General features: G+C 40.5%; 3 protein-coding genes and 1 long non-coding RNA gene across 4 annotated transcripts; 1 reads left to right on the forward strand and 3 right to left on the reverse strand.

Annotated features, from left to right (window-relative positions):
* Nucleotides 1-2,751: 2,751 nt before the first annotated feature.
* LOC117533352 lies at nt 2,752-12,601 on the reverse strand. Its single transcript, XR_004567046.1, has 3 exons — nt 12,254-12,601; nt 10,707-10,888; nt 2,752-3,261 (listed from the first exon to the last, which is right to left on the reverse strand). It is a non-coding gene; the product is annotated as an uncharacterized LOC117533352 (long non-coding RNA).
* A 2,207-nt stretch (nt 12,602-14,808) lies between these two features.
* kif7 (kinesin family member 7) lies at nt 14,809-27,379 on the reverse strand. The gene is made up of 20 exons (XM_034196849.1): nt 27,301-27,379; nt 25,566-26,012; nt 25,147-25,344; nt 24,611-25,010; nt 24,111-24,458; nt 22,915-23,107; nt 22,681-22,833; nt 22,298-22,456; nt 21,547-21,695; nt 21,292-21,410; nt 20,898-21,053; nt 20,606-20,811; nt 19,866-20,063; nt 19,331-19,456; nt 18,940-19,116; nt 18,641-18,856; nt 18,146-18,352; nt 17,711-17,909; nt 17,264-17,425; nt 14,809-16,048 (listed from the first exon to the last, which is right to left on the reverse strand). Exons 2-20 carry the CDS (start codon nt 25,894-25,896, stop codon nt 15,669-15,671), a joined length of 4,077 nt encoding a protein of 1,358 aa, XP_034052740.1. The 5' UTR covers nt 25,897-26,012; nt 27,301-27,379; the 3' UTR covers nt 14,809-15,668.
* A 2,957-nt stretch (nt 27,380-30,336) lies between these two features.
* Nucleotides 30,337-37,498, reverse strand: LOC117533336 (fibulin-7). The gene is made up of 8 exons (XM_034197033.1): nt 37,261-37,498; nt 34,953-35,112; nt 34,699-34,869; nt 33,997-34,122; nt 32,234-32,419; nt 32,008-32,145; nt 31,559-31,694; nt 30,337-31,090 (listed from the first exon to the last, which is right to left on the reverse strand). The coding sequence occupies exons 1-8, from the start codon at nt 37,321-37,323 to the stop codon at nt 30,727-30,729; spliced, it is 1,344 nt and encodes a 447-aa protein (XP_034052924.1). The 5' UTR covers nt 37,324-37,498; the 3' UTR covers nt 30,337-30,726.
* Nucleotides 37,499-40,088: 2,590 nt separating this feature from the next.
* Nucleotides 40,089-60,446, forward strand: LOC117533322 (C-type lectin domain family 18 member A-like). Its single transcript, XM_034197009.1, has 12 exons — nt 40,089-40,220; nt 41,767-41,858; nt 52,806-53,042; nt 53,154-53,251; nt 53,589-53,710; nt 54,226-54,333; nt 54,471-54,563; nt 56,000-56,106; nt 56,222-56,351; nt 56,517-56,613; nt 57,314-57,405; nt 60,265-60,446. Exons 1-12 carry the CDS (start codon nt 40,097-40,099, stop codon nt 60,300-60,302), a joined length of 1,338 nt encoding a protein of 445 aa, XP_034052900.1. The 5' UTR covers nt 40,089-40,096; the 3' UTR covers nt 60,303-60,446.
* The last annotated feature ends 6,745 nt before the right edge of the window (nt 60,447-67,191 follow it).

The following is a 67,191-nucleotide window of genomic DNA, read 5'->3' on the forward strand; positions in this document are numbered from 1 at the left end:
AACTCAGCCTGTAAGTCTGACATCTTATCCTTCAAAGCAACCAACAATACAATAAAAATGGCAACTAAAAATATGCTCATATTTAGTGGTAATTCCCTTAATATGATACAAGACTCAGCTTCATCATGTAGTTATTCAGCTGTGAATCATTGGTGAAACGTTCCTCTTTCTTATAAATCTGAGTAATTAATGAAAATAAGTAAAAACTCTAATTATATGGAATCTCTGCTTTTTTGGCTACTGAAAGGGAACTTGTGGTGCCACAGGAGCCCCTTCAATTTGCCAAATAAGGGAATAGTGCTGATGAGGTGAGAAGCACAGAATGCCTAAAACAAACTGTAGAGGGGCTTCAGCAAAACAGCCAGGGGCTTAAGATATATTAAATTACCATGATTGGGACTTAAGGCATGGTTAAAGCCTTTTGGAGAGGCTGGGGAGCCTCATAGCAGAGCCATTCATGTCTGGGGAGCTGGGTCAATAGGTTGGGGAAGTTCACAGGACCTGATTCTATTCTTATGCAAACGCGAGTACAAGACCTAAAGCTCACTGAGTTGGAAGATATAAATGACGGGACAATCATCTACAGCCCTCCACAGACACAAACCTGGTCTACAGCTGCCTACTGTCTGAGCTCACTCTGAACGTCTCACTTCCTACTGCGAAAACCAAATGTACATGATGATCTTACTCAGTGCCAAATTTGAGCCCTTTGAAAGCTTGAATGGAATGGAAAATACTGCCTGTTCTCATTATTGTAGTTTGAATATGTGAAATAAACAGGATGTCACAAACAGTTTAAGGTTATTAAAGCTTAAAAAACACATAAAAGTGAGCTTTGTTCGTTGCATGCAGCTTGAAACTGTATTTCTCAGCCTTGGTGAATAATACCACCTCTGGTGAATTGTACAACAATAGACAACATCTATCTCCATCTGTTGACAAGGTGAACATCTGATCAGAATGAATTAATGAATTCACACTGAGTGCTGTGAGAGAGAACACCTGCAGCTCATGAGTTCCTCTAGTCAAATACACATGAGGCTCAGATGATTAAATGTGATGAGAGAGAAGAATTACAAGACCAAAAATATGTGATTGTTGATATTTCATTGCAAAACCATTGGCTTTAATATGCTGCTAACCTCCTATCTGAATCTGTGTGATGAGGCTTTTTGGTCAGGGCTCTTTGCAGGACTGTCAAGTTCTTCCACACCAAGTGTTGACAATGGTTTCTTTATTGACTCTCTTTATGCAATGGTCAGAAATATCACTGTGCACGGCAACCAGCTTTCCTGTATTAGAAAATAAATAAATGTCCAAACCATGGATAAAAGACGACATGAATTAGCATTTGCATTGATTTATTGCATTGCATTGGTTTTTCCTTGTGCACTGTGAGGGTCTCAGATAGGGTGTGGTATGCAGTACAGACTGTAAAGACAAATGTGTGATATGATATTGGGCTATATGCATAAAATGTGATTGATTGATAAAACTATCTGTTAAACTAAGTAATGTTTCTCCCTCAGTATTAAATACATGCATATCACCACTTGTGATTTTAAAATAGGAGAAAAATTAGCATGACCTTTGACTCCTCTGAGAGGCCAAGGACACACTTATACATCATTTTTCACAAAACGATATATCATTTTTTTGATATGAGATACTGAAGTACGATATTCTGCTGTTAGAGAGCGTAATATATGGCAACATGATTGTGTGACTTTATTTAAATACGCTGGGTAGAGTAACTGAAGCATCAGAGGAATTGGAACACACACGTGTCTGTCGGCTTATCCCGGGTCAAGTTGTGTCCCAGGAGAGTGAGAGGTCGTGCTCCCTGTGTCCGGCAGCACACTGCAGCCCTGCGGACACCAGGTCGTCACCATGTGGGAGCCAGTTTACTAATCTGAGGTTCAACACAACAGACGTGAAGTACTACACAAAAGCCGGTCAATAATGCCATCATGTGCGATTACATCATCTCATTATTGAATGACATTAGAGGAAGATGAAAAAGTGACTTGATTTGTGGTACAGATGAGAGGTGAGGTCTTACGTTAGGCTTGTATTATTTATATAATTTCTATGAATACATATGTTTCGTTACATATGTTATTTTAATAACATTTTTAGAGGATTCATCAGATGGCTAAATCTGAGCAAGTTAGTGCGACACTTAGCAGAGGCCTACGATTAAGCTTAAAAACTCATTTTTAATAACATTGTATTGAAAGTTTCAGACAACATATACATTTAGTTTACATTTATTCATCACTTATCGTGTGCAATTTTTCATTCATGGGCTCAGAGGCCCTTTTCGACCAACAGTATTTACCTATTCCCTGGTTTCAGAATCAGAATGCCTTTATTTGTCCCACAGAGGGGACATTTACATTTGTTGCCACGTTAGTAGAACCAAAGATAGCTTAGTATAACTTAAGAAGCATGCATAAAATATGAAAATATAAAACTAGAAATAACACAATTTACAAAATAAACATCCAGTACCAGAAACAGTAAAGAAATATAGCGGCCAGGTGAAAGTATTAAAGGTGGTAGTATACGGTAAACATATTGCACATTGTATCGTCTATTTTTATATTGTATTGAGAGGTGAATGTAAAAAAAGATGATTTCCTTCCTTGTACCACCCTGCAGTGTCAAGAGTCATTTTTATACAAATGTAACATGCAGACTAAAACGTCTCTGTCCAAAAACACTGTAAATAATAACACAGTAATCATATTTCTCAAACATTAACTTTATTAAGGGAAGAGCAAAACATGTCATTCAGATCACTTGATAATCTCAAATGCTATAATGCCATTTTAATAAATTAACAGCAGTGTTTTAAGGGACATGTATTCATCCCAATGCGGATGACATCACACATATTCAACTACAAAAAACAAAGTCCATATTACTTTAATTAGAGGAAGCTGTGTCATCAATCAAAGCTCACATTTCAATCAAATCCATTTGCATTTGTACACATTTTTCAAAAGTAATTTTCAAAAAGCAAATAAATAACACTTGAATATAATTATATCTAGAATATGTTCTTTTTCAGAATCAAAACTCATTTATGCAAAGGTTTAATGGCAGACAGTGTATGAACTGTGGCTTGAGCTGTATTTGCAGCTGAGTCGCACAGAGACAAAGCCCCATGTGTTGTCCGTTGAGTCCGTGTGATTAACACGCTGATACACGCTCTGACGAGCCTCCGCTGCACAGCTGCATCATTATGGTCCTTTCCTAAAAAATAAAAACAGACATAAACATAAGAAATCCGAATAAGCTCTGCAATTCAACATTGACATGTATAGAGTCAGATAAAGTGATGTCCACTCTGAGCATTTACACGTTTCTCCAACTGGTTGCATCATCCCAGCACATTTCAGCTTGATGTGAGATCAGCCCGCAGCCATGCCGCTGCCAGACTCACCAAATTATATATAAAGAGGTTCCCGGACAATTTAATCCCACTGGGAGACATGGTAAGACCCTTTCTTTGCCAATTTTCACCCTCTCTCTTATTCAAGCCTCCTCTTTCTTCCTGCAGCTTCACAAAGCAGGATCGTGCTTTCTTTTTTTTTCATGTTCCCTCATATCTTTTCTCAGTATGGCAGCCACCCCCGAGCACCTCAGACAGCATGCAGTTTATGCAAATCATCAGCCTTTCAAGCTCAAAGTTGAATGAGACCTCAACTAAATCTATCTCCCTCTTTTTCACACACACACACACACACACACACACACACACACACACACACACACACACACACACACACACACACACACACACACACACACACACACACACACACACACACACACACACACACACACACACACACACACACACACACACACACACACACACACACACACACACACAGCTTAGCTTCCCAGGCTCTTTTATTTCAGTTTTTAATTTGAAATCCTATACTTCATTACAGGTAGCCATAGTAAAGTGAGGTGTAGCAAGACGAAGTGTGTGTGTGTGTGTGTGTGTGTGTGCGTGTGCGTGTGTGTGTGTGTGTGTGAGTGTGTGTGGCGGCTGGAAGTGTATGTGAAGAGTGATGTTAAGTGGTGGATGGATTGACACTAGAGTTAGTTCGGGAGGTAGAGAGAGGCGTGTCCAGTGTGTGTGTGTGTGTGTGTGTGTGTGTGTGTGAGCATGATGAATGTGAAATTCTTGGTGTTCCCAGGGTCTGGGTGATGTTTGAAAGGCCTGAGGGGGTCTGGCTATGGCGTGGGGGGGGGGGGGGGGGGGGGTTCCTGTGCCCAGCTGTTGGGGGGGGACCCGAGTCTCTCTCTGACAGGCTGTCCTTTTCACCAGCACATAGCCAGGCCAAGCAGACCGCTACCATAACAACGCCACAGGCCCTCTGTCATAGTAACGCCATGCAGTCACTGCAGAGAGGCAGGGTTTTGGGGGGGGGGGGGGAAGAAGTGAATGAGGAGTCGAGACGTTTCCACCCCTGTGAACTTGAACTTGACTGACAGTCTGAACGACTGGCGGGGCAGAATGGAAATCCATTCCTAGAGATATTTTCAGTGATTCAGTTCCCACAATCATTTTTGATTCTGTGAACAAATGTTTTCTCTTAATCCTGTCTGGGGGATTGTGAGGGATCAATACAATTTAGATAAAGTAATAAAAATGTGACACATTACATTGCATTTAGCTGACGCTTTTATCCAAAGCGACTTACAATAAGTACATTCGACCAGGAAGACACAACCTTGAAGAAAACAGAATCATATAAGTACATCAGGTTTCATAGAGCCAAACATTTCAAGTGCTACTCAACTGGCTTTAGGTAAGCCAGTCTTTTATTAGTATAAAAGTGCTTCGTTAATAGTTCTAACGCTCGAAGTGGAGTCGAAAGAGATGAGTTTTCAGTTTGCGCCGGAAGATGTGCAAGCTATCTGCCCATACACAAAATGTATATAATAGACTGTTGCCATGAGATAAATTGTTTGGTCATATTAATGAACATAAAGTGTTTCATTGCAATTACATTTCTGTTTGAATTGTCCTGTAATTAAACAAGGAAACAGATTGTTATAATATCATAAAGTAAATTAACAAATACAACCACTACACAAACTAAAAACAGTGTAATAATAATAATAATATTAACATGAACAATTGTAATAACTTACTTTTAAATACTATGTATTATTAAAAAACATGTTTTCTACTTTTTTTAAATGTGTGTACTATAATGTCTTTTAACAGTTGACATGAGTACAAGCTGCAGCTCAATTATAATGTGTCTAATATGTTATCTCCCTCTCTCAGGGTCGCTGTAACCTGCAGCATGTTTGCTCCAACCTAAAGCCTATGAATGGTGACTGGTCCACATCGGGGGTCTTAGCTGCCCAGACCCACTCGACCATGGGAAAAGAGGGAGCTGTGAAAGGTCCCCTGTCGCCGTTACAAAGCCAAGAACAAGCCATAGCAGGATAATCATGTTTATCCCCAGATTAAGACAGGATTGCAGCTGTGGTGTCCTTTTGGGGGGAGAGGGGGCTGCAGGGACGTAAAACATACAACGTCCTTCAGCCCTGAGTCCTTCAGGTTCTGGTGCTGAGGTACGAGGCTGTTTGTCCTGTTTGGATCAGGAGGCGCAGGTTATACTGTGAAACCTGGGCTTTGTGAGAGTGAGGTCTCACAACAGAAAACAAAACAGCCAATGCAGCATACTTCAACAAAGTGTGCATTCAGTGTAATTTACCCCAGTAACACATTTTAGAGTCTATTTGAATTTTAAAGATTTTATGCTGTTTTTTTGTTATTTATTCATATTTTATTATTTTTTTTACGTTTGGTTTTATTTTATCATATTGTCTTCTTATGTCCAGTTCCAAAGTTGGATGTAATTACTTTTGGCTTTCAATTTATTTGATTCTGTGAATAATAAGTTGTGTGTTGTTTATGAATTGTTGTTTTGAGAATAGTTACAATTCATCAGTCTGAGTCAAGTAACATGAATCAAGGATGATCATGTGACACAATGGCCTCTTTCTTTTTCATTAACATTAGTTCTGGAGTGAGACCACACAGCCATACACTGACTGTGAGAGAGTCAGCACAGACATAAAGAGGCAGCAAGACAAAGGGGCAACTTTTCCAGGAGACACTCTCATGGCTGCGGTGCTAATGCAGGCATCTGCCACTGTCTGGTCTGACGTTCCCACCTCACTTCCCACGTGGGCTTCACTGCAGCGCCCTCTCACATATAACAACGTTGGGAAAAAGAAGTGGCAGACCTTTGTCAAGTGCTCCTTTCACAAAGCAGCCATTGTGGAGCAAAGCCAGGATCAGAATGATAATGTGGACGCAGACTACTGTTTACCAACAGGTCTCCTGCAGCTGCATCCTCTCAGACGCTGCACTGTGTTTGTTCATCAGGAGACAAAACAACAACACTTGTTTTTTTAAGTACAGGTGCAAATGTGTTGTATAGGTCAGTTAATTGGCTTGGAAATCTGACTACGGTCTGTTTTTTTCTAAAAATGCCTTATTGGGAATTGTATCAATTATTGTTTTTACATAATTAACAGGCTCATTACAGACACGAGGGATTGTGCACTGAGTGGTGAAAGGAATAAAGAAGAAGTGAGACGTTTCCAAATCACATTAGCTCCAACCTAATTCCAGATATTTCTGACAATAAAACACACACATTACATACTAGGCTGATATTAAAGTCAAACTGAGTAATCAGAAATGTTTAAAACTCTGATTAAAACTCATTTTTAATCAAGCTCTTTGGTAGTCACAGTGTTTTATTGTATGAGCTCATATATTATCACCAGGCTTCACACCTGCCCCTCCCCCAGCATCTTGTCTAATTACAGCCTGGTGTCTAATAAAGGAACAGTACCCCTTTTTATTTTTCAAGCAATGGTGCAGACTATTAAAACAAATCCTTGCCTTTGTCAACTAAACTGCAACGTTTCAACACAGATATTTAGTCTGGAAGTAGGTGGTGTGTTGAATATGACAGGTCAACAGCATTACAATTTAAAATATGAAAAGTAAGAGTTTGTTCCAATATGGACATGCTTTTACTGTTTCGGGAAGGTATACTTTCTAAAAATGTAACCTGTACACATAGTGGGAGTCTGTTGGCTTTTTTCAGTATCTTTAAACTATCATTTAATTATTGTCCATGTATGACCTAACAAGAAATAATTACATATTACATGATTCAGTATTATCCCCACATGAGTTTAAATCCTGGCAATTTGGAGACAGATTTTGAAACTATTTCCCTTTTTCATGTTTCAGAAAATGAATATTTGACAAATTCTTATACAACTTTTGGTGTCAGGTTGATTTTTTTTTTTTAGGGCAGGTTGGATGGTGGCAGGGGGAGTAGGACTAACGATTTTAAGATTTGTTATTTTACAAACCAGTTTGTAGGCTGCATTAAAAAAATAAAAAAGATTTTAGTGAAGGCCTCGGCAGAGCATAGAACGTTCAGGTTTTAGGGCGAATCATAGAAAATCTACGTAGCCTACTGCACCTGTATTAAAAACGCCATTATAATTGACTGTTCATTTTCTCTGTCTATAATTTAAATATTCATTTTGTTCTCCAGACAGGCAGATAACAGCGGATGAAGGGGCGCTGTGTGCTGCTGCGCCTTTAAATACTCTCCCCTCGTTTCTATGCAATTATGTTAATATGCAGAGCTTGTCTGGCTCCTATTCATTATCGGCTGGACTTGCGTGATTATTTCCTTTATTTTCCATCTTTGTGAGGCCACTTGTGGGTTTTTTGTCAAGCCTGCTTTATCCCAGCACAGCGAAGGTTTGTCGGAGGGACCAACAGAGAGCGCTCAGAGAGACTTTCTGCAGAAGCGTTCATGTCGCCGCAGATTGTGAGAGCTAGATTCCCTGTTTCAACACTGAGGATAAAACACACCACTCTGTCAGTAAGTAGTTTATTGTCTCTGGGCTGTATTTGTAAAATAACCCGGGTAAATTAGCCCGGATTTTTAATGACAAATATGTAATTGCATCGAACTGTAAATACACAATTAAACCCGCAGATTACGCCTTGTGTTTGTAAAGGTGAAACTAATGGACATGTTTAAAATGGCGGTAAAAGAAGAGACATTTTCTTTATCATAAATCTTCATTAATCAGCATCTGAGCTGTGGTCTGTTTGGAAAAGTGTACAAAATGTAAATGTGAAATAAAGGCCTACTGCTCCAGTCGGACTTCTTTATAATTTGTTTATTGCTTATTAACGAAAACTCATATCACTTTATTCTGCACTGTAACACCGCTTTAATGAGGAATCTTGTTGACAAATATATGTTCATGTTGATGAGACAAATGGTTAGTGATCTCTACACCTTAAACCTAAAATGATAAACAATAATTATTAAGTTTCTTCACTGATTGGCTCTGTAGAATATTAACAAAAGGAGACTGTAATGAAGGCCTTCAATTATCTGCTAAAATGAGCAGTTCTCACAAATAAGTTTCATATAAGGGCCCTAACAGGGCCTAACAGGGCTTATTATCTACAATATTTTTAAAATAATAATAATTCAAATAATTACAGTAAATGCAAGCTAACAATATTTTGGGCTATTTATTTTAAAGGTGATGCTGTTTGTCATTTTTTAAAGGAACAGGTAAATACAGGCAACATACAAAAGCATCTAAAGGCATACTGTGCATTCTGTTTTCAGTGTTAATTACTTCATTTTTACCTGCCAACCTTTTCAATAAAATAATTCATTTAGATATTTTATTTATCCATTTATTTTTGCCATTTTGATATGAGTGTAATCTGACATAATGAAGACGTGGTCATATTAAATCTGACAGGTGATTGCAGGAATTTCTTAAACTGCTTTTTGACCTTAAAAGGTACAGAGTTTAGAATACCACATGCGGATAAACAGATGTCGGAATATATTGAATGTACTTTTTTAAGGATCTGTTTTGCTTACTTAAAAAAAAAAACACAATTTTAACTTGTAGTATCTGAATCATGGTTTTATAATTGTAAATGACTTGTCTGATACCTAAAGGTCACATCTGCAACACTGTTTTGTTTCTCTAAACTTCTGAACTAATAAGACTCATTACTATTTCCACATGCACTTGTGACCTTAGGGAGAAGTCAGGTATCCAGGAACATCAGCTTTAATCAAATCAAATGTCATAAGATTGTTTACCAGTCGAATCACTGATTCATTCATTTACGGTTCAATCACAGAATCGGTTTATGTACACCGACTCATTGAGTGACCTTTTACAGGGCTCAGTAATGTGACCTCACTAATTACATCTCTTAGTTAGTGAGATGACACCACAGAGGAGACGTGTTGTAAGACAGGAAGCCTTAAAGACAGCGCTGATTAAAGTCTGACCCACAGCTAACGATGGAGCATTTAGAGCGGCTGCTGTGTGCCAACACAACCATTTTAGAGGCAGCAGAGAGACTCCATCAAGATGGCTTCCATAAAGACAACATGATGTTCTGGCAGTGAAGGAGGTCTAGCCTGCACCGTCCGACACAGGCTTTGTGTAGTTAAGAAGTCACTGCTTTGGACATTATTTGAGTTTTTCTCTGCATTTCCAACACCTTGTATGAAATTGTTGCCAGCACATAACTGCTGCACATTGTGTCCTTACATGAAATGATTCCTGTAATGAATACAAAATATTGTACCCTCTGCTGTAATGGGATTTATGTTGTCATCTCATGCAAAGTCCCCGAGAATAAATACAATAAATCTCCTTAAAATGTTCTGAGTAATTTGAAATTAAATTATTGGTTTGGGAAATATAGAAATTAGGCCTCTTCACACCAATTGATGGTTTTTGTTTTGTATCTTATCAGTCACATGCAGACTATTTTCTTTTGTTGCCTATAGCTTGTACTTTTTTGTCATTTATTCTAATATTTCACGTTATTTCAAATGTACAGGACAGGGGTTTGGGAAGCAATGTGAGGTCCTCTGTGTCACAGTGAATATAAATGTTGCTTAAAATATGTCTTCTAGCATAGAAAGATATACAACTTCCAAAGTTATGCACATCTAAAGAGTTATGCATCATATTTTTGCATTAAATGTGCAGTATTGACAGCACACATTTACTATGATCAGGTAATAAAGTCTATAGGTTTAAGGGAAGTGTGCTGGGACAGCAAAATGTATGGGTGTTTGAATACATACAGCAGGGAAGAATGTCTAAATAATTATTCTTATATTTCCCCAATCCCCATAGATGACAGAAAAAATCCTTCAGAAAAGTGATGTCCTTTGACATGTTAAATCTCACAAACCAAAACAAGAAAGAGTAAATATTGCTTGTGTTGTGAGAACGCAATCTTATTTGTGGCCTCTAAGATGGGTAAACACATGATGTCTGATACTGTTTGAGAGGCTGAACAAGAAACCAAAGTGAAATTAGATATGTATGAAATCAGTAAGCATAAGAAGGGATATTTTCAAAGCATATTACACAGGGGTGTTTAAGCGATTACAATAAAATGCCATAGAACTAGTTTAAGGTATTTTTGCGTGCAACTAATAACTATTTTCATTGTTGATTAATCTTGGTTTACATCAGAAAACAATTTCCTGATGCCTAAAATGATATCATAAAAGTGCCCATTTTGTACAACCAAGAGTCCAAATAAAAGTGTAACCCACCTGAAAAGACATGATGTCCTCTGGTGTTTGTCTCTCTCATTAACACAGGAAGCTGAAGGTTTGGAGGTCATTCCTACTTTCGGTTATCTAGCTTTATGATGGAGGTTTAACACTCATACAGCTAGATAACCAAAGATAGGAACAGGCTCCATTGTTGACAGAAATGGTAAGTCTGAAGCTGCCTGGGAACAAAGAAAAATGATTACAGAGTGAATAATACCCTAATACTTTACTTTAAACATGGGCATAGGCTTCAACCTAAACTGTTTTCAACCAGCAGAATTAGGTTTTGGAAAACTATAATATCTCATACTAAGCATTATTTCACAAATGTTTCAAAACCAACTGAAACTAGCTTTTTTAAGCTATTCATACAAAGACAAATATGATCTTAATACCCATTTAAACATCTGGCAGGTCTTTCAACTAATTATTTAACATTTTAGATTAAACCATTCACTCATCCTATGACTAACTAGCTACCTATGACCAAGTGTGGTAGAGTGACAGGCTGATGACAAGCATTGTGGAAACCATATTGCACTTTATGTTGCTAAATAATACTGTAGATTAAATTCCCCCTGCTTTGCAATAAGAAGGGACCCGAGTTTAACCCCTTTAGCTCCACATATGTGTTTTTATTAAAGCCCAATCTCTACAGTAAAGACTATAAAACCTATATTTGGGATGTGGACACTGTCAGAAAGGCCATACAGGCCTGCATTCCTCGTAATCATTTATGAAAGATACTATCTCTTAGTTTCTTCTGCTTTTCCAAACGAACTGGGATTATTCTATTGATATCATGCTGATTAAATTATGCTGAATTCTTAGGCTTGAGGATCACTCCATTTTCAAACTCATATGTATGCTTTTCTTTCTCTAAATTGACCTTCATTCTTATAATTATATGGATTTAAATTATAATCTATTTCATTTTAAATTAACCTCGTGATGAACTCACGCTTGTCAGTAGTCTGACGTCAGTCATTTTAATTGGGGACTAAATGCACTGACAAGGCATGCGTCACTTTCTTTGTATATCTAGAAGAAAACTCTCACAAATTACTTAAATGATAATAGAATTTTACAAATTAACATGTCCAAAATACAACATACTTGAGTCTGTGTCTATAGTCCATTTCAGACATGCAAGGCACATTAATAAAGCTCCTAATGGGTGTGAAGTTGTCTTTATGAACTCAATCTACTGTAGGGCTCTCGGTTTAGCAGGCCTTCATTGTTACCATAAAAGCCTAATTGTGTTTTTGTCAAATTGGTCAACCCGTATTTTATAGATTTACTCCTTGTGAGATTTTACTGCAAAATACCTAAAAAGTCCTATTGACTTTATCTGGCTTTAACTATGAACCATGTATGAAGCATTAGACTTGGACATAATATGGTTGAATTAATGCAGTATCAAACACCCTGGTCCTAAAATCTGTCTCAGGCCAGAGCATCTGCAGGCTGACAATGAGATGCATTCATTTAAAAAACATGCATGATGTGGATATGAACAGTACCACCGAATCCAAAACACTCACCTCCACTCGCATTGTGTCTCCTGCATCCATGGAGACTAAAACATCCACATGTGGTGCTGAGGACGGTGGGCAGCATCTCTCGGACTCCAGATGTGCAGGACGACACATGAGTTGGTGTGCAGCCTCGCTTTGACGAACAGGTGTGGATCAGATCGATAAATCCCACACCTCCTGCCGAGGCTGGGTGTCCGCGGCGGGCTGTGTGTGAGGTTATCCTTGTTGAATGGTGTGTTTGTATCCGTGTTCAGGAGGGTTTTCTCTAGCAGGTGGGACGGCCTCCTCCGCAGTGTGAGCAGCGAGGGTCCCTTCAGTCCGGGGTCCTGAGTCCCTGCCGGAGCCTCCAGTGATCTCCTCTCACCTCCTCGCTGCCTTTTTCCCCCTCAGGCTGCGCTGACGTCACACTGACGGCAAGTCGCTGATAACCAATCAGGTGGTCCCCGTGAGTGGAAGTGCGATGTTTAGAAATAGCTTGTATTAACAATGCACGAACCAATAGGAACTGTACTGTAGTGATATAGGTTTATATATTTATTTGTATATCACCATGAACCCAACTGTTAAAATGTTAGTCTTAGTATTCTGTCATTAAATGGTTTAGGTATTTCAATTTAAGTCCATGGATGATATGACATTGTTAAAAAGGAAATCCAGCAACTGTTAATCAATAATATGTAGAAGCATGCGTTCATCACTTGATTTAGCTTTTTAAACAATACACTTTAGACTTGAAGCCATTATACAGAATTGGAAAATATCTGACTTTGCCGCCCCCTTGTGGGAGTTAAAACAAACAGTGGGAGACCAGAGTGCTTCGAGTTTTGCAAACCATTGTCGCAATTTTGAATTTCTCCAGAAAAAAATAAAGAACAAAAATAATTGTGTTCTCACCCACTGCCCGACCCTGTGCAGGCAACAATCCACAGGTAGATTCAGTTTTGTATGTATCCCTCAGACCAATGTTGAGTCTTCTCGTCTTTCATCATCTCATACACATTTTAAGTCAATAATATATCAATTTTTGAGTCATATACATTAAAGCCAGTCTCTAGAAATATTAGCATTGCTTGCCCAGATAAGAAGGAAAGATACCAAACACACACAAAAAGCTCATCAAGTCTGTGCTCTCCAACCCCGTATTCATATTTAGTAAAGAAAAACATATTTTTGGGAAAAATCATAAGAGCCACTGTACACGAAAGATTGTTCCCCAATGGCTAATATTTATATTCAGTCTTAACTAATTACATGGCTATGGTTCAGACATGTTGTCAAAATGAAATGCATCATCTCAGCCCCTCAGTCAAGATGATCATCTCTATCCAATAATTAAACAAATGATTTGGCCCAAATTCATGCCAAAATATTTCCCAACTTCAGCTTTTTTTGTATTTCTAGACCATTTTAAGGTTTGCAATTCTTTGTGTAATTATTCCCCCAAATGTAATTACCCATTAAACTATATATGTATTCGTACTTCTGTGTTTGTACCCGTCTATCTATATGCTGCATTTCCCTTCTCAGGATCAGGAAAAGCTAAACTTAATAAAAAACAAACTTAAATAATTAATTGAACATATTGCTCAAACAAATACATATGCTCCTTTATAACTGCACATATTCACTACCAACACTTGCACTTTCTCTTAACCTGGTTTGGTTTCGAGTTTTAGTCCAGGGTGAAATAACACTGTTGCTGACCCTCATGGAGATGAGCTCAGAAATATTGGACTCAGGTTTTGAGGATGTGCCGCCCTCTGCTGCTCAGATTGTTTGACACTCCCATCTCACAAGGTTGAATTTCTCTGCAAGCTAGTGAGAGATGACCAGGTAAACAAATGTTCATTTAACAATACATATGATGGCAAAAAGGTTAAAAGCAGATGAGAAAGCTTTGTCTTATTTGTTTTTTCAAAGGAAATGATCCTGAGTTTTTCATCCTATACTTTGGCTCGTTTGGGACATGAAAACAGAAACTAGGATGTTGATAGGGTAACCATCCTTCCAATTCAATGCAGGATCATCCCAAATTAGAGAATAAATTACACTGTTCCTTACTGAATCATTATTTTCATGCACTCATTATAGTAAAATGCATTGTTGATTATTTTCTAATTGATTTGGGACAGCACATTATCATGGCAGAATGTAGTGAATGTTTGCCATGTTGCAGATAGTAAATCACTACAGGTGTCCACATCACACACTTAGCATACAAGTCCACATGCTGGTCGAGGTAAGTATTTACCTCCACCTACTGGAACATTTGCAAACTGGAGTTCCTCAAACCACATCCTGAATGCTGGTGTGTGCAACCGCAAACCATACACCTCCACACAGTCATGTCCAGTCTGAAACCGACATTTTAGGAAACCAAGGCCAACAATAACAAGAACTATGGAAACAACTTAATGCAAACACATGTTAAAATCCTGAGACACAGTGTACGACTGAACACATTTCCACAAACCTGAAAGCAACATTGCATCAAAGCTCTAGCTGTATGCAAAGACTACATTACCTCAGCCATTAAATAAAAATTGCAAAAACATAATGTGCACAAGTAATAAGGAAAAACATTTTAATATAAAATACTGTAGAAGGTCACAAGACTACATGTTTAGAGCACATCCTGTTTGTCATGATGCAAATACTTCCTCTTTGTTCACGGTTGGCAGGACAATATACCTACAAATTCTGTATGACATGGAAACAAATACTTTACCTTAGTGAAAGTGCTTTATATAAAAAATTAGTGGGTGTCCTTGCTTATTAAAAAAAACGTTATATACAAGTACAAAACACAAAAACTAAAGACAATTTATAGGACAAACTTTTCTGAAACAAAACAAAAATCTAAGCGAAACGCCCAAAACTGGCAATAGACAAGTTGTTTTAACTCATGATTATAAAGATAATGTTGATTGCACAATGGCTGTAGAGTAATGACGGTATTAACATTAAGATTGGTACCTTATAAGCCTCGCTTTTCATTCTGCAAATCTCCTGGGAAAATGAAGGCTTGGTTTATGGCACAAAGCTGTTAAAAATAAAATGCAGTGTGTCCTGTGAAGTGTTGCCAGCTGTTTGTAAATGAAAGAAGCCAGCACTAGCTCCAATAGTTGCTAGATAATGACAAAACAGTCGCAATGTCATTGCGCATCATTTGCATAAAACTTTGTAGTTGAGTCGTTCGGAGAGACTTCTGTTGGCAGAAAAGCTGTGGACATTATAATGCTCTGCAGCATTGAGAATTCATTATAATAACATATTTCAAAAATATTTCTTGCTTTTTTCCAAGTCAATAACTTTGTTGTTAATAGTAGGCTCTGAGGAAAATGAAAACATTGGTAACGCTGGGAAGGGAGGGGGTTAAAAGTTGTCTATTGCCACTTTAAGGGCCACAATACAGTTCTTTTCAGACAGGATTCTTCCGTACATCAATTAATGAATTGTTGGAAGTCAGTGGTCCAATGTTAAGGCTGGAGCGCCGCGACTCTCTGCGAGACTTCACCACAGGCATTGGGACCGGCCCGCCCCAGGACCCCGCCCCAGTTTGAACTACACGGTTAACAGGAACGTCCCCCGCTGCCTGGAGCCACAGCTCCTCCATGACAGCAGGTTCCTCTGTGGGGAGAGAGGAGCGCCTCCATGTGGACGGGAGGGGAGTGTTCACCAGCTCACGCATCTCCTCCCGGGACCTGCAGGCCTGGTCCGGGCTCCTGCCCCCGCTACTGTCCTCAGGGAAGCGGGTCAACTTCTCCATGCTGCCAACGCCTGCTGCTCTTCCATCATATGCTACATCGAAGGACAACACATCAAAAGGAGAGTTAGAGCCGTCAGATAGGAATGCTACTACATGGAACTTACTGAATCAAAACCAATGTTAAAATACAGATCTGAGGGCTAAATATCTGATCAAAGAAACAGAAAGCCAAATGACATCCCTGCAAGCAAATCAACGTTTACCTTAGACGGCAGTGATGGAAATGTGATCGATTAACTTAAGCAATATACTCAAGTCAAATGTTTGTGAACTATTTACATTTTGAGGCAACTTCTTACTTCTACTGAGCATTTCAGATAGAAATGTTGTGTTTTTTTTACTTAAACACATGTATCAGACAGCTGCAGCTACTGGTTATTGTTTTTGTATTAACATTTCATAAAGAAAGCCTGCGAAAAGTAAACTAAAATCTTAACGATGATACATTTATGAAGTTAGTATTAGCTCATGCTACTGCATTGCTTAATTTGCATCTGTTTGGAGTGTGGGTTGTGCATGTCCTCAGAAAGGAAGGAAATGCGTTGTTATGGTTAAAAAGCAAGAATACCTTCAACAAGAGTCTTCTATTCAACAACACAAAATGTTAAAGATGTAACTTCAGGCTTTAGGAAAGTTGGGGATATTTAAACTATTTTTTACCTTCTGCCATTTTAAAGAGTAAGTTGTTTTTGTTGAGAAAATAACCGGCGGATTGGTGGATAAAGAAAATAATAATTAGTTTTAGCCCAAAGGAAAGATGTATACTGGTTCCTCAGCAATACACCAGTGAAGCTTTTCCCACACAGGCACAGAAGCTGATATGAATCTATGTAAGGATCTGAGGGTAACAAATGATCTTAAAAAAGTGGATGTGCCTCAGGATATGTGGAAGTGTATTTGCACTCAAGTTTTTTTTTTTGGCAAGAAGCAAATTATAGCTTGGATAGCCAAAGCCATCTTGCTGGAAGCTGTAAACACAATGATCAAATCAAATCAAGTTTTATTTATATAGCACATTTATAAACGATTTTTGGTCGAGCCAAAGTGCTGTACATATAATAAAAATAGCCTACAGTAGAGACACTTTACAGCAAATACACCAGCACAGATTGTTCAGAATATCAGTATGAGAGAAACGACACCCTCTATCCTTAGACCCTCACATCGTACAAGGAAAAACTTCCAGAGAAAAATGATTATGTAACCATACATGTTAAAAGCAACAACACTTTGATCTGATCTTGTACCTTTAATATGCTCCTTTGGGTGGCTGCCTGGACCACAGAGCTCCCTGAGTTTGTTGCTGAGTTCCAGGTTTGCTGCTTTGTAGTGGTTCAGCTCCATGCTGAGGTTATGAATCCATCCTTCATACTGCCGCTGCCTTCCTGCCAGGCCCTCGTCTATTTGGTCTGTGGGGCACACACCATAGTATGCACGTTTTGATTATTTTATAAGTTGATTATGTAAATAATGTAATACAAAATAAAAAATATTTTCTAACACAAAAATGGAACTTGACTTTTCGCATTACCTTCAATTTCAGTTCTACCTGGTAACCTTAAATATGTCCAGTTTAGACCAGAGTGATGATTTTATAATATGTTTTATGGTGGTGCAAGCACAAAAACACATGCAGGAAACCTTTTAATTTAGTGAGAGACAATAAATGTATTTTTAGTCCATGTGACCCGCACCTCGACACTGCTGCAGTAAGAGCTGCACACTCCTCTCGTGCTCCTTCTGCTGCTGTGTGAGCCGGCGGTCGGTGTCCAGCTGGGTGCGATCCAGAGCGTTGTCCAGCCACTGCACCAGCTTCTGCTGTTCGTCCAGCTGCATCTCCAGCTCAGCCAGGGCCAGCTGCAGCTTACGCTCCTCCTCACGCAGAGTCACCACCTGCAGGAAACAGCAACACTGTTCAGCCTGAATATTGCTGAATGTATTAAGAGTCTTATCCAACAAGGATACAGGAAGGAAGGAACAGGAAGGAGTATGGTCGTTTAATGTTATTCATACTCAAATAACATTAGTGTGGTGTGATCAACAACCAGCCAGCTTTTCGATTGAAAGTAGTACATATAGCATTTTGTAATGGTTATGTAGGCCGGAATCTCTTTTATTTGTGTACAGACCTTGTCAAAGTACTTGCACAGCAGAGCTCTGGTCTCAGAGGCCGAGAGGTAACTGAGTTTGGCCATAAGGTTCACCTCCCACTGGGAGAGCATACTGGCAGAAGCCCTCAGCTGTCTCTGTCTCTGAGTGATGGCCTCATTTTTGTACTCGATGGCGGCATCCAGAGCCTCGATCGCCTCGTCCAACTGGAAAAGTGTTCGCTCCTCCTTCAAATGTAAGAGGGAACAGATGGACTTAATTAGAGTGTGAACATTCAGTCAAAAACAGACATTATCACCGATTTGTTACGGCTAGTCATATTTCCTAATAGTGCCATGTAAGTCCTGAATTCAGGTTTGTTGAACAGAAATATCTCTTACTTTGAAATACAATTATATTCCTCTTGCACATATTAGAAAAGCTATCTGTACCATAACAAAACAAAAAACAAATCCTATCCCTTCTTATATAGGTCTTTTTTTTCTGTTGGTACTTAAACCCCAGTGATATCTGACCTCAGGTGAGAGCAGGCTGCCCTGCCGCAGCTTATCGTCCAGCTCCACTCTCTGTTTGAGCAGGGAATCTTTCTCTTGCCGCAGGTTGGAGATCTCCTGACGAATCTGTTGTGAGTCTTGAGCACTGCTGCTGCGAAGTTGTCCATTCCTCTCACTCAACTCTTGCTCAAGTGACTCAATGCGCCCCGTCAGAGTCACCAGGTTTTGACTCAGTGCCTGGGGAGAAAATGAGTTAAAAAATGCTCAGCATGTGCTTGCTTTCTTTGTCACTGAATTGAGTTGTTTGTGGTTGTTTATACCTGACTGGAGCGAAGCCTCTTTGTCTCCAGTTCGCTGCGTTCCTGAAGCAGGGCTTCCTTCTTGGCCAGGATTGTTTCTCGTTTAGTGAGCTCTCCTTCCAGATCTTCCAGTTCCTTCCGCTGGCCCAGTACTCGCTCCATTTCCTCATCCAGCCAGCGTTTTTGTTCCTCAATCTTCTGCTCACAGAGGGTCAAGACACAAAAAGCCAACCGGTCATGCGGAAATAGAGACACAGACACACAAACTGAGGATGAAGGGGAATGACAGCCCAGCAAGAGAAATGTAAGGCACCAAAATGACAAATGTGACACATTTTCAGGGGAGTTTTAAAGCAGTTTGTTTTCTATACATTCAAAGTGATTAGAGATATAATCTCCATGAAGTTTCCACCTGTTGTTCTTCCAATGAGATGACAGAGCCGTTACTGCCGCTGCGTCTCTGCCTCTGGAAGGCAGCGACCTCCTCTGTCTTTATCCTGAGGATCTTCTGCTGCTGCTCATTTTTAATCTCAAGTTCCTAGAGAAGAGATGGAGAGGAGGAAGAAAGGAAGATAAAGATCAATATGTTTTCCTACAAACCATTGCCAGACGTTTGGACGTGGCCGGGATGTATTTTTTCCGACTTAGAAAAAAATAGTGATTTGCAATGAACTTCAACAAGCTTGGTTCTAAATGTAGTAATTGGGAATTAAAAGCAAAACAAATAACAACACATCTGTGGCTTTGTAGCGGTTTCCTGATACTGTGCATTTAAAATCATATTAAATATTTGTAATTAGCTACCCGACACAATGACTTAAATGAGCCTTGGTTTTCTGATAAAACACCATTTGAAAATGTATACAAAATTATTATTTTGCAATATGTAGGGATGAATCAATCCAACTCTTATTCAGTACTGATACTTTGGGTGTCAGCCGAGGTACCTTGACTCTGTGGGTTCTTCTTTGCATCTCGGTCTCCAGACGTCGTTTCTGCTGACTCTCCTGGCGCAGCCTCTTCTGCAGCTGCTCCTGCTGCGTCCTCATGCTCTGAACGCTTCGCTCCAGCTCCAACACTCGCCGCTCGCTCTGGGCAGGAAGGTTAGCGAGGCGAGCGGTGTCCCTCTGACGCTGACTGAGAACCTAACACAAAACCATACACGTTTTCAATTTCAGAAGGTCAAAACAAATAAAGAATAGTGCAGTATTTTTGCACAACATTATTCTTTCAGATTAGGGCAGAACAATTATTGGGAATTTTATTGAAAAAGCAATATTTTGACTAGTGTGATATCTGAATCGCAGGAGGCCAAATCTAACCCAACAACACCATTTTTAAAGTATTGTGGTGTTGCAGCTTATTTTTGGGCCTATTAATTCTACAAACTTCCGAAAAAGGATTGTTTGGGAAAGATCAACGCAAAAATCCCCCCATGATCATTAATCATATATCGAAAAACTAAAATAATGATGTGAAAATTAACATTCTCTCCAATATTTTGAATCACACAGCAATTTTGATATCAGTCAGACAAATCACACTTCTATATTTTATCTAAATCCTGGAACCCTACATCGAATATCAACTCAAATCAGCATCATGACCTCCTAGTTGTTTTGCCTATGTATAACAAGGCAAGGCCTATGTAATATGAGGTATAAATACAGAGGTGTGGCAGTCAAACCTGGACTTTGCTCTGAGCAGCAGCTATCTTCCTGCGACATTCCTGAGCTCTGGTCTTGTCCGATGCGCTGACGTCCCTCTCTTGCCTCTCCAGATCCTGCAGCTGCCGTTGGGCCTCCTGCAGCTCCTGTCGAGCCTGAACAGCTTCACGCTCCAGAGCCGTGATCTTATGGCTGTACTGCTTGTTCAGGGCCTGAGCATCCTTACCTAAAAAAAAAAGTGAGGTGTAAAGACACAAAAGAAAACTTTATTTGGAAAAGATTTAGCCAAGGAAACGAAATGGGAATTGTTACCCGTTTTGACCAGCTCCTTGATGAGTTCCTCCTTCATACGGATGGTGACAGAGAGCTCCCTGATCTTCTGCTGTGCCTGAAGAAGACCCCTGTCTGAAACACCTTCAAAACTCTTCAGACTTTCACGCACAGATGTCTCCCCAGCACTGGAGTTGGCTAAACAGAGATTTGAGAGAAAACACTGGAGGTCAGCATGGTGGTGTCATGAGGAAGGTGACCGAGCTTCAAGAAGGCAGACAGGGTTCAAACCCTTCTGTGAGATCTTCCTCAAGTATCATCACAGATCGTTACGCCCTATATGGTTTCTCAAATTCTATTTGGGTGTAAACTGGCTGATGTGTGAACATTGAAACACCATGTAGAGACTAATAAAAGGAAGCAAAAAACGACGTACATGCTTTTCTGGCTAAACAGCGGTGCTGGTCCGGATAAGGCAGAGAGATAAGACCTCTAACACCCACTGCTGGTGCTCCTGACAGCGCGTTCCTCCTGGTCCAGGTCATGTTCACCTGTCTGACAGAATTATAAACATTACACATATATTTCACACACATAACATGATCACATGTGCATGTATTTTTTGTTTTGATCAACACTTGATTTAAATAGTCTAAGTTGCAAGCCATGATTTCTTAGAAACACAACATACTGGCGTCTCTCCAGGCTGAGGTCGTAAAGTCTGGCCTCTTCTTCTTCTGTGTCCTCAAGCTCTGCTCCTCTTAGGTTCTCCTGCTCCTCATACAGGCTACCATCCTGATCACCAAACATCCCATCACCAAGGTAGCCCACTGGACTGATCTGCACACACAAATAAACCCACAGATCAACACATTGGGAAGCTACATCATACTTCTATTTCTTACCACTTTACCTTAAAGGGGACCTATCATGCAAAATGCACTTTTGTACGTCTTTTATACATGAATATGTGTCCCCGGTGTTCCAGGGAACTCACCAAGTGTCAGAAAACACAACCCTCTCTCTTTTCCTCCATACCCAAATCTCTAAAAACGGGGCTGCAATGGTTATGATACAGACTGATCCAGATTTGAAATTGTTCTGACGTCAGAAACAGGGAGCTCCGCCTATATGGGCAACTCTCCACCTATCAGGGGAATGAGAGGTTGCCGTGGCATGGTAACAGCATGGTAACATGACACTCCTAACTCGGCCCCTCCTTTGCAGGGGGGCGTGGTCAGCTGCAGCTCATTTGCCACAGAATCAGCCCCTGTGAAGACAGGGCTGGAATAGAGCAAATAGAGCGAAATGAGGCATGGCTAAAATGCAAGACCTGTTTGGTATAGGTATGGCCCTACAATATATGTTTCAAATATAGCATGATAGGTCCACTTTAAACATACACACAAGACCATAGGCCAAAGAACTAGCTGCTTGGTTACCTGTCTGTGTTTGCCTCCATTCTGACTGTGTACCAGGGAGCCGATAGGGGCTGTGTGAGGCCGGGGTCTCAGGTTATGGCCCAGGCCCGTCAGCCCTGGAGTGGACAGCAGACACTGCAGCTCTGCTATCAAGTCCTGTTGCTCCTGCAGCTTATCACTCTGACACAGAAGAAAATGAATCAAATAAGTAACAAATCAGCAAAGACAACAAAGCAAAAACTTGAAGTGAAAATCAGTCCATTACGATATTATATTATAATCAGGATCATCACACCCTATCTGACCCTACCCTGTTTTGACCAAATACATAAATATGTCATGCCATGATTACTCTGGGAAATGCCCTAATGGGAAAACAGTATTAGAATTGCTCTGCGTCTTACCTGCTGCTTGTATTGCTCCATAGCGTCCTCCAGAGCAGCTAAAAAGTCTGTGTTCTCTCCCTCCAGCCGCTGGATCTGTGCTTGAAGCATGTCCATACTTTCCTCTTTCTCTCCATGCTCAAGGCTCCACCTCTCCTCCGCAGCCTCTGGATCCTGAGTTAGTAACACATATAGTTATATATTTGTGGTGTGTACCTAGGGTTATGACTAAAACATTTTAATAAAGAGACAGACCTGGTTCCTCACAGAGGGCCAGCCTCTCCTCAACCCAACAGTGTCTTCATTGGAGCTGTTCTCGATGCCGCTGTCAGGTCCGGAGTCCGTGGTCAGTCCGCTGCGCTCCTCCTCCACTGAGCACAGCCACTCCTTCACTCTCAGACTCTGCTCTGCACTCAGAGCCCCTTCACTCTGCAGCTCCCGCAGCAACCTGGGTTATATTTAAAATAGATTATGTGAAAGAAGGCAGCACCTCTTTAACATACAATGAATGAAACTCAAGGAAAACTCATGTCATTGTCATGCTGAGAGACAAGTAAACTCTCCAGTGAATGAAGCCTCGTCAAGATGATACTGCCTGTAGCTTTATGGCACCAAACATCACTGTTTGCCAGAGAGGGTGCCATGTTTTACATATAAAAGAAACAGTAAACAAAGATGTCCTTTTATTTTAGCAAAGAGCTACACTCGATAAAATCGATAGCCATAGCCGGTCTCTGGCTGTATCTAAAATACAAAGGCAATGTTGATAAAAGGAGGAAATATGGCATTGCAAAGGTATAGCTTTTATTTCAATAGTTGTTTTAATGTCAGTAGAGTTGTATCACAAAAAAGACATAAGCTACTATATATTGAGCTTTGGCTGAACAGATACTCTTACGGCCCGTCCACACGGCGGCGTGCGTTGAAGCTTCAACGCTTCTGCCCATTCACTTTGAATGGGGTGATGTCACGCTTTGCCGAACTGCATTGTGGGAGCGTTGCTTCGCTTTGCTCGCTTCAAAAGTTGAGCAATGTTCAACTTTTGAAGCTTCGGCGGAAGCGTCAGCCAATCAAATCATATGCCAGTACAAGCTCTAGCCAATCAAACCGCGTGCTTGTGTGTCTGGGGTGGGAGATTCATGTGATTGGTTGTTGGTCGAGTTTCAGACATGCCCGCCGGCAAGTTTCAACGCACGCCGCCGTGTGGACGCTGCGTAATACTTGTTTGTAGGATTTGGCCTCCTAATGGAATTTTCCATTTAAGTAGGATATATTTTTGAGAATTAGTAAAGTTAATATTATGGAGGTAATTTGAGTACCATTGTTTAAAGGAAATAACTTGTGCACTGGGACCAACGGCTTATACATATACTGTACATAGTAAATCACAAATGATCTTACCACTTAATAGAGAATGAAGTATTCATCTTGCACAATCAATGTGCTCTCACCTGTAGGCAGTGTCTGTGCACGTCCTGTAGTGGGCGCTCTGAGCCTGCAGTCTGCTGATCTCTCCCTCTCCAAGTCGAGGTCTCCTGCTTGGATCCGCGTGAGAAATGATGCGGGTCTCTGAGCGCTGGCGGTTTTCGAGGGCTCTGCGAAGGGCTTTTATTTGTTGCTCCAGCCCTTCTACCCTATCAGGCTCACGCTTGCAGTTGACCGTCGCCCGGTTCTGAATGTTTCTGGCCCTTGTGGCGTAGTTTAGTGTATTCAGGCTCTCATCAAAGTCTGACGAAGAGGGGCTGATGCAGGCAATCATCAGGGTTTTTGAATTTCCTCCCAAAGAGTCTTTTAGGATCCTGGGTGAATCAAGGATTATATGATCAACATAGTAGTAATGCCTAAATTATAAACAACATCACACGTAAGCAAATGTAAACACTGTTAAATCCTGCACTGCTGCAGTAGTATATCAATTAAATTAGTATTTCCTGAGCTTATTCAAATGTACCTTGTGATTTTAGAATCCCTGTATGGTATGTGTGAGCCTTTCCTCTTGGGATCTCCGAGTGCTCCGATAACATTTCCCAGAGCCAGAAGTCCGCTGTTAATCTGGATACTCTCTTTCAGTCTCTCGCCGGTGTTTCCCGTCTTTAAGATGCGCTCTGACCCCGCGAGGTCAACAAAGTGGAACTTGGAAGACAACATTTGCGGTCCAGAATTTGCAGTAGTCCCATAAAGGCGAGAGGCCCCCCGGCGCTGGTCCATATACACGGTAAAAATGGTGTGTGACCGGCTGGAGTTCTGATTCATCTGGGTTGCACCAGTGTGCCTGGCTGTGTTTCCTGACTCTAGTAAACTCAACACCTCATCAAGACCCTCCACCTCACACTCCTTCACGCCATACAGAACTATGAAGACAGAGAGACAAAAAATGTAAAGCAGAATAATTCATAAATCAATAGTCAAAAGTAAAATGCTGCATAATATTCAATATCACAACGACAAAGAGATTCTCAAAGTCAAATCCGGCTGTCAATTTTGTACCAATATTGCCTTTATCCTCCCGGATGAGGATGTCCTTGCTGGCAGTCTCCACTTCCAGCAGGTCGTTGAACTCCTCTTTGTAGACCTCCAGATAGGAGACGCGGACAGAGAAGTCATTGAGGTCATTTTCATCCAGCAGCTTGAAAACATCTGCAACAGCCCTGGGGATGATACCCTGCTCCTCATCTCTAAAGGAACCTACGAACACAATTAGAAAACAAACAATTGGCAACAACTTGTCAGAGTAAAACTTGATTAGAACAGTGCATACTTTGTTGGACAAGACCAACTAATGTGTGATTTACTTTATGACCTATGCAAAAGGATGAAATGTTTAAACTGAGCTTTAATACAGAATAAACTTAGCTGACAACAATTGAAGTGGACATTGGATGGAATAGATTAAATAAATCACTTACAGATATTAGCTTCCCCGATGGTGTAAGTCTTGCCTGAGCCTGTCTGCCCATAGGCAAACACTGTGGCATTGAAACCTTGAAAGAAGGCATCTATGAGCGGCTGAACAGACAAAGAGTAAACATTGTCTTGGCAGCAAGTTTCTTCAAAAAGGTAGTCGCAAAGAAAGTGTCTGTCGTGACCCAGAGTAACACGACACAGCTCCGAGTCCACGGTGATGCAGCTCTCGTGGCAGTGAAGAAGCTCTTTGGGCAGCAGGGGACGCACTCGGACAGCTACTTGAACTGCAGAATAATCCCCTCTGCCTTGGCCACTGGGAACCTTGGGAGACATTTCTGCTGCTCCGCTGAAGCTCTTCTGAATTCCTCTGCTACATGTGGATCATCTTAGTGGCAATGGATAGAAATCCTCTTTCACCAAATTCTTCGTCAACACCCCATGTTATCCGGCTGAATGATTTAAAATGGTTATAAGTGAGAATGTGATAAATTAGAAAGCAATGAACAAAAGTAGCAGCTCAAAATTAAATGTAAAACCATATTCTAAAACACACTTTAACCTACAATAAAAAATGGTGATATGGATACATACTTTAATAATTCAATATAAAAAAATGGTATATATGATAGTAAATAGCCTGAATAGAAAAAAAACTTTTTTTTAATAACCAGAAAGGCGTTACTGATTTTGGTATTGATTAAATACCTGATAAATCAAGTTACTTCATCACATTGGCTTTTCTGTAGACCCGGCCTGCCTATTGCTTGACCTCGGTATGATTATGTTTTAAAAATCTATACCAAATAACTAAATGTACAGCCTTACATTTTCTCATCTTCTAGATAATATGGCCTTTCTCAGTAGAAAACTTAACACTTTATAGGGATGTTTGCATGCATGTTATTGTTTAGACAGGGCATGTGTTTCTTTTGTATCTATGAAAATACAGGCATTTCAGGGTTATGATGTTAATACCTGTAATGCAAATGTAACCCAACCTGCCTGAACCTGGGAATGCCTAGCTTTTAAGCGAAAAAGACATGAGGTTAGGTATACATTTTAGTTTTTTGCTTTGAAGAGGTGTCCCTGCATACATTTGCCTTATACAAACACACGTTGATATGCTCAATTATACGAAACATTAAATACAACTGAGGTTTCTAAAATATGGATTTAGATGTATTAAGTAACGGATGATTAGAAAACTGATGAGATGACTTAGCCTTATGCTAACGCTACTACACAGTGATATGTGAGACAACATAATATTAAATCAAACTCCAGCTTCATTCTTCATAGCTGAATGAATATTCAGCTATACTTAATTCTGAAAGCTTGTTTACTTTCACTAGGTTTCTTAACTTTACGTAAAAAGCCGAACGCCATCATTTTAGATAGCCATTTAAAACACCATGGTCCCATAAAGTTATCTTGGCCATGTTAGCAACTTAGATTACCGTTATCCACAAACACACACACATGGAGACTCTTTTCTTTTACTTGTAAAACATATTTTCACCAAATCTCCCACAGTGGTTTGCTCGCCTGTTTCCCAGATAACTTCAGCTAAGCTAAAGTTAGCAAGTTAGCCAGAAGTCCGAACAACAACATCAAAACATGGGGATGAGGCTGGATACCGTGCTCTAGAGGGGCAACTGAGATACATGATCCTGTAAGAGATACAGCATGGACTGATGTGGTAAGACCTTACAACCATTAACAATTCACACAACTTACTTTTTAATGTGGCAGAAATCACACCGCGGATTTAGGATAACACTGGAGTTTTTTTGGGAGTATGGAAGTTAAGGGGCAGTCAGGGGGGAGGAGCCCGAAAGTTAGCGCTGAATGTTGGGTGTGGTCTCCACCAGAAAGTATCATCGCTGCAGAGAGCAGTCTGGTTGATCTTTTTAATACAGTTTATTACACATACATTTACTAGCGAAAGTTAAGGATTGTTCCTTTAAGATTGTGCATCATAAACAAACGTAGAGAAATAGATGTGAAAATATTAGACAAAATTAATACAACACAGATTCGATTTCCTTTTTTTGTCTCCCTTAATAACACATGTAGGCCTACTGTTTGCAAGACTGAACAAGATAGTATTTGTTTTATGGTTGCCTCTAACATAACATTTTGAAAATGTTCAAAAATGTTAATATATGAATAAGTGTGCAAAACAGCATATTATCAATGTTCAATACCACCACTTGTTTTGAATATGACGGAGACAATAACTTGTTAACTTTTTTTTCAAATGTTGTAAGATACATTTAAAATCATGATTTAAAATAAATCAGCATTTCGACATGTCTTGTGTATCTTACCTTGAGCCCTCTGCAGGTAAAGTTCATAGAGAGAGACATCAACAATATGTAATGATGAATTGCAAAATAACTAAGATCACACACAAAAGGAGATAGAACAGGAGTTCATCACAACCGCTGATTTCAAATAGCAGTGTATTTTGTAATTGTCCGCACAAAGATTACAATATATTCTCTACTGAGTAGCTAAACACTTTAAAGGTCACCAGATTTTGGCCACTTTATGTGTCAAAACTATTTTTTTGGCTTGATTTTTTTTTTATAGATAACCAACTGTGTTTTTTTTATAGCCGATAACCAACCAAGGTAACCTTGGTTGGTTATCGGCTAATGGTTACACAAGCCATTAGCTTATTACCTGAATCCTCCTTCCTTACTGCTGCGCATGTGTTGTCAAGTTGGTGAAGATGTTTCTTCATTTTCATGTGTTGGCACTTGGCATATTTGTATTTTTACATTTGCATTGTTTTTGAGAGTGCAGCACATTTCTCCTAATGTAAGTGTTTGCACCTGTCGGCCACCTCAGTCTATAGTGTTTAAATATAAACCCTGTGTGTGCTTAACATATAACCCAGACTCAGAAATGTAATCCTTCATTTGAATGTTTACACTTGCCATAACTTGAATATGCAATTTTTTTCTTCTGTGCATCTTCCTAACAACCCTAACCCTAAAAAGACAATACATAACCAAGTATTGAACAGAGTAGAACTGGGCAGCAGGGGGCAGTGTAACATCATGGAACACAGAACACACACAGGCTTTTCTTTTGCAATGGATTTTAGATGTAAACACAACAATAAATGTACTCATTGATAATTGAATGTGCAGTATTTGTGTACAAAATAAAAATAAAACGTGATGTTTTATTGGTCCAAAAGCAAATCAAGTAATATATTTAAGATTTTAAAATTAGGTCCCATGTCCCAAATCCCGTTTTCGGTATAGCACATGGAAGATTTGCTTTTCTGACCACATCAACTGTGGGCACTCTTGGCAGGCCTCTCTCCACTCACCTGCATGTCCACATTAAATGGCCCTCAGCCAAACTGGCATTGGAGTCCTGTCTGCACTCTCCAGAGCCTCTGCAGACTCAGTCACACTCTCCTTTGTTCCATTAGACTTCAGAGGAGACCGAGGTATTCCCTTTCAAAAGTAAGTACCAGTGATAATCCAGCCTGCTGTCAAAGATAGTGTGCTGGTTTCTTATGACCGTAGCTCACAACCAGACTGAGATCAGGATATTGATTTCAGTCCTCGTACACACTGCCAGCACTCATTAGGATGGTTTTTATCTGTATGGTGCGACTCAGCCACATTGGCGAGAGCTGAAGAGAAAGGATAGTGGATGGACATAGAGGAGTGGGGATAGAAGGAAGAGAAGGTGGATGTAATATGATAAGGTAGAGCAGGGAGGAAAAGTGAGGACAGTGAAACAGCACAGTCAAAACACCAGATTTGAGACCAGGGTCTATCAGGCAGACTTTCTGAGAGCCCAGTTTGTATTGATGTTTGTTATGTACCATGGCTGGATCTCACACAAGTAATGCAGAATAAAAACACATGCATGATAAGCTGTAGATGATATGAAAAGGATTGCATTTTTAATTTATGGGGGGACAGGGGGTGACAAAGTTAATCGTTAGTTCCTGATTCACCTCTACCTTAGTCTATTCCCCCATTAAAACAGAAGAGGCAGCAACAGAGTGAGCACAGTGAGATATCTATTCTTCGGTGGTAATAAAGACAGCAGATTTTAATTCAGCTTGCAACCCTCAGTGACTGGCTGGCGTGAATCGTCTTCCATTCAGCCCTCTCTATTCAGCCATCACTCTCTGTCTGCCTCCCTATCTCTAAGCATATTTTTTCTTCACTCAGCGTGCAATCTCATTTAAGGATCCCCCCCGCCCCCTCAGCTGTGTCCTCTGCGAACCTCTGCCACAGTATGGAGCCCCCTTCTTCCACTAAAGACACCCTGTTTGTCTCCAGTGAACCTACACTTTGCCTCACTGTGCTACAGATGCACTTCTGTGTGGTTTCTTTTTCAGACAGTTGTGTAACGCAGAGAAGTAGATGGCTCCTGCAGCACAGAGGTGTCACATTTCAGCACACTTCTCTAAATTGCTATGATTTTTTTCCAAAATATACATCTCCTCTCAAAGGGAAAATCATCACACGTACCTTAGCTGCTGGGTGAATGTGCATTTTTCTGTGTGTACTTGTTGTGCAAATTGAAACGTTGGAGTTATTCATGCACTGTAAGAACACAGTGGCTCTTTGAGCAGCCTGTCTTTGGCTTTCTGTCTGCTGAACAGCACCGCTCTGTACTGAGAGAACTGAAGTGTTTTGCAAAAAACCACAGCTCACATATATCACTGCTATATATATAAACCATTTTCTTAACATTTTAGGCTTTGGCAAATAAAGAACTTTTAAAATGTTATGTGAGGTTTTAATCATTTTATTATAGATGTGTAGAACCAGAATATAAATAAAATATGATCGTAAATACAATTACAACATCTTCACACGTCATCAATACATATCCAGCATACGTAACATTAATGTCAACATAGCAGAACTTTCTTTGGCAAATATAGCACTTTCCTTCAGGTTGGACTGAGTCTAATGATTTTTAACTGTTTGCTACATCATGTAATTAACCTTTTACAAATCATACACTCATGTCTTTATTTGTGCAATAAATATGTTTCAGATCAGCAACAGCACACTAGATATTCACCATCCAATAAAGAGTCCGTGGCCCAATCCAAACAATGCTTTTGTTTGGCCTTTGTGCTCTTAGCGTGATTACAGGTTCTTCCCTATCTTTTTAAAACTCATACTGGGAAACAAACATTGTGACTTTGGTGATGTACCTCCCCAGCTGGACTCGTCTCTCCAGCTCGCTCATCTCAACGTCCGCCTCCAGCGTGGCAGGGCCCTGCACGGGGCTCACCAGCATCAGCTGACCCGTCAATCGGTCTGAACGCTGGACTGTGAAGTGCCGCCGGGTTAGCCTTCCCCCCAGCAGGGAGAAGCGAAGCGTGTCACCAATTGGACGTAATGCTGAAACCCTGAACATGACGCGAGGAGCCGACAGGTTGGACACAACAGCCAGGTAATGGTAGGAGAAGGAGTTTGGTGTCTGAGAACATGCCTTGTTGTCCAGAGGACAGGGGTTACGTTCACAACGCCTGGAAAAAGAGTTTATGTTAAATGATCAACCAAGATAATAATCAACCAAGTTATACTGTCAATGTTTTCAAAGGTCCCATATTGTAAATATTTATCTGTTTTTTATTTTATTTAAAAGCTGGTCATGGTGCTATAAAATACTGTGTAAGTATTGAATCGCTCAATCCAAATGCTCAGCAGCCAATATTCAGAAGCTGTGGCTTTAAACAAAGACTTTGGTAAAACACAACAATACTATATATGAAGAAAATACCACTACAATGTTTTTAAGATTTTTTCCAGATTTCAATGACAGTGAAGAAACAACAAGAGCGCAGATCAGAGCAGACAGTGGAAGTTAAATATTTTTGTTGGGATTATTAAGGTTCTAAAAACCTCCTACTGATAGATCTCAAATGAAAACTCACACTAAATTCTTACAATGCCAGTGAACTTAGATGTAAAAAATGGTTAGGTAAAATGCTCACATAGGGGACGTCTTGACATATGTTGCATGAGGGATTTTTGGGCAGTCCACACGGACACACTGGAAGCCACCATACGTGTTAATGCACATCTGATCCTTTGTGCAGTTGTTTTGTCTGGTGGCACACTCATCAATGTCTGTGAAGAAACATCAGCATAGTAACACAATAATTAAACAGAAAAGTTGGTTGACATTTTATAAATGTTTTAAGTATCGTTTAAGTAAGTTTTGATGAGACTTTCTATTATATTTTTGAATAAAAGTAACCCAGAATATAGCAAGTGTGATATATGTAAAAACGGGACACTGGATAAGATGTTACAATGTTTTTAATCTTAATATTTGTTAACAAATGTTTGTATTACATAACTGTTTTATGGATTATTTTATGTTGAGAGGAAATAAAAAAAGAAGAGAGAAATAAAAGAGAAACAGAACAGGAAAACACACCTTTACAGCTGCGTCCATCGCGGGTCCCATTGTACCCGACAGGGCAGGTACAGCGGTAGCCTCCAGCAGTGTTAACACAAGAGTGTAAACACAGTTTGCCAGCCTGGCCATTATGGAACAGCTCACATTCATCTATATCTAAAAGCCAACAACGCAAACAGTTAACATCTCACAAGGAGACATAAATGTATGGTTTAGTCACAGCTTGGGCAGGTGTTAGTCGTACCAGTGCAGGTGTTGCTGTCCCTGCCAGAGATGGTGTATCCTGCCTCACAGGTGCAGTGGGTGGTCCCCTGTATTATGCTGCAACGTGATGGACGAACAAAGGGCCCAGTGGTGGCAGCAGGCAGGGTAACAGCAGCAGCGGTGGCTGGGGAGGTGGCGGCAGAGGTGTTTGTCATGGTGACAAAGACTGAATGAGGGGGACAGGAAAACGGAAAGGTAAGCAGTTAAAGATTGGGTTTTCCTTCCCTGATTCCCTTCCAATCAACATATGGAAATGATGGAACCTTTAATGTATTCACACATATATCATAGGTGTTGTGTCCCGTCAATTATGTTAAGTTTTGTCATGTTAGTTTAGATTATGTTCCACTTCCTGTTTTATTTTGTACTCACCTTGTCTCATTCCAGGTCCCTTTACTTCCTGCTCTGGTTCCTTTTCCCGCCATCATCAGTGTCTGCCCCGCCCCTGATTGTTTCCACCTGTGCCCACTTACCTCATGTATATATTGTCCTGTCTCCCCTTGTTAGTTGTCGGTTCGTCTTGTTCATTGCTCCAAGAAGTAAGATCTAAGCCATTGTTTAATGAAAGTCAGTGTTTTGCCTTTTACCCTCCACGAGAGCGCTTTACGTTTGTCAGTTTGTTCATTCCTCTAAAAGAGTGATTTTGTTTTTTGCAAGTAAAGACTATTTTTTCTTCAAAACCTTTTTGTCTCTGGGTCGTGCATTTGAGTCCTCCAAGCTATTTAGTCAAGGTTCCTAACAATAGGTTGTCATATTTTTTAGAGTTGGGCTAATAGATAAGCTGCACTTATATTAGATAGCTTGCACATCTTCCGGCGCAAACTGAAAACTCATCTCTTTCGACTCCACTTCGAGCGTTAGAACGATTAACGAAGCACTTTTATACTAATAAAGGACTGGATTACCTAAAGCCAGTTGAGTAGCACTTGAAATGTTTGGCTCTATGAAACCTGATCTACTTATATGATTCTGTTTTCTTCAAGGTTGTGTCTTCCTGGTCGAATGTACTTATTGTAAGTCGCTTTGGACAAAAGCGTCAGCTAAATGCAATGTAATGTAATGTAATATTACAGTGTGAACATTACATTGTTTGTCCACTAGAAAAGTTTAGTTTTCAACTCTCCCACTTTGCACTGTACATAATATTGTCAACATTATTCACAAAACTAAAAGGAATCCTTTCAGCAAAATGTTTGGATGAACTTTGGTTTTATGTGATAGAATATCTTACTGTCAATATCAGCCTCAAAAATCCAGTACAAAAAGAATAAATAGAACCTCAGTGATCTAATGAGCAACATAGAATTCTGAACAGTAAATTAGCGTGGTGATATAACATGAATGGAGATGAACAAAGTCAAGTTCAGAGATTCATAGTCCCCCCACCCACACCAAGAAGCAGACCAGACTCTGAACCAGCATCGTCTTGGACTTCAGGATGTAATTAATTAAAACACACTTGGTGGTATGTAGCAATGGCTTGTGTTGGCAAGCCAAACCCACAGCCAATATAATCTCCTTTAGTAGACTAGGAGGATTTGAAGCATAAAAACATATGCTCTGCAGTAAAGTTTTGTCTTTAAAATGTACAGTTTTTTGTTACATATATCATCCATTACTATGGTATGAAAACATTTGAAGGAACCTGATAACCACATTTCAGGCTTTAAGTGGAAGTTGGTGAAGCAAAAGCACACCACCAACATGTGTGTGTGGTCAGAGTATGAACTGTATTATACCCACATGTTGGCAGAGGGCTTTGACAGGTAGCTCCGGTCCAGCCTTTGGCACAGATACAAGAGAACTGGTTCACTTCATCCACGCAAGTCCCAGCGTTCAGGCACGGAGACGACGCACACTCATTGATGTCTGGGGGTAAAGACATAAAGGAGGGTTATACAAGGAGACTCCATTGCTACATTTAATATTTTTGGAGGCGATACAAGGACATCTGGAACTGAATATCTTTGATGCTGAAGAGTGGGTGACATCTTGCATGTTAAAGAGTGAATTCGGCTCAAATGGAGCAGATGAGTTAATGTTAGTGTAGGGTTATCCCTGCTCTTGATCAAACAGCCTTTGAGCTGTTATCTTAAAGTCAGCGAGCTGTCAGAGGACATAGAGGTTAGAATACCATATGTCAAGGCATTCAATGAGCTCTCTGGACAACAGCCAGAGTACATAAAGAGGAAATATGATCATGGGTCACATATGAAACGTATCTCTACATAGAAAAACGTTGGTGACATGCATGATGCAGAAAAAGAGAGCAGAAGAGGGCAAGGTTACAAAAGGACGATGACAGGGTTGTTAAAGTGATCTTAGGGTTAGATAACAGGATGAGTGATGGTCAGGGTGAAGAAGAGGAGAGACATGGTGGAAAGAGGATGAGGAGGAGGCAGTGAAGACCAGCCAGGGAGCAGAGGATCAGCGCTAGTCTCTCACCCCGGCAGGTAGCCTGGTGGCCGCTCCAGCTGAGGCTCTCCTGACAAAACCGGCTCTCAGTTCCCACAAGTTCATAGCCAGGGTCACACAGAACGTGAACCTCATGACCTACGCTGTGGGACTTGCCAAGCTTCCTCCCATTGATTGGCACGTCAAGTTTGGGGCAGGTACCTGAGAGGAATAAAAAAACAGAATGGCAGATATTTCAACAACTTCCATTTGAATGCATTAATGTTTCTGAGGGTTTTACTTACTGTTTGTGGCTCTTGTACTCTGCTTTCCAGCACTGCTCTGCAACAGGTTTATTTTCTTTTTCAGGTTGCGAAGGCTCTGCATGTATGTGGCTTCATGAGCTGAGAGAAGTTTCTGGACTTGCTTCAGAGAGCCATGTAATTCCTGTCTACCAGGGCAGTCCTGGAAAAAAACAGAGAGGATGACTAATGTAATAAAGTGCTGATTATCTTTTGCAACAACTTCTTCAAAGCTGTGAATTACCTCACAAGACCAATCGATGTTAGAGTATGAAATATAAAATGTAAAGTATTAACACATACTGTAATTCTATGTATAATTTCATTCAATGGGTTTTATCTGATACGATTTCGATTTTTGTTTTTAGGAGGTTATTGCCTGCGGTTTTACTGAATTGATGAATAAATAAGAGCTACTCCTCACATTAGTTACAAATAAATCTTTCGACATAAAAGATGCGGGACTACAAGCCAGTGATTTAATTGATGTATGTTCTTCCCATTCAAGACTCAAAATTATGTAATAGATTTTAACAACAAAACTATCTTGATTGTTTTGATTGTTCAGACTTTCAAAAAGCTGTCACACAATCTGAATCACACTCAATTATGTGGCAATTTATTTCTTTGCACTTTTTTATGATTTAAATGATTCAGCAACATGGTCACATCACATCAATTACACTGCCTGGTTGTTTATGTCTGCATAGTGACAAATACTGAATGGGCATCACCTTCAACTCCTATGAATACCTGAGGTTAATTAAAAGCACTCCTTGAAAAAAAGGTTATGCTCCAAAATAAGCAGCTCCACACTGCATGTAAACAAATGAAATTCTGCTGAAGGAGTCCCTTGAAGGCCTGCTGTGCAGAGGCCGACAGAGGCTGGGCTGTTATACGAGCGATTAAACGCGGCAGGATCAGAGCATGTTTGGCCACTGTAAGCATTTGCAAGCAGGAACCTCCTCCTCTCAAAGCTAGATACTGTAACTCAGTTATAAAAACAGAAACACTCTCTTAAAATTGTGATGTGGTTTTTAGGTGTGATGCCGCTTTGATGTTTAAAATCGTCATTACATAAACCTATGTAACTTCCATATGTCATTTAGGTGGTTTCAGGGTTCGTGGTCAGTCAGTCGGGTATAAACGCCCTCAGCATACACATCACCTGTGTTACAACCTCTCTTTCTATTGGTTGCTGGGGCGAGGGAGTGGCACAGACTTGTTTGTCCTCTTCAACTGCGTCATTCTACGCCCTCTGCCCTGCCCTCTTACGCATGTTTTTAGACAACCAATTAGTGTTTGCGTCCAGCCAGGGTTATGTAAGAAGGGTCAATATTTGTTGAAAACACCTTTCTGATTTGGACAGAACTGGGGTTTGGCTAGGCTTCAGTCAGCCGGGAGGGGAGGCTGGTGTTTATAGCGTAGTTGTCAAAGGCCTCTTTCTGCCTGTGCTCAGCGGCATTTCACATGGCTTCATGTTAACTTGGTAACATTGTGTATGAGGCACTGGAGCGCAAGATGACAGTAGGACTATTAAATATAACCAAATGATCAACTTTAATGCTTTTGGTTCTGTTTGTTTGTCTGTATATCAGCAGCATTACTGAAAAAAATACCGCCCAGATCTTCATGAAACTTAGTGGAAGGGAGCAAAGTTACATTCAGAGCGGATACTGCAGTCAGCATGATGCAAGACACTTACCCCAAATTGCTCCTGTGGGGATTGCCCACAGTATTGAGTATGTAAGTCGCTTTGGATAAAAGCGTCTAACAAGTGACATGTAATGTAATGTAATATGAATCACATAGCAGATACACACATTTTTTTAAACTTTAAATAACATTGAAAGATGCATTTGGAGGGGTTATGTGCCCTTTCAGTTGAATGTGTAACAACTTGACTACCTTACACATAAAGTCATACCTAACCATCCCATATTCTTCAACATGCTGGCCATCTCTCAGCAACACACATGCACAGACACAGACATGCATGAAACGACCTAAAAGCAGTCATTCACAGGCAGATGTTGCTTTATGGAAACATTTAACAGGAACGCTAAATACAGTATATTAATTAAATTGTTCCTGAGGCTTGCATACAATATGAAAGCGACCCAAGGTGTGATCTCTCAAAAGATGTAATGAAGCCAAGCAGTTAAATTCACAGAAGGACTTGTTGCAAGGTTACTCATATCTGTCATTTGTGTCTTCTGTCAGCAATTGGTGAGGCTTTAAATGTATTTAACTGAAATAATATCCTTAGATATAGCTCCACTGCATTAGCCTGAGACATTGAATCACTCACCTGTCCAAAAGTAGGGTGCAGCGAGCAGAAACACAGCAAGGTGATGACAATCGGAGCAATCATGATTCCACTGATCCCAATCCAACTCACAGTCGACGATCAGTCCTCACATGTGGAAGAAGTTGCAGTGCTGTGAACTCTGAGTGCGTGCAGGGACTCCAGGTCAGAGAATGACCAGAGTGAGCAGTTGAAAAAGCTGCTCTAGAAAACCACTGAGGAATGTTGAGTTTACTCTTCAGGAGCCAATCAGGGAAAAGAGTCTTTAAGAATTATGCGACCACATTTTATCCTTTTACTTAACTTGGTGCGCACTTCCTCTCCAGTCAGGGCAGCTTAGTTAATATCTTGTTTATAGAGAAGTGGAAGAAAACAGAGCTCAACAAACAAAGCTCTGGATCATGTGTGATTTGATAATTATGATTTTTTTATATTTTGTGATGTTATTATTTGCCTGTTTACAGCAATAGTTTTTTTGTAAACATTAGATTACATTTAGCAGATAGACAAAATATACAAATATTGTAGAAACATTTTCTGACCAAGTTCTATCTGTTTAAATACAATTTATCATCTAACTAATCTGAAAAGGATCTGTCAGCTCAATTTGAAATATGAATGCTGTTTTTGCGACCTTTAATCAACACTATGTTGACATGTAGAGAAGCTAAGCTGTGCCCTCTACAGGAATATCTTAATGCATGCATCCCTATACTGTTTATGAGCTTGGCTGAACAAAATAAGACACATGCTTCTGAGGTTATAAATGTAAGGGTCCACATACCTGACATGTCCAAATGATTATGATCAGGGCAGATATTACTATAGAAGTCAGGGAATACAAATGATATGTGAAGATGACAGGTACTAAATATTTATTTTCCATTTATATATTATTACTGAAGGATGCTTACACTGGAGATATAAACCTGTAAAAATCAACAATACCTTATTAAATCTACCACATTCCACCACTATATGAATAAAATAATACCCAGCTGCTTTTTGCTTGTTGCAACTCTTTTGTGTGCATATGTAATACAATTTCTACTACTTTTTATAGAATACTGTGAAGTTGCAATTGAGAAATATTTATCAGGTAGTCAAGGCCCATCTGTTTGGACTCACAATACCACAAAGTAAATATGATATGGCTTCAAAATAACTTTTCAAGTTTCATTCTGCAAGATGTCTAAATCATCAGCATCTCATTTCCTACAGGGTACAAAGGAACTGCAATCACATCGATTTTTAGACAGACAACACCGCCTTTTTGGAAAACCAGTTCATTTAAATTGAATGGTAAATATGAGTGAGTTTGAAACTGAAGTATTGCTGCTGTAGAGAAATAATTTAGTGTGTAGATGGACTTCTGTCCTGAGTGCATTCAGCAGACACTGCTGCAGTTCAGATAGTAATGTGGAGGCTCAGGCTGAAGCAGTGAGGAAGCTTACAGTGTTCACCTGAGAAATCATCTCAGTGGGTGGCCGAGTCAGACTGAGCCCAGAACAGTCTGTGTGCAAAGCTGTTGTTTGGCTCAGTAGGGTCGGACAGTACTTTACTGATGCAGCAAAATCAAGGAGATAAGAAAAATCTGGGCAGCCAGGGGACTGAAATACATTGAGCCCACAAGGGAGAGAGACGAGTGGGAGTCCATTGTGTCGCTCTGCAGTCATCTCCAGACTCTGAATCATCAGTGTGCAAAGCATGATTCATACTTTCCACACTGGATGCATAAAAAAACATTGTCACCAGGTTTAAACAGATGGCCGGGAGCTCTATCCTGTACCTCTCACAACTATCTTATCATTACATACAATTACATTTCTGCCATCATGCTCAATTCCCTCTTAAAATAAATATCACAGACTCTGCTTGGATTAAAAGAAGAAATCCTGCACCTCAGTCAGTACATAGTATAGAAATAAAGCGTTGGAAGTGATTCATTGATGATGGACATTGGTCTCTCAAAACAAACCTCCCCTCTTTTAACAATCATAAACACTATTGAACAAGAGTTAAGCTCGCTTTTGTTATTTAGTTTAGGAAATGATGACAGAGATGATTAAGCAATGCATTTTGTCATCAATGACTGACTGGCACTTTTCACACATGATTTTTGTGGTGGATAGTATTTACTTTTCAATGTAGAAATACACTATTAGTATCTCAAAACCATACTATTATAGTGGTTTTGAGTAATTTATTTTGCATATTGTCATAAAACTCTAGATACAAAGTTGCCTAAATGAATCAGTGATAATAATTTTACTAAATCATATGATGTCTTAAATGTAACTCTTTAATAGCTAATCAACATTTTAAATGAAAGACAAACTTAAGGTGTATGCCATGACCGTATTATGTGATGTAAGCGATATCACATCGTAATTAAAACAATTACGAAATTAGCTCTCTTAACAAGCGTCTAAATGTGTTATGAAAAGCATAATAAATAGGCCTACATCTATATGGTATAATATGTTGTGGTGTTGTCAGGAAATAGCCTACCCTCCATTATAATGTTTATGATTCATTGTTCCTCCTCGTGCATCATGTTTGCACACAGGCACTGCAACACGTGCAGCGATAATTTGCGTTAATGTTCCATTGTTAAAGGCAATTAAGTATGGATTTGTTTTCCCGAAGAGGGATAATGATTTAATGAAACGTTAAAAGGTTAATTACGCTGTACTGTGAGTCTGCTTCTAGGATGATACATTGTGCTCACCGCTGCAGCCCGGGGTGATTAGGTGAAAAGAGGGAGGAGAGGAGCGGAGGGAGGATAAAACCAAGGGCCGAGGGGTCACTTTAGTCGGAGATACTTCAGGAGTTCACAATGCGGTGTGGAACCGCGTCCCGGGGTTTGGATCTGTTGGTCGCGTTGTCTCTCCTGCCACAGTTTATCTTCGCGAACCGGATTATCACAGACACACCGGAGCCCCTGAAGCCCACCATCACCGGTAAACACACTTTAGCTGTGCGTGAGGCAGGTGGCCACGAGGGACCGTAGCCTACTATAGACAGTAGACCTCGTAGTGCAGGATGAGCTAGCACGTAACATGTTGACTTAAATGCAAACGTGGACAAAATTCTCAGATCTTGTACTTAAGTAAAAGTAGAAGTGCCAGAGAGTAGGAATAGTAGCTATGTTACAAGTAAAAGTCCAGCAATCAAAATGTGACTCAAGTAAAAGTAGGCCTATTTGGCATCAAAATATACTTAAAGTAGGCTGCCAAAAGTAAAAGTACTCATTATGCAGATTGGCCTATTTCTAAATAATATATGTTTTGATCATAATTATTGATGCATTAAAGTGTTATCAAAGCTGGTAAAAGTGCAGCTATAGTTTTGATAACTTTGTATACTGCAGGGTAGCTTGTGAATTTTAATCCAGAACTAAAGTCTTATTTAAGTGTTGTTTATATTTTACATTATTAATCCAAATCTGCAAAGTAACTAAACATAGTCAATAATTGTAGTGGAGTAAAAGTAAACAATGTACTTCTGAATTGTAGTGTGACTGACGTACAAAGTAGCAAACTAATTGGTATACTCAAGTAAAGTACAAGTACCTCATAATTGTACTTTAGTACAGTACTTGAGTACATCTACTTAGTTAATTAAAGTTTAAACCATGTCTAAATAGTTTTCCCTTGATGTAAGTCTATTTTAACTGATAGCAAAGCATGTTTTAAGTGTTTGTTTAATGTTTGCCATCAGGTGGCAATCCTTTAAGCTGTAGACTCAGTGGGTTTTCTAAGCTGTCTCAATCCATCTGGCAAAGCACCAGCAGCTCCAATTTTCTGTCACTGCCTGCTGTGCTACAGGAGTTTGGCATCAGTTGAACAAATTACCATTTTGAAGGCATTTTGCCAAACCCAAGGCAAAATGATTAACCTATCACTGGGGAGCCAAATCTCTACTCTTTAACTTTTGGAAGAAGTGCTAAGGGGTAATAAGTAACCTTTAACAGTAAGTTTGATCAAAGAAGATCACTGCCTATTCCTAAATGTTATTATTCCATAATCTGCCTCTACATGAATGATTTAAAAATATTGGGCTCAATTAAATAGCATAGGCTTTATTGTGCATGGACCCCAAGATCTCAAGGTTTGAATAACACTTCAACCGATTTATACGCAGTATGAAACTCATTTATTGAAGAAATGTTAAGTCATAAGTAATGTAAAGTAAAAATGCAAAAAAGTTTTGATTTAAAGTTTTGTCTAAACCCAACTGACCCTTGAGTTCAATTGTGACTGAAGCTGTGACAAACTGTATTAACCCATGCTCACACACACACACACACACACACACACACACACACACACACACCACACACACACACACACACACACACACACACACACACACACACACACACACACCACACACACACACACACACCACACACACATACACACACACCAATACATTTGCATTCCATTGCCATGGCGACATCAGTAAAGGCATCATTGCTAAATGAGCGTTTGTGCTTCCTTGCAGGGCTCGGGGTGAAGGAACACTCAAAGATTGTTGCCCAACACAATAGACTGCGCAGCCGGGTCAACCCCATGGCAGCTAACATGCAAAAAATGGTTTGTGACATCCATTGTCTGTCTCTTCTGTGTGAGTTTGAATGGCAAGAATGCTGTCACATACATTTGAGTTGTATTATGTCCATTATGCTGTTTCTCAAACCAAAGTTTAATCTTCCTCTGCAACACAACACATTAGAATTCTCTCTCTCTCTCTCTCTCTTCTCCTCTCCTCTCCTCTCTCCTCTCCTCTCCTCTCCTCTCCTCTCCTCTCCTCTCCTCTCCTCTCCTCTCCTCTCCTCTCCTCTCTCCTCTCCTCTTCTCTCCTCTCCTATCCTCCTCTCCTCTTCTCTCTCTCTCTCTCTCTCTCTCTACCTCTCTCTCTCTACCTCTCTCTCTCTCTCTCATTCTCGTCTCGGTCTCTGCGTCTCTCTCTCTCTCTCTCTCTCTCTCTCTCTCTCTCTCTCTCTGTACTAGTGGAAGATATCTAGCCATGTGTAGCAGACTTAACCAATATTTGACATACATTTTTTGCAGATACAGTGCAAAACTTAGAGAAAAACAGTGGTGATGATGATGATGATGATGGTGGTGGGAGTAATGATCAGACATGTGTGTAAGGATGTGAAACCATGCTGAAGATCTGACTTGCAGCACCAAAACATGTTTGGAGTGATGGTGTGGAGAGTCAGAACTGGGCCAAAATCTATTAGCAGTGGGTAGTCTTGTTAGTGTTGCAAAGCATACTTATACCAATTCATGTTTAAACACACAATAGTGTGTGTGTCAATTTGTTAGTTTCAGATTATCAACAGCTACAGTTCTGTATACAAATTGGCTTTCATGAATTTGAGAGTGATAACAACTGTGTGTTGCTGAGTGTGCAGCATAAATATTAATCTTTCACTCAGGTTTTTCTAATCCCACTCTCTGCAAAACACAGCAGCTGCAGTAAATCCTCTCCCTATCTTTCCCATCTTGCTTCGCCATACGGTACTTAACTGCTCAACTGTCTTGGTTGCATGTGATTATGATGAAGAGGTAATGATGGATTACTAAAGTCACAATGCTCTAGATATCCTTAGGGTCTAATATGAGTTTTGTACCAGGGCAAACTGTCACTTTGTCATAGATTACATCCTCAAAGCCACCCATACAGACCGAGCTTTCTTTCTACGACTGCTCTTCAGCCTCAGAGAACTGTTCTCTCCTGATAAGGCAGTAATGAGAAAAAGAGGATGTGGATAATCATTCTGCACAACTCTGGTATTACCGGTAATTTCCCTCAGAGGAAGGTTTGTCGAGCTGAAGAGGCATATTAAAGAGCTTTACTGACAAACGTTAAAAGGCTCAAGGCTTCAGCTGTGTTTTTGAATGTTGGGATTAGGGCTTTTTTTCACTCAGGAACGAGCCAGTTAGCATTGTGGTGAGATTGTGCTGAAGTGATTATAATATAGACCTTTAGGCTTTTCTTTCAGGGGAAGATAAAATACCAATATTTAAGGAATGAAGGACGCCTCTTCCTTTCTTACCCGATGCCCTGTCTGCAGCTTTTCTTTGAGCTCTTGAGGAAGTATTATGAGTTCATACAATCGCTTTAATACATACAAGTTCAGTAATTACTTTTGATATGCAAGACTTGACCTGTGTTTGTTAGATTAGCATTTTATGAATCTCTTTTATTCCGATAAAGCTCCAACGATTCATTTAAATAATAAAGAAAAACACATAATTATGGAGCTGTATTGATTTAGCTATTTTGGTAATCAACAATAAAGCAATTGTCTGTGTGGTGCCACAAAAAAAGCTTATGAGGGTATAAACTAACATTTTCTTAGTGAGACATTCAAATCCCACTGCTGATAAAACATGACATGCCTTGAAATAAAATGTCTGAAATTAAGTATTGCCCGGTGACCTCTGCTAACATCAAATTATGAGTCTGTCACTTAGGCTGGCTGACATCAGAGAGCAGAGTGAACAATCAACTTAACGGGCTCATCGTGTCTAAGACATACGTTTGTCTCTGACCTATGATTTGTATCCTCCAAATCAAAAATAATTGTTTGATTAGATGATTTCCTTCTAAAACAGAGCCTCATTTATCAAGAGAGGGTAACACTTTCTAATAAGGCATCATTTATAAAGGGTTAATAAGCGGTAACACATGTTTCGCTACACTCATGGTACATGCTGACCATCAACAGGTAAACATTTTTCCCAGACTGTGGAACAATGTGTTATTTAATAACACTAATATTTACTATAAAAGTAATTTCCTTACTTTGACAGTTTAATAATAATAATAGCTTGGATTTATATAGCGCCTTTCATGAGACCCAAGGTCGCTTTAGAAGGAAGAACAGGGCAAAACAAACATAACAAAACAAAAGGCAGTCAGACAACCAGTCAGACAGACAAAACAACAAATATATTAGGGGCCAAAGGCCTTAGTGAACAGATGGGTCTTGAGGGCCCTTTTGAAGGCGTCAAGCGTGGGGATGTTGCGGATCTCCGCAGGGAGAGCGTTCCAGAGGGTGGGGGCTGCCACACTGAAGGCTCTGTCCCAGAAAGTTTGCAGTTTGGTGCAGGGGGTCGTTAGCAGGCCAGAGTCTGAAGACGGCAGGTTCCGGGGAGGGGCATGTGGGTGAAGGATGTCCGATAGGTACTGGGGTGTATGGGCATGGAGGGACTTGTAAGGAGGAGGATTTTGAATGATATGCGGGACTTGACCGGCAACTAGTGGAGGTGGATGAGGGTGGGAGTGATGTGCTGCCACGGCTTTGTATTTGTGAGTACCCTAGCGCAGTGGTTCTCAAATGGGGGTAGGCGGACCCCTAGGGGTACGTTGAAGTACTGCAGGGGGTACGTGAGACTTGTTTTATGTTAATGAAAAAAACTAAACATAATTAATGCATTTAAACAAACTACTAATAGTAGATTAACTACTTTATTTAAAGGTTTACAGTAATTCTGGATAATAAAATGGGAAAAATAAACGGGGTGCTCTCTTTTCCTCTCGTGCAGCTCGCTGAACCTGTAATAAGTGACCCGACAGTAAAGAATAAATATATTTATAACTAGTTTAGCTTGTTCCAGAGTAGATTTACTAGCTAAGTGTGTTAGGTCTAACTCTTAGTGTATTTTGGTCCGCTCACCGGTCCGTCACAGCGGCGGAGCTGTGATCATGCAGAGCTGCGTGTTCTCCGTCAGCAGCAGCTGATCTGCTCTCCGATCTCTCTCTCTCGCGTCCGGTTATACTTCACTCGCGTTTTTGTCCAAATCTATCAGATCTAGCTATTCTAGCTAATGATATGACTGCCTGCTTATCAAAGGACCTAAACAATAAGCATTGCTTGGCAACGGCGTGTGGCCGCAAAGTATAGCGCAGCATTATGCATATGTTTATATGAGGGGTCAAAATCCCATGCTCATAAAATGCTCATATCTTTTTTTCTCTTCATTCCCCACGCCCCAAAATAAATAAATATACCAATTTTAGGAAAAGTAACGAAGTTTGAGCAGTGTGGGTTTTATATGAACAGAGTTAGCCTAGGCCACATATATTTCAAAACGCGAAGTGTAATAACTGCAGTTTGCCTCCCTGTCACTGAGAATGACAAAGTTCTTCAGTGAAGCACAAGCCCATGTTTCTCACTACATTGTAAGTACAACTTATTCAAAAGATCAGTTCAATGCAACTAATGTCGTCTTAGTGTTATTTCATGATGTTAAAATTGGTTTTCCATGAATTTAGTGATGGATTGTAAACATTTGAAATGTACCATTTAAGTTTTTCTCAGTTACAATGTTGTTGTTTTAATAAATCAGACACTGATGGTGCAAGGCTGTATTGTACCTCTTTATATAGGCATTTTGTCCCTAACAAATTGTGTTTGCGCTGATCAGGGGGTACTTGGCGGAATATTTTTTTCAAAGGGGGTACATTATTTAAAAAAGTTTGAGAACCACTGCTCTAGCAGCACAGTTTTGGACATACTGGAGCCTAGGGTTTTGTTGGGAACCCCAAACAGGAGACCATTGCAGTAGTCCAAGCGGGAGGTGACAAACGCATGGACTAGGGTTTCGGCAACCGACTCCGAGAGTGACGGTCGGAGTCTTGCAATGTTCCTTAGATGGAAAAAGGCCGATTTGGTCACAGACTTGACGTGGGAGTGGAAGGAGAAGGTGGAGTCGAGGATGACACCCAGGTTGCGGGCTTCAGGAGATGGGGAGATGGAGCAGCCGTCAACCTCGAGGATGAAGTCACCAACCTTCTGGAGCAGCGCCTTGGGTGCCACAACCATGAGCTCTGTTTTCCTGCTGTTTAGTTTGAGATAGTTGCATGACAACCATGCTTTGATGTCATGCAGGCAGTTGATGAGAGACTGAGGGGGGAGCTGGGAGGATGGAGTGGTGCTGAGATACAGTTGGGTATCATCAGCGTAACAGTGGAAATTGAGTCCATGATGTCGGATGATCTGGCCGAGGGGGAGCATGTAAATGGTGAACAGGACGGGGCCAAGCACAGAGCCCTGGGGTACACCGTGGTGGACTGGGGCCGGGGGTGTATTTGAGCCGTTGATGGAGACAAACTGTTTCCTGTTATGGAGCTAGGATGTGAACCAAGACAGCGCTGTGCCAGTGATACCTAGGAGGTCTGAGAGGCGGGTGAGGAGGATGTTGTGAGAGATGGTGTTAAACGCTGCAGAGAGGTCCAGGAGGATGAGGATGCTGAGGCGGCCAGAGTCAGCAGCAATGAGGAGATTGTTGGTGATCTTGATGAGGGCAGTCTCAGTGCTGTGTTGCTGCCTGAAGCCGGATTGGAAGGGCTTATAGAGCTCATGGTTGGACATGCAGGGCTCGACATTATAATTGGCCCGCTGGCCCGGAGGCACTATTTAGACACCCCGGGCCAGCATAACGTACATTCCACTTGCCCGCTCGGGCCACTAAAAACAGTAAGACATACATTCACATTGTTCTGTGATATTGGTATTTTGACAAGCAATTTTGTTAGATTGTTCCGTTTATTAACGCTACAACATCGCGCTCTACTCTGCAGCTGTTTGTTGCGGAGTAGAGTGCAGTGCGAGCAGGCTCTCGTTCGCGTGCAGCGGGAGTAGGCCCGTGCACGCGCAGCGCGCTCACTACAGACTTTCGCGCCACCTAACCATTCGGCAAAATGTTTTTAAAACCACCAGTAACCGGCCAAGCGCCAGGCAAAAAACAGTCCTTAAATAAAAGAAAGTCACCGGAGGAGTTAAAGGAGAGTGACAGGGAGTACGAGAAGAAGAAGAGGGAGAGAAAGTTTCAGGCACACTGGCTTGATCGTTGGAGTTGGCTTGAATATGATGCCAATATAAACAAGGTCTTCTGTCGGCTCTGTACAGCCGACCTATGCTGCCGACCTATGCTGACAAGTAAGTGAAGAGTAGAAAATATTATGGTATATTCGCTATAGGGAAATGTCCCAGCAGTTTAGGACAAGGAAGGCTAGAGGCTAATATATTATAGCCATTACATGTCTAACTCCTGATAATGACAGGAAGGCAGAAAGCGCATTATACAAATAATAATACTCATACCATAGTGTCACCCTCCTTTTTATTTTATTTTAAAAATGACCACAATATAATTATTTTAATAAACCAAATATGAACAATTGCTTTATAGAAATGTATAGTAGGCCTAGCTAGTTAGTGGCTAGCTAGTGGCTATTTACATATGATATTTAAGCAGCAGATTATTTTGCTTGTTTAGGGACTCTCCACTCTTCAAGGGCCAGGTAGCAGAATGCTCCACAGGGTTTGACCCGCATGAAAAAAGCACCTCATACCAGGTGTGTGTGAGGAGGCAGAAGGCAGCAATCGAAACACCCGCTATGTTAGCTGGGATTCATGTTAATGGTGAAATAGATGCAGGTTTCCAGGATAAAATGGAGAATATGTTTCATACAGCGTACTATGTTGTCAAGAAAGAAAAGCCATTTACTGACTTTCCGGACCTGGTGCAGCTCAACAGTAGGACTGGCTCCAACATGACCAATTGTTACTTGTCAGAAAAGGCATGTTTAAGGTGAGAATCACAAATACATTAATACTGTACATTCCAAATTTACTATTTAATTAACTTTTTACAATTCCTTCATTATTAATGAAATTCCCTTTTTTTACCTTCAGATTCACAATTGATATCTACAATGTGGAGAGGGAGCAACTGCTTTCTGACCTAAAGAATGCAGGCTATATCAGTGTGATGATTGACGGGGCAACTGATGAGAATGGCAACCTTGAGAATGAGATTGTCTATGTCAAGTTCTTCAATAAGGAGAGAGGAGTGGTTCAGTCCTTCCTTGGCATTGAGGATGTCAAACACGCACATGCAGATGGTGTACTTTCTGCAGTACAGACATTGTTTGAAAAAGCAGGTCTGGATAACTGGAAGGAAAAGGTGGTTTTCCTATGCGATGATGGTGCGGCTGTCAATTTGGGGAAGAGGAATGGTGTGGCTGCAAAGCTGAAGGAAGAGATTGCACACCTGCTTGCTATACACTGTGTGGCACACAGGCTGGAATTGGGTCTGGTGGATTCAATAAAAGAGAATCAGAGGCTGAAGCAGCTGCAGGAGGTGCTGCAATATTTGCATCAGCAATACCACTACTCTCCAAAGGCACTGAGGGAGCTGAGGATGCTGGCAGATGCAATGGAGGAGAAGGTCCTCAAGCCTACAAACCTGAAGGGGTCCAGGTGGTTGCCCTACATCTACAAGGCAACACAGATCCTGTGTAATAGCTATGCAATCTTTGTGGCCCACTTTGAGGACCAGGTCAGCCCAGAGAGGACAACCCGACCTTCACCTGCAGTGATGGGAAGGGCAAAGAACATCCCCCACTACCTCAAAAGCCACACCAATGTCCAGTTCATGCACTTCCTGCTGGATACACTGGACTTTCTCAAGGCACTGAGCCTCCAGTTTCAGCAGGATAGTCTGACACCAGGGGAGGCAGTGCAGTAGATTGAGGCCTGCCTCAATGGCCTTACAGAGCTGTGTCTGGAGCCCGGAGAGCAGCAAAGGAAGATGTTGGCTGATGCAATGAATGGCACCTATAGAGGGATAGATTTAAAAAACACCACCACAGACACACTGGCTACAGACAGGAAGAAAATTACAGACATGCTTACCAAACATATTGAGAGCCGTCTGGGAGACCTGCTGTCTACCGAGAGCATTGTGCAAACATTCTCAGCTCTTGATCATAATGTGTGGCCAAAACTGGACAACTCAGATGAGTCCAAAGAAGCCTTTGTCCTCCATGGACGAGCAAATATTGAGTCCCTGTGCCACCATTACCAGAGCATCCTGGTGCGTGAGGGGACCACAGTCACTGAGGTGTTGGGAGAGTACAGGCTCTATAAAATCTGGGCAAGAATGCGGAATGGGCCCCTCAGAGACACTCTCCTGGAAATACTCCAGAGAGGTGATCTACAGACCCAGTTTAAGAACCTAGGCATCTTTGCCCAGATCTACCTAACAATGGCTGTCAGTACCGCAGCATGTGAGAGAGGCTTCTCTTGCATGAAGAGGGTGAAGAGCGACTGGAGGTCCTCACTGTCGACCCAAAATCTCACTCGTCTCATATTCCTGACCATTGAAGGGCCTAGTCTGGATACCTTTAATGCTAAGAGAGCTGTTTTTCAGTGGTGGCAGTCGGGGTCAAGAGCCAGACGTCCAGGATTTACAGCCTGGTCATCAGGAGGACGGCAAAATCAACCGACCGAGGAGGAAAATGAGGAAGAACTGACGATTGAAATGTTGTAGTATAGTAGTAATGTAGTTTGTAAATAAATTACTATTGCAACAAATGTGTTCATTTTCTTCCTTATTAGAGTCGATTTTTTTGGACGAATTCTCTTGGGCCAGTGGTTACAATGGTGGGGCCAGTGATAATGAAAATCTCCGGGCCAGTATATTTTTACCCTTAATGTCTACCCCTGACATGTATAGATGGAGTTGGCCGGCGACCACTCTTTCCAGAGTTTTTCTTAGGAAAGGAAGGTTGGAGATCGGCCGGCGGTTCTGGAGGTCGTCGGGGTCCAGGCCAGGTTTTTTTAGTATGGGGGTGACTGAAGCCATTTTGAAGCTGGTGGGGACTATACCAGAAGCCAGAGAAGTGTTGATGATGACCACCATAGGGACAGAGGGTGGGTAGGCAGTCCTTGACCAGGGCTGTGGGCATGGGGTCCAGGGAGCAGGTGGAGGTTTTGGCCGAGCTGACCAGTTTGGCCACTTGGAGAGCATCCACAAGGGAGAAGGAGGAGAGGTTGGAGTGGGAGAGGCGCGGCGCTGGGGGTGCGTTACCAGGTGGCTGAGGTGCAGGTAGGGGGGGAGGGCCAGGCACCAGGAGCTGCTGATGGATGGCCTCGACTTTCGCCTGGAAGAAGTCGAGGAATTTGGAGCACAGATCGGGAGCCCCTGAGGGCTGGGGGGCGTCAGGGGGGCGGAGTAGTGGGGTTGCTTTGCTGGGCACCGATGAGGAGTAGTAATGAGTCTTGGCGTGGGAGAGAGCTTCCTTGTAAGTTTTGACATGGTCACGAAAGGCCAGGAGGTGGACGGTGAGGCCAGTTTTTTTGGAGAGCCTCTCCAGCTGGCGACCAGAGGCCTTCAAGCGGCGGAGTTCGGTGGTGAACCAGGGGGCAGGGCGGGTGAAGGAAACAGTCCGGGTTTTGATGGGGTTTACTAAGTAATGCCCAAAAGCATTAATACAAAACCACACAGTCATAGTAATATTCTATTCACCCATTCATTTAAAGGTCACGTATAATGCAAAATCCACGTATTCATGTATTTTATACATAAACAGTCCCCTCTGTGTAAAGAGATTCTGAAAGTTTCAGGAAAAAAGTTTCACTCACTTTTTGTCCTGATCCATTTATATAAAAACCTGTCTGAAAATAAGCTGATCAGATTTTGGCCATTTTATGATGTTATAATTTTTTTTTGGCTTGTGTAACCATTAGCCAATCACCAACCAAGGTAACCGCCCCCCACCTTATCACCTGGATCTTCTCCTAGAGCACCATAGTGTTCTTTATAACCAAATATCTCACAGAGGGGCGTGGGGAGTGGCTCCTTATTTTCATCTAAAGTAACAGACAGAGAATCAGCACTTTTGAAACAGGGCTGAAACAGAGGGGTTTATGGGATGCTGCAATTATCTGTTGGGTATTTCGAGCAAAACATTTCAGAGACATGTTTTGTATATATCAGAGACCTATAATATATTGATGAAAGACTGTATAATAGGGGACCTTTAATACATCATCATTTCTAAAGGGTTAATAAGCAGTAACACACGTTTCTTATGCTACATCCATGGTACATACTGACCATCAACAGGTACACATTCTTCCCAGACTGTGGAGCTGCTGGGTTCAACAATTCAACATATAGCAACAAAAAACACCATTTATCACGCTCAGTGAAGAGACCATAGTGATATCAACCCTCCATCAAACTCCCATAAAGACAAGTTGACCCCGTAACATTTTAAAGTAACAGAGCATTACTGGGAACTGCATTTGAGGGAATAAACAGTTTAATCTATTTAATTACACTAATATTTACTATAAAAGTAATTTCCTTACTTTGACAGTTTACTAAGTAATGCTACTGCCCAACATCATTAATACAAAACCACACATTCTTAGTAATATTGTATTCACCCATTCATTTAAAAATATGTGTTTATGAAAGTGGCACCCAAGAGTGTTTCAAACATAAAAACATGTTATTACAAAAAATGAAACTTTTTAACTTGAATCTGTGTCTTTCCACCTGTGGTTGCCTTTCCTAGTAGTGAGAGCTTACCTCAATGTGATGTTTGTACTACAGCAAATATGGCAGAGTGATTGATTGTGGAAAGTTTGTGTGTTGTTTATTTGAATTAGCCACTGCAAATCTTGGGAAATGTGCCCCATAGTGAGGTGTTTTTACCAGTGTAGCACACCATGGGTGTCAGTCAGTGTTTGTTGGTCCTGCACTGGCAGTTCGCCCAAGGTGTCTCTCTGTCTGTTGTCTGCTGGACTCGAGGTCTGGCTCCGACCCCTGAAAAGGATTAAGCGGGTAAAGAAAATCACTCATGCACTATTAGGAATGACCTTCATGCCAAAGAGTTTTTCCTTTCATCCAGATTTAATCATATTTGAAGTACAAAATGACCTTCATTTCGGTTTTAAGATGCAGCCCCGAGTCAAACAGACCTCAAGAACATATTTTAATACTGAATAAGGTGATGGAAATATCCTATTAGAATAGAATAGAATCGGAGAGATGAAACCCCTCTTTAATGGTCACACATGCAGAGCACACAGCACACACAGTGACATGTGGCCTCTGCATTTAACCCATCCTAGTACCAGGAGCAGCGGGCAGCTATTCTACGGCGCCCGGGGAGCAATGGGAGTGGGGGGGGAAGGGGGTTGTCCTGTGCCTTGCTCAAGGGCACCACGGCAGGGCCCAGGAGGTGAACTGGGACCTCTCCAAGTAGCAGTCCACACTCCATATTTAGGTCTGTTTGGGGACTTGAACCGGCAACCCTATTGCTAATTGTTGATGTTATTGATTATGAATCATTCACTAACATACATATTACATTTTTCATTATATATGTGGGGTTAAACTAAATCAGAATTTGTTTTTTAAACTGTAAAAACTGTAATGTCAGACCTTTTTGTTGTACCCCGATTATGAAAATGATAGAGCAAGATTTAAAATGTTTAAATCAAATAACATGGTAAGCTTCTGAAACACACAGATACTTTTTTTAACATTTGCTTTTTTTAACTACAATCAGTGTCAGTCTGATTTCATCTTCCCTGTGTGCATGTACAGTAGGATACTGCCAGAGAAGACCTTAGTATAACGTATTCCTTTGAAGGTTTTTACAGTAATTGTTGGGAATCAAAGATGTTTTTATGATATGAAATATTATTTTTGTCTTTATAGGAGTGGAGTGATAAGTTGGCCTTACTTGCAAAGGACAGGGCGGCATCATGTCACACAGATCCTCCTGATCAACAATCCTCACCTCTCAGTCATATCGGCTGGAACACACACGTCTCTGCCCACCGTGGTCTCACTTCAGTTTCTGATGCCATACACTCCTGGTTTGAAGAGGGGAACGATTTTCTTTACCTGAGTGGGCAATGTAGGGAGAATGCCACCTGTCAGCACTATACACAGGTATTAACAATAAGATACAAGCTGTACACATGTTTGTCAGAGATTCTCATAATTGTGTTTTTTCTTCAATAGTGCTAATGTTGTGTGTCTGACCCATCTGTTGTTGTGTAGTTGGTGTGGGCCACCTCGAGTCATGTGGGCTGTGCCAGCCAGCTTTGTCTGAGGGAAGGAGACCTCTGGGAGATGTTTGTCTGCGCATATTACCCTGGGTAACAATGACACACTTTATCAACCTAAAATGAGATTGTTAAATTCATCTGAGAATTGCGTGGTAAAAAAATAAAGCCAATACTAAGGGTTTTATCTGCCATCCAGCTCAATACCATTACGCTCTTGAAAACGGCAATAATTATATCAAAGGCTTATACTACTTTTCAGGGAGTCCGTACATACAGTTAAAATGAACTATTATGTAACACTACCTATGTGAAGGCCTCACACATGTGATTATATATATATATTAAAACATTTTAAAAAGATGTAGTTCTAGATTGTGTGTGATTGTGTCCAGATGTTGCAGTGTTCTGTATATCTGTGTTGCTGCAGGGGGAACTGGGAGGTGAACGGTCGGCTGGTGACTCCCTATAAGACGGGGCTGTACTGCTCTCTCTGCACCTCTTCAATGTCTGGCTGCTTCAGACTGTGGGACCATGTAGGTAGATTATGTGGTAAGACAATATATAAACATTAAGGTGGCTACAGAGGCACATTTTTCTGTTACATAGTGAGTTCTCTGCTAAGAAATGTAATAGGCAAGGACATTCCACATTGATTAAATGCAAGCCCTTGAAACAGACATGCATACATAGAATTATAATCTAAGGTGATTTAAAAAAACTATTTATGAATAATACTATTACTTATTACTGTAGTTACGCCCATTATGCTGCTGATATACATTTCTGCACATTTACCATCAATGTGTTTTAGCAATTGTTAGAAGTGCAAATTTAGTCCAATTGTAATATTTCTGCTTATGAAATCTTTTGTTCAATGTTTGTGCCCGATACGCAGTTTTGCCATTTATAAAGTATTTTGTGATTTCCATGGTATTTGGCCTTTATAATAGAACAATAATCACAATACTGCGGCAATGATGTTAACCAATATGATCTAATGTAACACTTCCATATGTTTATTTTGTAACGTGCATATTTGTGTTGAATGTATATTTTTTTGTCAGAGATTCCAAAGAATCCGTGTCGAATGAGCTGCGGTCAGCACGGCCATCTTAACATCTCATCCTGCAAGTGCACGTGTGACCGGGGCTTCACCGGACGCCTCTGCCAGGGTACCACTCATCAACATCAAACCAAGTAGTATCGAGATAATACCCTTATTAGTACCAGGTCTCATTAAATATGTCTGTTTTCCTGTCTGTTCAAAGTAGAGTGGCCGATTTCACTGAACTAAGGCTCTGTCTTTCAGTGCGCTGCAGTGTGCAGTGTGTGCACGGTCGTTTCAAAGAAGAAGAATGCTCTTGCTTATGTAATGTTGGCTATGGTGGTGCTGAGTGTGCAGGTGAGTGCAGTGTGCCTCTTTGTGTTTTCATATACCTCAGCAATGTGTACCCTGAGACGCAGGTTTCAATTCACAAGCTCAAACAGGCAGAACTGTGCTGAGTAAAATCCATCTGCTTGCTGCTACATTCTGTATATATCTTAAAGTGGACCTATCTTGCAAAATGCACTTTTGTACGTCTTTTATACATGAATATGTGTCCCCGGTGTTCCAGGGAACTCACCAAGTGTCAGAAAATACAACTCTCTCTCTTTTCCTCCGTACCCAAATCTTTTAAAAACGGGGCTACAACGAGCGGATACAGATTCCATCCGAGCTGACGTCAGCCCGGAATAGTGTTGTTCACACGAGACGTGTCCGTTCACACGAGACCGCTCGAAAGCGCTGGAGACGCTGTAGTACATATGCCAGGCCTGTAAGTGGCGCTGTAGTCCTGCCACAAAAGCAGCGAAGAAGACTTCCCGCGCATGGTTGCCATGGTTGCCCTTCTGTTTATTCTCTGCTGTGGACGCTCTGGCTCTTTTTCTCCCTCCCCGAGGCAAGTGTTTGCACCTGCTGTAAATATCTCTGGTAGTCCACCAGCAGATGACAAACACCTACCTCTCCGCCTCTTCCAAGGGACGAGGGGACCGTGCGGCAGAGTTTAAGTTAGATTTTTTTTCGCCGGTCAACATGTCTGTTAAAGTTGAAATCTTCCGGACAAAATTAGAGAAGTGCCGGTCAGAGGTCTTCTTTGTTATTTATTGAGCTTTTAAACAAATGAATAACGACTCTATATAATCATATAAGAATAATACACGGAGGACGGAGCCTCTCTTTTCCTCCCCCTCTTCTGAGAGCCCAGCAGCTGATCTTTGAGCACGCCCCCCTCTCCTGCAGGGGGGCGTGGTCAGCTGCAGCTCATTTGCATTAAAGCTACGTCACAGAATCAGCCCTTGCAAAAACAGGGCTGGAATAGAGCAAATAGAGCGAAATGAGGCATGGCTAAAATGCATGATCTGTTTTTTTGTTTTTTTTAAAACTTCACAGACATGTTTTATATAGGTATGGCCCTACAATATATTTTTCAAATATAGCATGATAGGTCCACTTTAAGGGATGCCAACGTTGGTGACATTGTGAAAATGGGATGAAAACATTAGCATATTAACTTGTCAAAGGGGGCACAAATTCTAATTTAGAAATTAGATTTAAAGTATGCTATATCAGGTAGGTAGCACCTTTGCAAATGTGTTACAAAGCATTTTTGAGCATTCATATATTTTCTTTGTTTGTTTATTAATCTCTCTGAACATATTCTGAAACTGTTATTCTTTAACAATTCATCCAGATTAACAACTGTAATTGCTTACAGGAGACTACAAGTTCCCTTTTGTTGATGGTATGCATCATTAGTGTTCATTTTCACCATATTTTGTTGGCTTGTGTCCCTACAGAGAAAGTGCAGTTTCCCTTCCACAGCTGTGACGCGATGATAGACGGTGATTGCTTCGTGGTGTCTTCAGAAGCTGACACCTACTATGGAGCCAAGAGTCACTGTCAGGTGAGAGACAGGTGTGTGTTGAGACAAGCTCTACCGCCATAATACATCTAAAACTAGATACGAGGGCTTTTAATTCTGCTTTCACTGTGGCCTTTTCTCTTGTGTACACCACAAGGGACGAGGGGGGATTCTTGCTCAGATCCACAATCAGAAGGTTCAGGACATCCTGGCGTTTTATATCAGTCAGCTGGAGACGAGCAACGAGGTCACCAACACGGACTTTGAGACACGAAACTTCTGGATTGGTACATTATTCCCTCATCCATTCATGTTAAAATGTCATACTATTTTCTCACACCTGGCAGCAACACCAGATTAGCAGACTCAGCTGTGGTTTAGACCAGATGTACTACCAGGTGGAGGTTGTGGAAATGATGCACGGACAAAAAAACAATGTTTTTACTCCACAGGTTTGACATATAAGCCTCTGAAAGACTCATTTCGCTGGGACACAGGCGAGATCCCCAGATTCAGCAGCTTCGCCTTTGGGCAACCGGACAACCAAGGGTAAGAGACACATTTACTAACAGTCACTACTGCAAAGTATAGGTGCAATGGATCTCAACAAACGAACAAACAAATCATCTTAAAGGTAGAACATTACTTTTTTGACCGGATCTTCAGCCTTTTTTTATCTACAGATGAGTATGCCTTTGGTTCTACATTATGTATTACCTAAATATTACTGCGAGAGATACATACTGTATTTTTTGTCTCTAATGTGTTGTGTTTTCACATTCAAATTACATTATCTACTGAGATTTTCTCAAATAATTACATTTTTATTTATGGACTGATGAGGAAAAGACAGATGTTGGCTGACTGACAACCTTCACTCTGACCACTAGATGTCTCTCTCTTTCTGCCTCCCTTACTCCGTTTTATTAATCTATCTATCTGTCTATAAGTAATTCTTAGTGTTTATAATTAACTACAAAACTTGTCATGTTTATATTACAATATTAAAGTGTGATTTATATATCTTAGACGGAATCTGTTTGTTGGTTTTGTGAGTAACTGTAGTATAACATATAACTTATTGTGGTGGTTCCTCTGCTTCATCAGAGATTCAATCAGACTAAAGTGATCTGGAAAAAAAGATCCCCCCTCAACTTTACAATAACATTTTAGTATTCAGTAGTTCAGAAAAGCCAGTGAAAAAACCTCAGAACATAGAGTCACTCAATATTTGTCTTTCTCTGTCCAGCTTTGGAAACTGTGTAGAGCTGCAGGCGTCAAGTGCCTTTAACTGGAACGACCAGCGATGTAAAACGCAGAACCGATACATCTGCCTGCACGGTAAGAGTCCTTCTGAAGATACAAAATGTTGAGTGTGTAAAGTTGAAGTTATTTTTTCTACAAATGACCACACAAAGTTATGTTGACCTTTTTAGACATTCTTTGGGCACAAAACCAAATTACGGAGCTTTAATAGCAATGCTCCCGACTGTACAAATTGAATGCATGGTTGGGTGAATTTGTCCCACTGCAGTAGCATGTGCTCAGTTAACTTTAGGGAAGATGGGCTTCATGTCTCATATTTCCCCCTAAACGTAGCATGCTACTGCCTGTAAAGCTCCAACTGATGTGCAGAACCACCAGGCTCTGGACTTCATAGTGGAACAGATTCCTCTCCAAAACTGGAGTGCTGGTCCAATTAGAACAGGATTCAATGGGGGTGATATTTTTGCCCAGACCGTTATGTTGTTCACCTGAATGATTGGTAGTGATGGTGGTGAGCGGCCACTCTGGGAAAGGGTTCCTAATGTCCAGTCATTTTTACCACCAGAAAAACAGCCGTTATATACTTTACATTGAGGGATCATACCTTGTTTCTATACCAACATGACGATACAACTGAGGAATGTAAGTTCAATAGGAATAACCGTATATCAGGCTGATACTGAGTCAAACAAATGCATCAGGTTTGATGAAAATGGGACCTATTTTTCAATTTAATTGAATGTTTAAATACTTTATAAATTATATACTAGAATTTTATTTCAGGTTTTGAATAATTTGTTGCTGCATTAAATCACGTAACACTTCAATTGTAATTTGGAAGATTTTCAACCAAGTTGCTTGTGTAACATTTATTAAAATATATAAATATTTATTTATGATAATAAAAGTGTATGTTTTTATTTGTTAGATTGTGTTTAATAAATGTAGGAATGTTTAAAGTGGACCTATCATGCTATATTTAGGCAATAGCATAGGTCTCAGATATATAACATTTAAATATATAAAAAACATGACTATGAAGTGTTTTGCTCAAAATACCAAACAGATCACCCATTCTAGCCATGCCTCATATCCCTCTATTTCACTTCCTGTTTCAAAAGTGCTGATTTTGGGTATAAAGCTTAAAAAAATTAAAATTGATAAAAAAAAGGAGGAGGCTGAGCTCATGCGGGAGATTCTACCGGCAGATACTGCGGTGATGAAACGCCATATCATGGATTATCAAGGATTATTTCTGAAACAGTATGGAGCTCAAAGGCTTTCTCTCTTGCCGGTTATTATACCACAAGGTGAGTTCCTTTTTATTTCCTGCTTCTTCACACACATGCTATCCAGTACAGGTTAGCTCTGAGTGTAAAGGCCCTGACACACCAAGCAGTCACCAGAGAACTCGTCTCACTCTCGTCCATCGAAAACATGTTTCGTGCGGTACTGGAGCTATCAGCCATTGGAGTGTTGCCTGTGGAAGACATTCTCAAGCAACAGTCTCTCAAGAGGCGGAAGCGATCAGAGTGATTTCTTTGGCCGACTGCCTGCATGGCCGATTCAACGCGTTTCAACATGTTGAAACGCGTGGCGTGACGTCATATCGGACGCAAATCTGGATCAGCTCCGTTGTAGCCCCGTTTTTAGAGATTTGGGTACGAAGGAAAAGAGAGAGGGTATTATTTTCTGACGCTGCGTGAGTTCCCTGACACAACGGGGACACAATATATATATAAAAAAGTGCATTTTGCATGATAGGTCCCCTTTAAGTCTAGGCTAATTCAGATGGGTTCTCATTTCAATTCTACAAGTAAGTCTTTCACATTAAGCATTTATTTAAAAAAGCTTTTAATGGAAACAATATAACTTGGACCGGTACAGCAATTTGTATTTGTTTGGATAGTAGCACCTTCTGTGCTTTACTATGTCCATAAAAACGATCTGTCACTGATAATCACAGCGGAGTGACGTCTAACATGTTAATCCAGTGTGTCCATTAATGACATAACCATGACATGGAAGATGTTTGTGATCCTGTCTACACATTTAAACATGGCACTCAGTCCAAATCAATGGCACTCAGTGCTCACCATCCAGAGCCTATGAGCGATCAATATGTGTCAACTCAACAAAGGCCTGCAGTGTTTATCCACACACATAGCACTTACATTGATCCTAAGGAATGAGACGGTGGCAGATGTTTAGTTTTGTCCACTTGAGTTGTCTTTGCAAGTGGTCGGTGTGTAATCTTGTATTGATCACTCACAGCTGAATGAGGGATCAGCTCTGAATGCGGTCAACATTGCCAAGATGGCATTCTAAAACAACTCTTAGTAGTTTGTTTCAGTTTACAACAGGACTAGCATATCATAGTCTGTTTTAGTTTCTATATATGATGATTGTACTTTTTGTATGGACCCAGGAGAAGTATAGGTAAAATGCTGTCACTATTGGTGATTATTTGTGATATAGGTGGCCAGGCATTACACATTGCATCTTCAAACTGCAGCTAAACATGTGAATATGTTTTGTCATGAGTAAAAAAATAACATTTAACTGAAGCAGCAAAAAGTTAGATGCATAAATTCAGCTGATTATAAGCACACAGAGCCCACCACCCCATCGGACTCATTTCCAGCCTTCATTATTGTGTTGTGCTAATTGGTGATAAAATGATAAGTGGATATCACACAGCCTGAGGCAAACACTAAGCTATGTTTCTCCAGAGTACCGTCTGTGCATGTGGGTGGGAGTGTGTGTTTCCATATCCATTTGAAAGGAGTAGTCTTTTATATCATGTTTCCTCACAGCCATGTAGCATTGAAGGATTTATGGGACAAACTGAACTCCCCTTTTCCTTTCTTGCTGTGCATTTTCTCAACATGTACAATTCTGTAAAAAATGTCTTTGTTGGTGTGCGTTTCACAGCTGCAGAGCACATTGGTCGCTGGGAGGATGGCAGGTGACCCGGATTTCTTAAGGACGTGAAACAAGGTGTTGGTTGGGACCAAGGCCACTAATGTTTGTCAATGTAGTTTAGATGTGCTGTATATACTCTACATGTAATACAAGATGTCTTATTATTAAAGGGTTATATCATGTGTCTAAAACTCCTTGTTTTATTCTTTTATATAAAAGCATGCTGTATCTTCTTCATCTTCCGGCCCTATGTAACCTCAAAATCGATTTGGTTCGGCATTTAGAAAGAAAGTAGCAGGTCTCTTAATGTTGCTTGCAGGAATGAGGAGAAATAAAAGATCAGACTTCTAACAGTTGTGATGTCGGGCCACGTTGAAAGCACATCGTTTGTCAAACTGTAGCAAAGGGCAAATAACAGCAGCAATACAAAAACACTAAAGCAATGAAGTCGATTATTAAAACACTAAAACCTAAAACCGCCAACGGGTAAAATGTACCCGCTATTAGAATGCATTGATTTTCAAGGTACAATGTTCTTTTATTTATCATACTAGAACACAGGGTTAACAGTGAGTTTGGAATGCACAGTGATGAAACTTATACCAATAGAATATGTGGACTCTCAGGTATCTAGTGTGCAGATAGCATGAAGTATAAAATATCGCTAAAAGTGTCTATCTCTCTCTCTATCTATCGATCTATCTATAACTAACTATTTATCGATCTATCTATATATCTATCTCTCTCTCTGTCTCTATCTATAAGGAACCGCCGTAAACAACAGGCGTTGCTATAGCAACACGTCATGTTTATGTTTTCACGCGAAAATCACTGCATTTTCTATAAGGTAAATATTACCCGCTGACGCTAATGGGTATAAATGGCCATTTTTAGGACCATTTTTTCAATCTGACTTCATATTGACAATGTTTAACAGCAGAGGGTGCTACATAACACACTTTCAGGAAAAGTCACGGACTGGGAGACTTGAATATTTTATTGAAAAAAAGTTACATACAATCAAGAAACAGCTGTGGGTAAAATGTACCCTTTGGCGGTTCTAGTGTTAAAGCTCAAATGCCCTCACATTCTGGATAAGTATAAAAGCAACAGAGCCCCATGATGCCTTCATTCTCTAAATCTAGGATTTCTGTTTATCAGACCAGACACTTTTAAATGTACAGTTAATAATACATATTTATGTTTTAAGCCATTTTCCACCACTTAAATCAGGAATAAAAGGCCTCATTGGCTATTAAATGCAAAGAAATGTTCTGCATATTCATGAGTCACGTTTCCCAAAAGAGGACCCATCCCGGTTGAATGAGCTTTTGAATGAAAAACAACAATCAAATGGGTAGGAATTAAATATAACAATATTAGTGATCCTACAACTTATCCTATAGCGATGAGCTTCAGCTCCTTTCATAATGATCTGACACACAGAAATGACACCTTTATCCCTTGTAAAAGCAGGGAGGAAATGCATTCAAGAAAAAGATAATGATGCAGTTACAAAAGGAGATGTGCTTTAGTATGGAGAGTACAGTGTACCATCTGTCATACCAATATAGTTGAAGTTGGAGAGCTTTATTTATAAAGTGACCTTCTTTTTCTGATCCCCAACAATTTAATAATAATAACTTGACAGCAAAGTGGGATTTAATGTTTGATATGAGAAACGACACACAAGGTATTTGTAATTATTTCCTGACTGCAGCTGTGCCAATAATTACAGAACATCCTGTGAGGCAGTGGTTTCTTGTATTCAGAGATTACATGATCCCAGAAAGGAAAGGTAAACTATGGCTGAGTTTACAAAATGACATCCTGGTCTCGATGATCATGAAAAACCTAGAAAGGAAAATGTTTGCTGACGGGAACGATTCAGCACCTTGGACAGCGAACGTTGCTGTTACAGTAATGCCCATATCAAGATTTAACTATCTTTTGAAAGACTTGCTATCCAATATCCCCAATTTCATATTTGAGAAAAACATCATGAAAATACTGGTAAGTATCCAATATTTTGAGGAATGAGGATTTCAGTTACAGGATCAATCTGAACCTGAATGGAGGCAATATTGGGTGGCTGTGGCTCAGTGGATAGTGTGCTGGACTTGGAATCAGGGGGTAGCCAGTTCGAATCCCACTGCAGTCAGCATGTCGTTGTGTGGGCAAGACATTTCACCCCAAATTGCTCCTGTGGGGATTGTCCACAGTACTGAATGTATGTAAGTTGCTTTGGATAAAAGCGTCTAACAAATGACATGTAATGTAATTCACACGACCTCTGTTTGAATAACACACAGAAAACAGAGGCCACACGTCCCTGACTCCAGAAGAGAGGAGGAATGAGTAGAAATATGAATTAAACAAAAAAGGAGAATAACTGTCAGAGATACATAGTCAATTGGCTTGGCAGTAATTGTTTCTTGATCTGCTTAACTGATTCTGAACAGTAGCCTACATTTGATTTTAGGAATCCAGTTGTGCATCAAGGATGATCTAAATACATCTTCCAAAGTATGAATTGAAATAAATAAAGCTCAAATCCTAAAGAGAATAGAAAGTGACATATAATGCTATACATTAAAGACATTAAGTATTGTGTTAAGTCTGTGAGTATATATTTTTTACAGTGTGTTAAGTATGTGTAAAGTAAAACCAGACAAATTCCAGCAGGGATTCAAACCTGATACGAGCAGCTTACAAAACAAATGTGGTACCATTACACACCACAGGAATTTACTCAGGTAGGGGAGTAAGTGTTTTTGCTTTTTGTGTGTGAGTTTGTTTGTGTGTGGTTTAAATGCGGATCAGGTCAGTGAGTGTTTAATGGCGCCTCCGAGGTCCAACACCGCTCAGGCTTCTCAGTGAACAGAGAAAGATCCTGCTGGATGGGAGATGATGATACACCCGGAGTGAGGGGGGGGGGGGATAAAAGCTGCAGATAATGGGGTCAGAGCAGTGTGCAGAGCTGCAGTGAAATGGTGCAAATGAACAAAACAGGGATGAGGGTTAAACAGCTGGGAGCAAGAGGAGCAAACCAACAACCTAATTGTCTTTCAGCTCGACTGAGTTTCCACTTTACTCAACACATTAAATGTACCCTCTGCAAGAGTAATGCACACTACAGTGCTTCTACATAATGCATACAGGGAAACCTTCCCATGTCACATGCACCTGGCTCACACTGCACTCACAGCCTGATGCTCCATCACAGGAGGGTCAGGTCTGCGTAGGAGTTGATCAAAACAGGCTCTACACTGTCAGCTTCAAGAAATAATTCCAACGCGGTCATGTCTTCACAGCTGAAATAATTGGCAGCAGCTTAGCCAAACTGATAGCAGAAGAAACAGGCAGCTGATACTTTACTGACCCCTTTCTTTATGTAAAAGCTAAAGTACCCGTCTTATGGGTCCAGCTTCATATTGAACAAACGTTGACACTTTTATCAATGCTCTCTTTGAAAACTTTGAAATCTAGGTCAAGAACTTAAATAGTTAGTTTGAACAATGTGTGGCTGCTCAACATGCATTATTTATGACTGATAGATCACTGATTACCTCAATGACTTGTTGTGCCCTTATGAGCCTGTGCTCAGTCTCAGATCTTCGGGTAGGGCTCTGATGGCAAAAAAAAGGGCGACAGAGCTTTCTCCATCAGATCTCCGCAGCTCTTGAAGAATCTGAGAATGAGAATCCGAGGCTTGCAGAATCAGGGACATTTTTTAAACCACTTCTTAAAACTCACCTTTTTATTAAAAGCTATTGATGACACCACTCCGTTTGAGTCGCCAAATTTGGACCGCATGCTCTGTCTTTTTAATCCATGTAAAGCACTTACTTTTCTGTTTTGAAAAGTGCTGAATAAATAAAGTTATTATCATTATTATTATCACTGGGATGTTAGACGTTAACTTTGTTTTATTTAAAAATAATGACTTTATTGGTGTCAATGGTTCAGAGATGAACAAATAATACAGATTAATGTCTCCCCACACAGTGTGTCACTAAGTGAGATTTGCTGAGTTAAACTACTTTTTTTGCTGATGTGTTGGTTCATGCCAGTGACTGCCTCTCCAAACAAAGTCCTGAATGTGTTTGCCTGTGGCGTACTGTATGTATAAATCTTTCCGACGGGCGTAGCTTCCTGCTGGTCTCATGGTGCCCCCTGATAAGCTGGTGCTGCGGAGGGCTTCAGGATGGCGCTGGTGGCAGTGGAATTAGCTCCCATTGTCATGATAATGACAGTGATACTCTTGCACCATCCAACTCAGACCAGCCATTGTATGGAAACAGGAATGCAATTTCTCCTGCAGCGGCAAGCGACAATCCTCTGAGAGTGAAAGGTCCCTAAATGACTCTCCTTTCAGGCGAGGCTGAGGGGCCAGCAGCCAATTAAAGTGGGAGCAGCAGAACAGTGCCATCCAAGAGACCTAAGGCTGTCTCTAAACACACACATTAAGCAACACAAAGTCGCTGTATTTTCCTTTTTACAAAGAACATCTAATCCCCTAATCTATCTTTCTCCTTATCCACCTAATTCTTTTGGGGGGTACAGGCAATGTGCAGTAAATAACTGAAGAGTTTATTCAGCACAAAATGTACATGACTCAGAGGTTATTGATTTGAAATTGCCAAACCATTGGAGTTGGGGGACGGAGATCCTGAGCAAAGGGGAGACACTCTCCAACATCAATCATGGTCAAATTCTCTGCTGGTGTTTCTGGTACGAGAGTTTCCTCTGAGCGTTTATCTGTCAGCTGAGGTAGAGTCACGATGGAGGGAGAAGGTTTTTTTTAAAAGTGTTCACGATACTGAGCTGTAAGTAAAGTGGATGTTTGCTGTCGGGCTCCGAAAGCCTTGAGCTGAAAATATGCCCATTGAGCTGGATAAGTTTGTTTTAAGCAACACTGCTAATAATCACTCACCGCGGCACTGACGACAACTCAGAAATTCCCCTGAGACTAAGACACTATCCGTGAATGCCGACTTCCCTCCAACACATTTTCTCTCTTTATTTCCACTGCTGATTCAAACACGTTTATCCATACTCTTTAGAAATGCCAATATTTGACAATCTGAAAACGTAATGTAGAAACGTTGAATGTATATTTAAAAATATCAATGCATGTCTATCTTAAATCATGTAAATGGTTGTATGTACAATAGCTTGAAGAACAAGTGTCCAGTTCAGGCATTGAATATCTCCTTTGTTAACCCTTCTAATTTGAACCTTTGTTATTGATGTACGGTATTAATAGCTAGCTAAAACTCAAAGCAGAGAGTATTAGTCAGCAAATCCCCTGAAAATACCAAAACCAACACTGAATTGTGATGCCTGAGTAGCCATAGCCTGATGAAGCGTATTCCTCTGGAGCTCCATTGTGGTCAAAAAATAAAACAACTAAAAAACAAATCAGTCAGTCGCTGATATTTTACTGAACATGGGTACTAGAGTTTATTTTAAAGTAATTCATACAAACAGCGTTCTGGAGCCATAAATGCTGGCTAGGGCACTAAATGTGTATTTATCAACAGCTGAAAATAGTCCCCGACAAATGTACTATTTATTCATGTTCAAGAAACAATTGTACACAAATAAATACAATGCCTGCCTGTTGCAGGGACTTATTCAACCTTTCAAACTGCAAATAAAAAGAAACAATGTTGTTTACTTGTCACATTTTTTACACTAGCAAGAAACAATTAGTTTGAGTCTGATGACAGAAATAAGAGACATTAACAATGTTGGTTAAGCCTTTGTATGTTTTTTATCAACAAAAATAATAAATTATATTACAATAAGACCAAACACTGTGCCCATTGATCAGTGAGCTTGCAAGATTAATTAAAACAGCTGTTAATCTGAACTTCAGTTTAAAGTATCTGTCAATAATGGCAGTAAAGCCATACTTATGTTACGTTTTTCAGTCCTGGAGAATAGTGTTTCCTCCTGGCCTTTTCAGTATGCCGAGGGAAAAATGACTACAAACCTGAAACAACACAGACATTTACAGGGGCTTCATGATAACAGAGCAATTAGGCACGAGTTTAGGGGCTATTGGAGGCACCTTGGCTAGCACAGGGCATAATATGCATGAAGAGTTAGCAACAGACACCAAGTCCAAAATACCTTTCACTCAGATGATATTACACGGTTAGATGAAAGCTCTCATCAGATAGCAGGATTATTTTTTCTTATTATAAATAAGGCTCTTATGTGTTTAAGCATCTTGTGATATTCAATGAAAGCTGCAATCAGTCTCCAATTAAATCTCTTCACATCTCAATGAGGAAAATCCAGCTGTACTGCAGGATCTGATGATACAGGAGGAGGAGTAACGTGTATGAGGAGGGGATGATACTTACAGACAGAATTACACGATGATTTCTAATGAACCTGAGTACTCGCTTCATGTGTCCACCTGCCAATGTTCTGTTTACAGGAACTGGGGCAGTGTTTTCATCTCTGCCGTGCTGCTTGAAGTGGTTTGTGAGCTTTGGCATTGGCATTTCTCTTTTGATGGATTGAAAGCAAATAACACGAGGGCATTCATCAAAGGACCTCTATTGTGAGACTGAGATTGAATTATGATTGTGAATTCTATTTAATTATTTGTCCGAGACAATTGTGCTTCTTTTACTTCTTTCCCATCTCTAAACTACCCAAATGGACATTGAAAACTATTGATTTATAGAAAGAAACACATGCTTATCAGAGGTTCAGATATGAGCAGTTTAATTTAATTTCAAACCAATATTCAGTCTAGAGGATTGCAGTCATTATTCTGCTTGTCCTCAATCACCATTTTACCATTATTTCTCCATCCTTTATCTGCATGTTTCTCTCTCTGTCTGTCTCTCAGCCTCTCTCTCTCTCTCTCTCTCTCTCTCTCTCTCTCTCTCTCTCTCTCTCTCTCTCCTCCCT

This window comes from Gymnodraco acuticeps, unplaced genomic scaffold, assembly GCF_902827175.1.
Source record: "Gymnodraco acuticeps unplaced genomic scaffold, fGymAcu1.1, whole genome shotgun sequence".
NCBI classification, from domain to species: Eukaryota; Metazoa; Chordata; class Actinopteri; order Perciformes; family Bathydraconidae; genus Gymnodraco; species Gymnodraco acuticeps.

Excerpts from the sequence above, each read along its gene's own strand:
- kif7 (XM_034196849.1), bottom strand. The coding sequence starts at position 25,896 with ATGTCTCCCAAGGTTCCCAGTGGCCAAGGCAGAGGGGATTATTCTGCA. Across the intron at positions 21,411-21,546 it reads CTCAGCCTGGAGAGACGCCA|ACAGGTGAACATGACCTGGA; the intron begins GTATGTTGTGTT and ends TAATTCTGTCAG. Across the intron at positions 18,857-18,939 it reads AGAGGCTTCGCTCCAGTCAG|GCACTGAGTCAAAACCTGGT; the intron begins GTATAAACAACC and ends TTTTCTCCCCAG.
- LOC117533336 (XM_034197033.1), bottom strand. The coding sequence starts at position 37,323 with ATGATTGCTCCGATTGTCATCACCTTGCTGTGTTTCTGCTCGCTGCAC. Across the intron at positions 32,420-33,996 it reads TCAAAGCCCTCTGCCAACAT|TCTTTGTCACCATGACAAAC; the intron begins GTGGGTATAATA and ends CCCCTCATTCAG. Across the intron at positions 31,091-31,558 it reads TATGTCAAGACGTCCCCTAT|GCGTTGTGAACGTAACCCCT; the intron begins GTGAGCATTTTA and ends CTCTTTTTCCAG.
- LOC117533322 (XM_034197009.1), top strand. The coding sequence starts at position 40,097 with ATGCGGTGTGGAACCGCGTCCCGGGGTTTGGATCTGTTGGTCGCGTTG. Across the intron at positions 41,859-52,805 it reads CAGCTAACATGCAAAAAATG|GAGTGGAGTGATAAGTTGGC; the intron begins GTTTGTGACATC and ends TTGTCTTTATAG. Across the intron at positions 56,107-56,221 it reads GAGCCAAGAGTCACTGTCAG|GGACGAGGGGGGATTCTTGC; the intron begins GTGAGAGACAGG and ends GTACACCACAAG.